The 64,234-nt window shown below is 31.5% G+C and overlaps 4 protein-coding genes and 1 long non-coding RNA gene across 5 annotated transcripts; all 5 read right to left on the bottom strand.

Annotated features, from left to right (window-relative positions):
- Nucleotides 1–3,494: 3,494 nt before the first annotated feature.
- LOC111706923 (uncharacterized) lies at nucleotides 3,495–8,762 on the bottom strand. The gene is made up of 6 exons (XM_023479871.1): nucleotides 8,731–8,762; nucleotides 7,599–7,680; nucleotides 6,022–6,166; nucleotides 4,984–5,063; nucleotides 4,632–4,744; nucleotides 3,495–4,039 (listed from the first exon to the last, which is right to left on the bottom strand). The coding sequence occupies exons 2-6, from the start codon at nucleotides 7,674–7,676 to the stop codon at nucleotides 3,943–3,945; spliced, it is 513 nt and encodes a 170-aa protein (XP_023335639.1). The 5' UTR covers nucleotides 7,677–7,680; nucleotides 8,731–8,762; the 3' UTR covers nucleotides 3,495–3,942.
- Nucleotides 8,763–10,623: 1,861 nt separating this feature from the next.
- Nucleotides 10,624–18,128, bottom strand: LOC111706913 (uncharacterized). The gene is made up of 4 exons (XM_023479860.1): nucleotides 17,872–18,128; nucleotides 14,778–14,835; nucleotides 12,628–12,745; nucleotides 10,624–11,037 (listed from the first exon to the last, which is right to left on the bottom strand). The coding sequence occupies exons 1-4, from the start codon at nucleotides 17,934–17,936 to the stop codon at nucleotides 10,910–10,912; spliced, it is 369 nt and encodes a 122-aa protein (XP_023335628.1). The 5' UTR covers nucleotides 17,937–18,128; the 3' UTR covers nucleotides 10,624–10,909.
- Nucleotides 18,129–20,690: 2,562 nt separating this feature from the next.
- Nucleotides 20,691–35,642, bottom strand: LOC111706915 (uncharacterized). Its single transcript, XM_023479862.1, has 8 exons — nucleotides 35,444–35,642; nucleotides 27,447–27,641; nucleotides 26,275–26,336; nucleotides 25,301–25,366; nucleotides 23,593–23,672; nucleotides 21,537–21,611; nucleotides 21,101–21,184; nucleotides 20,691–20,793 (listed from the first exon to the last, which is right to left on the bottom strand). The coding sequence occupies exons 1-8, from the start codon at nucleotides 35,640–35,642 to the stop codon at nucleotides 20,691–20,693; spliced, it is 864 nt and encodes a 287-aa protein (XP_023335630.1).
- Nucleotides 35,643–41,363: 5,721 nt separating this feature from the next.
- LOC111706914 (zinc metalloproteinase nas-1) lies at nucleotides 41,364–56,458 on the bottom strand. The gene is made up of 13 exons (XM_023479861.1): nucleotides 56,451–56,458; nucleotides 55,263–55,331; nucleotides 53,922–54,001; nucleotides 52,768–52,848; nucleotides 52,427–52,498; nucleotides 51,222–51,304; nucleotides 50,760–50,804; nucleotides 49,683–49,739; nucleotides 47,878–47,929; nucleotides 47,066–47,111; nucleotides 42,327–42,383; nucleotides 41,880–41,970; nucleotides 41,364–41,423 (listed from the first exon to the last, which is right to left on the bottom strand). The coding sequence occupies exons 1-13, from the start codon at nucleotides 56,456–56,458 to the stop codon at nucleotides 41,364–41,366; spliced, it is 801 nt and encodes a 266-aa protein (XP_023335629.1).
- A 1,160-nt stretch (nucleotides 56,459–57,618) lies between these two features.
- On the bottom strand, nucleotides 57,619–59,557 carry LOC111706924 (uncharacterized). The gene is made up of 3 exons (XR_002766342.1): nucleotides 59,500–59,557; nucleotides 58,103–58,171; nucleotides 57,619–57,632 (listed from the first exon to the last, which is right to left on the bottom strand). It is a non-coding gene; the product is annotated as an uncharacterized LOC111706924 (long non-coding RNA).
- Between the last annotated feature and the right edge of the window lie 4,677 nt (nucleotides 59,558–64,234).

Here is a 64,234-nt window from a genome sequence, read left to right as displayed (position 1 = left end):
TCATGTTCATGTTCATGTTCATGTTCATGTTCATGTTCATGTTCATGTTCATGTTCATGTTCATGTTCATGGGAAAGGACTCATTGTGTTAATATTTCTTTCGTAGCTTATCATCAATGTTCATAAAAGGATATATAAAGCGGTCTGGGTAGGGATGGACAGTTTTCACTTTTTTGAAAAATGATGATCGTTTCGTTTAAGAAACGACAAAGAACAGACGAAAAATGAAATGTTTGATTTTAAAAACGATCGGTTTTGAAAAAGTTTGATTATTAAAAATAGCCGTTTAACGAACGGCAAATCCTCAAAGACAACTTTCGTAAACTTTTCTTTCTGAAATTATAATTAAAAATAATTGTCCTAAAAAGAGCTATGTACAATGCGCATTCATTCAAGGTTATAATGCAAGGAAAGTTAATTTCAGTTGCGTATACTCTGCGTAAATATTGAAACCAGTTCTCTCCTGGCGGATTTGTAAACAAGAATAGATGCATCAGTGTTCGTTTAGTATCCGAGGAGGTTAAAAGCATTAAATTTTTATAATTTTGATAATTCACATAATAGTTTCCTATGACCAGAATATTTCATTGATTATTTATGTGGAAGATGGATCCCATGTGAGGCTTCGACATCCGTCTTGTGTTTACATTACCGCCCCGAGACAGTATACTGCAGTACAAAAGATGCGCACATCTCTGAAATAACTTTCCTTCCATTTTAGCCTTGCATTCATTCATCTTCCTACAGATCTTTGAGAATATATATTTATTTATTTATCGAACACTGATACAATCCAATAATACTAGTTTTTGTGTTCTGGTATTTGATCTACTTATAGGTCTGTGCAATATGAGTTGTTTTAAAATATATTCATGACAAATAATTGAATACTTAAATATATATAAGCGAAGAGCTTTATTATGTAGAATAGATAATAAAACTTCTAAAGCTGGATGGTAACTGTTGGCTGTAGCAGAGATTTGTTGCGAAACTTTGTTTAAACTTCATGTTTAGTTTTGCAAGGGAATTTTTCGCAAAAGTTTGGGAATACGCAATCAAATTTGCGCATTTTTGCGCGAACGTTTGCTTGCGCTGGAAACCCTATTAGAACGAGATTTATTTATTATTATTGTTGACATATTTTTCGAGATTGTAGAAATAATTGCACCCCTTTCAAAGAATTAATAGTGTGTATCTTAAAAGTTTTTTTTACAAAGTTTAGTTGTTTTAATCTAAAATAAAATTAGCTATTTTTATCTTTGAAAATCAAACTATAGGATTCATAGTAAAAATGAATAGCAAGACATATGGTTCAAAAAAAGTAAGATATTTTGATGAAAGGATTGGATGCCTTCAAGAAATAAAGTATTTATATATAAACATAGAACTTATTTATATATGAACAAGAACTTAGTTCCTTTTCAAATTGTTCCAACCAATTAGTGTGAAAGGAAAGATTTAAATATTTAAAAGAATCAATTCCTTTACTGAAGTTATTCTGCTAATCATTTTAACTTATTACAAATTTACCTTTATATAACGTTATCATCGGTTCTCAGTTCTAACTTAACTTATAAAACGTAAAAACGGCTAACACTAGAATGTAAACGACAAACGTAAATGTCAAAAGTAAACGAGAGATTGAAGTTTGCAGCAGCATATTGGGTACCCTCCGCTTGAGCGGAGGTCACCGGAGGGAAATTATTTTCAGCGGAGGGAATGCACAATTTGATTCAATTCTAATTACTCCAGCGGAGGGTTGGTAATTAACACGAAAGACAATCCACCGGAGAGATGGTAATTATCACCTAGGACATTAATTACTCCACGGAGGGATGTTAATTAACATTCAAGACACTAATAACTACATCGGAGGGACGGAAATTAACACTCAGCACACAAATTACTCCACCAGAGAGATGGTAATGAACATGCAGGACACTAAAATTACTACACCAGAGGGATGGTAATTAACACTCAGGACACTAACTAATTCGTTGGAGGGATGTTGATTAACACTCAGGACATTAATTACCTTACCGGAGGGATGGTAATTAACACTCAGGACACTAATTACTCCACCAGAGGGATGGAACTAACACTCAGGACACTAATTACTCCAACAGAGGGATGGAATTAACACTCAGGACACTAATTACTCCAACAGAGGGATGGAATTAACACTCAGGACACTAATTACTCCAGAGGGATGGAATTAACACTCAGGACACTAATTACTCCACCAAAGGGATGGAATTAACACTCAGGACACTAATTACTCTATCAGATGGATGATAGTTATCACTCGGGACACTAATTACTCCACCAGGGGGAATGGAATTAACACTCAGGACACTAATTACTCCACCAGAGGGATGAAACTAACACTCAGGACACGAATTACTCCACCAGAGGGATGGAATTAACACTCAGGACACTAATTACTCCACCAGAGGGATGAAATTAACACTCAGGACACTAATTACTCTATCAGAGGGATGATAGTTATCACTCGGGACACTAATTACACCATTGGAGGGATTATTTTAACCACTCAGAACACTTATAACTCCATCGAAGGGATGGTAATTAACATTCAGGACACTAATTACGCCTTTGGAGGGATGGTAATTAACACTTGGGACACTAAGTACTTCAACTGAGGGATGGTAATTAACTTCAGGACACTAATTACTCCACAGAAGGGATGGTTAGAATTACTGAAAACAGTGTCCTGAGTGTTAAATACCAACCATCCGGTGGAGTTAATAGTGTTTTGAGTGTTAATTACCATTCCTCCGATGGTGTAATTAGTGTCCCAAGTGTTATTTACCATCCCTCCAATGGAGTAATTAGAGTCCTGAGTGTTTATAATAATCCCTCCAATGGAGTCATTAGTGTCGTTAGTGTTAATTATCATCCCGTCGATGGAGTTATAAGTGTCCTGAGTGGTTAAAATAATCACTCCAATGGAGTAATTAGTGTCCTAAGAGTTAATTATCATCCCTCTGGTGGAGTACTTAGTGTCCTAAGTGTTAATTATCATCCCTCCGGTGGAGTAATTAGTGTCCTGTGTGTTAGTTACCATCCCCCTGGTGAAGTAATTAAATATGCTGCTGCAAATTTTAATCTCTCAAAGCAAGCAAAAGTATTTTTCAAAAATTTTCTGACGCAATATTTGAACTTTTAAAGCCTCCCTTGCACCCTCCCCAGAAAAGTTAGAGGTATAATATTTCTTTAATGAGCAGGCCTTGACAAGTTGAACTAGGTAAATGTATCACAATCCCTGTCACAACAGCTTAAAAGCAAAATCATAGAGGGGGGGGGGACAGGCCCCATTTATATTAGACAAAAATAGACCAATCCGGATATGATCAACAAATCTTAAGTTTGATCTCTCGGATAATTTTTTCTTCTCTTTAATTAAATAAATATATTTTTTTAAATGTTTAATTTATATTTTATTTTAAATAGATAGATACATTTAATTCCGATCACAATTTGACAAGATTGACTTTAGACTTTAGAGTTTCCAGTCATTTCTTTTAATTCCAGTAAAAATTGTTTTTACAATATTTTTTTAGCTGCAATGATATCTTTAAACATAAATTATTAAGAACCTTTTAGAAGAAGAAAGACATAATTTTTATGAAGTTTACAAATGTAAATATTTAATCAAGGGTTGTACAGCTTCAAGATTGGCAGCTTTTAAAAATTCTTTAATAAACAATTTTACGGAAAAACTGGAAACTCCGGTGGACAGTGATGATTGATGATTGATGAGCAAATATTGTATTTTTGATCTTATAATTATTAAGTAAAATTGAACCAGCTGGACCGTAGTTATTGGCCGCAAACTTATTCAAAAACCTACAACACAATCGTAACAGATCAAAAATTATATAAAAATATTTTAACAGTTCTAATTTCCCGTTGTTGATCCTAGTTCTTATTGTTGTCCTTAGCGTAATTTCTTAAGATGTTTGATGACCGCTTCTCTGGAGGGCCAGGTAGAAACTGATGCAACAGAACTGGTTCTCTGAAATAAAATGGTTGAACAAAGGAATTGAGTCTTTGCCACAAAATCTGCTTTTCTAAACCCTATATCTTTGGATTCTAATGTCGTAGACCTGAGATATTTCAAACTATGAATTCTGTTAGATCAAATAATGTAAGTTTGAAAGATAAAGATTTGCGACATATTGGGTTCCAAAGACATAGGGATTATAAATTCAGAGTTTGTGGCAAAGACTCAATTCCTTTATCAAATAAATATCTTATATGTTCATATAATAATAATAAGTGAAATCTTTGTTTTTCAGCTGTTTTCCTTCAGGCTACATTTGTATACACCCAGTTAGAGATGGACATTGTTTTTGTGAAAGAACAAAATTTGTAAGAACAAAAAACAAACAAAAAACGAACGATTTAAAATCGTTCAAACGGTCTGAACAAACGAATTTTCCAATAGATTTAGAGAAAATGGTTGTTTTTTATTGAATTTTACTGAATGATCAATTTTAATGAATTAACAATATTACTGAGCAAACAATTTAACTGAATTAATTCAAAGTGATAGCATTGCTATGGAGGGATAAGACAAACGAATTTGTGTCTAAACCGGGTTTTACCTGTACACACAGCTGCAGCCAATGTTGATTGTAATGTTCCTCACAGCTCTTAGTCTCCAGTCCACCTGGTCTTCGTATTGTACAGCTTCAGCATGGGCTACCAACATCTTAGCCTTAACAATTTAACATTCACTACTTTGGGAAAGATGTTTTCTTTCTGTAACTTTTTTTAAAGTTTGTTATTCTGTATTTAACCAAAGAAATCTTTTTACTGAAGGAGTTAATTTATTTGGTGTACTGTCTCGGTTTGCCTTATAATGAATGCCACAAACTATCTCAAAGAGAGTGTTTGCGAAAAATGAGAGTTGCGCGCACCGAAACTACGATTTGGAACCCTAATTATTATTATTACCTTCATTTGTTTACAGGAGTAGTACTGGGATCCGCCACAGGTTTCTCCAGCTTCATGGCACAGAACTTCAGTTATCGTTTCTAAAGAAAAGGAGAACATTAATTAAAAAAGGCCAAATTTAAAGAATTTGAGCCGAGTCTCAAATTTAGAACGCGGATAAATATTGTTTTCTATAAATATGGTTGGTTCCAGTGTTATGAGATTTGAGGCGGTGCTTAATTGGAACTGGTTTTTGGTTGCTCAGAGACAAGGTTTAAATCAGGGGCCTGGATCTGAGCTACCTCTCCGTGTGTATTAGCCTGAGTGTACACTTAGTCAAGTCACTGATAAAGTATATTAAGAGATTGTGGCCTAATGATACAGTGCAAAAATCAAATATGCAGTACGCTCTCGGAGTACAAGCGTATGGGGAGGTTTTGTATCTTAAATTTTACTCAGCTTTCTCAGAACTGTTTAATTCAAATATTTTTAGAAATCACCCCCGGGTATTGTAATATACAGATTTCCTTTGGAAGTACATCATCACTCTATATACTATAACCTCGTTGGTTTAAATTCTTTAAACCATCAAAATGTTTAAAAACTGGATTTTGTATAAGTTTGCGTAATTATTTGACTATTTCTTGGAAAAAATATAAATTGAAAAAAGAACCAAATCTTTGATTTGCTATTACTAAACTTTGAAAGATTGAAGTCCAAGAATATAAATTTTTTTTTGAACAACATAGATGAGTTTACAGCAGAAAATTAAATACACATTATTTTTCTTATTTCCTGTAAAGGAATTTTTGGGTCAATACTTTTTCGTCTGAGCATAATATCTCAGATTCAAATTGTTGGATTAAAAGAAAATTTATAGAATAAAATCTAAAGATGGTTTTTATGGAATTTTTTTATCGATATGGTTTGGCCTTCACAATGTGGTAAGACAGAAACAACATGTCAACTGTTAACTCCAGTTCATTTCAAGTACCGGGCTGATCCCTGGTTAAGAGAGTTTTTATGTGTGCCGTTTGTGTGATGTTAATAGTTTCTTACCTGGTATTCTTTTGGGAACTGTGTTCAATCTGAGTTGCCAAGTGCAGTGTGCTCCAACCACGGTGTGGGGTAGAGGCATAAAATGTTTTGCGGCACCAAACCCGTTCACAACACTCTCAAGATCCTCTTCACTTTCAACCGGAACCTAATCAATCAATCAATCAATTAATAAATCAATCAACCGATCAAAAAATCACTTAAATAGTTTAATACCATGTTCAGAATTTAAGAGAAACAACTAAGTTTCTTTTTAGAAATTGTTACAAACGGAAAATGGGTTTAGAGAGGGTTTAAAACGATCGCTTGAAAATTGACTTGTCATTTTTAAAACAACAGTTTGGTTTTTAAAGGATTAACTCAACAAACGTTTCAAAACGAAATAGCCAGAAAAACGTTAAAAGAAAGAATTAATTGATTTGTTTTTAATGCAGTCTATTCTTTAAAGCAAAAAATAATTTCAAGTACAATTCTGCAATAACAACAGAAACAAGAAACTTTTTTATGTATTATGTGACTCAATTCTTAGTTAGTAAACTTGATATCTACACTCAAATTCAAAATTATTAAGAATTATTTTTCCTGCTTTCATCTAAGTTGTAATATGATATGCTTGTAATATACTATAGTGTAATTAGATATAAAATTGGAATTTTTTAAAAAGAGACAATGTAGACATAAAGAAATATTTTTTCAGTCAGCAATTATTTAAGGGGGTAAGAAAGAAAATCAAGAGCACTTTTGTATACACATGCACAAGAACAAGTACACAGTTAAATATTCTGATTTAACGAGATGTTACCCGATATCATTAAAAATTAGATCAAATGTCACTAAAAGCACTAAAACTGTTACCAAGTGTCACTAAAATGAAAAATTGTTCCTAACTGTTACTTTAAACAATAAGCAGTTTTTAACTGTTACTAAAAGACAAATACTAAAACTGTTCCTAACTGTTACTTTAAACAATAAACAGTTACCAACTGTTACTAAAAGACAAGTACTAAACCTGTTACCAACTTTTATTAAAAGTAAGAAAATGTTACCAATTTTTACTAAAAATACTAAAACTGCTACCAACTGTTACTAAAAATACAAAAACTGTTACCAACTGCTATTAAAAATACTAAAACTGTTACCAACTGTTATTTTAAATGGTAAAACTGTTCCCAACTGTTACTTTAAACAAAAAGCAGTTATTAAATGTTACTAAAAGACAAATATTAAAACTGTTCCTAACTGTTACTTTAAACAATAAACAGTTACCAACTGTTACTAAAAGACAAGTACTAAACCTGTTCCCAACTTTTACTTAAAATAATAAAATGCTACCAATTTTTACTAAAAATACTGAAACTGCTACCAACTGTTATTAAAAATACAAAAAACTGTTACCAACTGCTATTAAAAATACTAAAACTGTTACCAACTGTTATTTTAAATGGTAAAACTGTTACCAACTGTCACTAAAAGTTCTAAAACTGTGACCAACTGTTACTAAAATGAAAAAAAAAATCCCAACTGATACTAAGAGTACTAAAGCTATTACCAACTATTACTGTAAATACTAAAACTGTTACCTGTTGAGTGTTACCAGCTGTTTGTTTAATTACTAAAACTAAGAGAAGGATAAGAGATGAATAAAGGGCTCGGTTCATCCTACTAAACTTAGTCCCAATTATCAACAAATAATTTCAAAAATTAAATTTTTTTTGTTTTTAAATTACTTTATATTTTTACATTATTAGAGATAGATCTTGGTTAAACCAAACGAAGCTTAGTTTTTAAAAATGACATTTTTTTATCGTCTTTTTTAAAGTCCTGCTAAAATAAATAATATACAATTTTGTTTATGACTATGCAGTATGTATTATTTCTTCCAAAGAAATTGAGTCTTTGCCACAAACTCTGATTAAATAATTAAAGTTTGAAATTTCGAAAGTTTACTCCAACAGGTTACAATGCAAAGATATAATAATTAGAACATTTAAGTTCGTGGCAAAGACTCAATTCCTTTCTCGAATCTTAATATTGTTATTGTTTGATGGATGTGGTGTGTGTGGGGGGGGGGGCTTTATATTTAATTTTCAACACTTCAGTTTGCACAATTATAATAATTCTTTTCTTTGTTGAGATATAAAAAAACAAGGATTGGAGAGAAAAAGATTTAACTTATTTTTTTTCTTAAAAATTTAGGTCTTTGTCTACTTTCCCCATCTAAATGCTTTCTCAATTTTGCATTTTTTATGACAAAAATTCAAAAAATTAGTTTTATGTAAACTGTTTAAATGTCGCTTGGGATAATTAATTATCTTTATGTTCAGCCCTTGTGTATTTTTTAAGAAATTTGTTCCTGAGAGATATGTAAAGAATTTGAATTTTTGCCACAAACTCGAATTTTATAATCCCTATTTCTGTGCAACCTGATGGTGGACTGCTTAGATATTCTAGCGGAAATTATTTGATCTAACAGGATTCAAATGTCTACAACATTGAGTTGCAATGCTACAGGGATTAGAAAATCAGAGTTTGTGGCAAAAATTCAATTCCTTGAGCAAATTTTCCAACACAAAAGGGTGTCATTTCAAGCTTTGTTTTGATAACTTTTCAAAATTGTTAAAGGGGGAGTTTTATCTAATTGTTGACTTTTTAAATTTTGTGTTAAAACTTTTATCTTGGAAATATATTGTATGTTTGACTATTGGGACTCACGCTCTGTATTTGTGAATAAGAGCTCTGCACCCTGGTTTACTCGGGAGTGAGAGATATAGAAAGAATCCAGCCTCTTTAAACATTTCATCCCCCCTCCCACAATAACCGCCTTCGCATCGCCTTCTCTCATTCTCATCAAAAAAAAATTTTGTGATTAGACAACAACAAAAATTATCCGAATAAAAAGTGATTTTATGTTTTCTGAAAGGTCTGTATTCACCATGTTTAATCGTTTTCGTATCTTACTCAACAACAAAATTTCACTTAATTTGAAATTTTTTTTATTTTTCAAAATTAAAAGCGCCAATTTTCCTTTATTTCATGAATTATATGCATCAAATATTAGTTCAATTGAACCAATATCTGTACCTTTTGAACGTTTGTCCAAATGGGCATTAGTACATACTAAAGTTAGCTAAATATAGATCATTAGTCCTATTGATATAACACCAACTAAAGTTAGTTTATTATAGATCATTAGTCCATTGATATTAAAACAAACTTTTAACTAAACAAAAAATCACGTGTGCTCACTAACTTGATGTAACACCAACTTGTGGGCTAAATAGATTCAAATCTTAACAAATTTGAGGTCTCTAGAAATATAATTTTCTATAAAATTTTACTTGAGTTTTTTAAATTTATACAGTGAGAACCAAAAACAATGGAATAGAAAGACGACATTGTAGCAATACTTAAACGTTTTGATGTTGTTACAAAACAAATATTTTTACAATAACTTAGCAAAGCACAATTTAAGTGAAAAGGGTCTTTTTATACTGTACAATTGCTATTTCTAATGTTCATTGATCTAGTTTAAGTCCTAACTTGAGTTTCAAAGTCGTCTTCCTATTTCAGAGTTTTATGGTTATCACTGTAAGTTTTCCCAATGAAATAAATATCTCAATCTCTATCCTGTATGTCACGTCCACAGACTACAGAGACTGCTCATAGACTCTACCTGGATAGGCTGAACAGATAGCCTATAGTGTCCCGGCACGCCATGCTACGGTTCCATGTTCCATGTTTTTTGACTGACATCTGACGGCCACTTGTTTCATTCAGGGGTTAAGTTTTACAACTTTGAAAGAAATACTCCAATTTTAAACATAAAACATTACGTTCATGAATATTGTCTATTTTCAAAGATTTTGCATTTCCTATTCAAAGGATCCTTAAATATCCCAAAATACAGATGTCTCCTAATTGGTCGTATACAGTACTTTTACTGCACAATAGAACATGCTGTGGAAAATATTGCATATTATAGGTGTTAATCGACCTCTGTAACTCTCTTATCTCTGGTCACGTCAGAAAAACAAAAAATTAGCAAAATTTCATCTTAGAAGAAATTTTAACTGTTTACATAAAGTAGTTAATACATCTTAATTTCATGAAATTTGGAACATGTATTTAATTTTTTAAAATTAAGATATTTTTCATCAAACCTCTTCATAGTATAAACATTACGCATAAAATAATTGTAATTTGTAATTTTTATAATTCATTTATTTTACATTTAAAAATCCAACTTTCAAATAATTAAAAAAAAATATATTAAATATTTCTAACTTTATTTAAGCGATAACATCGAAATTCATTTAATGTTATTCATAAAACTTTTATTACGGAAGATATCCTTGTTCTTTAGATTGAACAATTCTGAGGATTTCCTTTTTGCAAATGTTTTCTGAGAAACAAACTTGAGAAAAAAATAAGATTTCAACAAAAAAAGTGTAATTTATCCTTGAGGAGACGAAGCTCTAAATGGTACCGTTGTGAATTGGGCATTGCTTTTATAAGTAAGACGAGAACATCTTATGGCACTTACAACAGATCATTTGCCGTTGAAAAAATATTTGTTTTGTTATGCATGTAATTACAAACATAAAATAGTTTACAAATATTTATTGGTAAATTGGTAATTCTCAAAGTTAACAAATAATAAAGGGACTGTCCGCGTAATTTAAAATGACCCTCCATGTAGCGAAGGCGATGAGCAATTAACAATGTTACCCTGAGAAGGCTTTCTCTGATCAAGTAGGAGTTAGCTTTCCAAGTTTTTGGGTATTTGACTTTTCATTATTGGTTCTCATGGTGACTTGGACAAAATTCGAACAAATTGCCGTTTTTGCATGGAGGATATCATCTGAAATTACACTTACTGTCCCTTTAATCACTAGCTTTTTCTCATTTGATTATACATGAAGAGTTGATGATCCAATTCATAGATTTGGTTCAGCTGTTGTAATGATTCTGCTGAAATCTGATTGATCAATTCCTCCACATATTCAGAGGACTGGCCTCCTGAAATAAAAATAATTATTGAATACGACGGTTATCAACTTTCAACCAATTTTGATCGTTATCAACAGTTGTCGAGCATTTGCACGGTTTCAATCGCTGTACATCTTTTAAGCCAACCCTTTCATCAGCTATTATCAAACGTCCTTACAGCCAATCGTTTTCTATCGTTGTTAACTGTTATTAATTTTTGTTTGACCGTTATCAACCGTTTTAAACCTCTATGAACCAATATGAACCAATATATGATCCCGTTATCAATTAATAATTCGTTATCAATTAATAATTAATCGTTATTGATTGCAAAAAAGTATATTTTTTTCATTTTGTTTAAATTTAGTAATTGATGATAAAAGAAATGTAAAAATCTTTAAGACCAGCAAATCAAGTTGAACGAAAATTATCAAAAATCAATGTATTTGAGTAATCTTTTACCTTCTTTATAAAACATTGATCTACAGGTCGTAGAATAGAAATTGATATTTAATAATTCACGGAATATCTAATCTCTCAATTATTGATTAGCAAAAATAATGAAATTAATCTTTACAGATTAAATACAATATTTGATAGCATTCCTTGTTGATTTAACTCTTTTCCTTATCAGGAGGGATCAAATTGACCCCCCCCCCCACCCTCCCTCCCTCCCCCTTAGACCTTAAACCAGGGGGTTACACCGGCTTAGTAATATATCTTAGTTTGGATTTTGATAATTTTTTTTATTCCTATGAAAACATTAATTTGGCACAAATTTTTCATCTTTTTTGCACATAATACTTCAAGGAGAAAGAATATGCATATTTCTAGATTTTCTTGAAAATTTCGCACACTTTTTGCATATGTGAATTATAGAATATGCTTATATGGTTAAGGTTATCACATTTTGCACGTCTCTTTTATGCAAATATAGCAATATTGGATTTTTCAGAAATTTTTGATTTGGTGAAATTTAGTTAATTTGTACAGGATCTAAAAATATAAAGAGATATTAAGATATTTGTTCCGATTCCTATTTATTGTTTAATTCTTCAATATCTCCATTAATCTTAAAGATGCAAAAAAAGATCATAATATTTTTTATAGATTTTTTTTCATTGTTGCCCGACATATGGTCAAACGACAATGAGTCAAAATGGAAAAAATTTTGTTATGTATTTTTTCAAGGTTAGGCTTGGTCAGGACAATTTCTGGGCCGAGCGTTGCGGCTAGGACAGGCTAGGGCGCTGCGGCTACTGATTCTAATGAAAATAAAAATAGTTCAAATCAAAATGGTCTCAATGAAATTTTGCCTGCCTGTTGTACTTTTTAACCCTATTTCGCTTTACCCTTTGTCGCATTTTTAACTTTTGTCGTTTTACCCTAGGTCGCTTTATCCTATGGCATTTGACCCTAGGTCGTTTGACCCTATGGTCGTTTTACCATAGCATTTGACCCTAGGTCGTTTGACCCTATATCGGTGAATCTTTTTATTTTTCAATTATGGGAAAAAATATGACGAAGCCGTCTTTTATAGCTACTGCATGAATTTCGTGTTAATGTAGATTTTAAAAAAATGGTGGAAATGTATCAATGTCTCAATGTGTACACCTGTACCTTTTTGTTTATGAGTATGTGGGAAAAGATTGCGGTATTCTCCTAGTCCAACATCAGACAACAGCTGATTTATGTCGTCATCTAGAGTTTCCATGTGCAAGATATAGTCGGGTTGTACCTAATAATAAATCATACAATTTGTTGTTGGCTAATTACAGTTCTCTGGGATCATCTGAAACACTACAAACAATATTTGGCCGGATCGGTTTAGCCGTTCTTGAATTTAGGTTCTTCAGATTTTTTCGATGAAATTTATTAATTTAGAAATTCAACATTTTTAAACTCTGACCCGCCATAACCCTGAAGTCATGTCAAGTTCCACAAATAATGTGTACCCGATTTTATGTATGATAAAATATAAATAAAATGGGATACTAAATGACAATGCTATATATGCATATTTTTGCATTGGTTGCAAAACTTATTAAATTGCTTAGTTTTAAAATGTACCAATTTAATACAGACAAAAAGTACGCTCATTCTTGTATTTAGAATATCAATGACTATTTGTTTTGTTTTTTAAAACTTTTGCCTGGTGTCGAAAAATATTTCCTATATTAAATTTTTGATGTGAGATTTTTATTTTATTATTTTTTTGTTAAAAATTCGTTTTGAAAGCTGTCGGTGAAATATCAAGAAGGGTTTCCAGCAAAAGGGGGAAATAGTGTCGCAAACATTTCGCATTTTTCACGGGAAAAAAATTCGCCGAAAATTTCACATTTTTCGCATTTCGTTCACTCGCTAAAACTGTGAAAGTTCTCGAGAAATCATACTTTAATCTGTTTCGCAATAAAATGCGAAATTTTAGTAAAATTGGAGATGCGAAAATTGAGCAAAAAATGCGAAAATTTAACGTAAAAAATGCGAATAAATTATGATAAAATAAAACTTCCAATGCTGAACTCAAAGCAGAGAATTTTAAAAGTTTTTTTTGCAATTAATTGTTGCAGCTGGAACACGCTTAATCATGGGTCAGGTGAGTTGCCACAAAATAAAAAGTCAAGTTGTTTTAGCGTTTAGAGGATACCGACAAATAATTTTAATTGCTTTGTAGATGATCATCCCCAAACCTAATAAACTCATGAAGCCTCTGAAACGCAAAAATTTGATTAAAGAAACAAGAATTTAAAGCGAAACAATCGTTTAAAAATGGTGGGGTTTTCTTTATAAAAAAGGAAAAAGGAACATATCGTCATTTTGTTTTCGTTATTCTAACAAAAACGTAACGAAAACAATAGTTTTCCTTAATTTTTAATTAGACTATGGCTGCACCCTTACTAGGAACTAATAATTGAGTAACGCACATGGACTTATGAGCTGCTGAAACCTTAATACTAGGTAAGTTAAGACTGAGAATCCATCAATGTGTAAAATTCAATTTTATCCTTGATAAGAGACAGGGTTTCTGTAACAGGAGATCATCCATGTTTAAGTAAACAAGGAAATTTGTGGAATTTAAAAATCCTGAGTAGTTGAAAATTTACAAACTGTTTAAGTACGTAAAATTTACCATATTTCGCTCCTTCAATTTCAAGTGATCCTTCTTTTACAGAGTGTCATGTTGGAGTCACATTGATAACATTCAACCAATGTCTGATAAGAAATGTCGTCTTATCCTTCAATTTTTGATAATGAAAGCATGTTTCCATATCAAAAATTGAAGTAAATTGAGAGACAGAAAAACAAAAATATCTTACTCATTGTTAATCCGATACAAGACTAACCATTGTGAAGCTCAAGTAAATTTCACATAAGATTAAATCTTACTCGCTTATTGCATTCAGTAATTCATGGAAACAAAAGGAAAAGTTTTTCAGCAGACATTAATTACAGATCATTCCTTTAAAATCTTAACCGGCTTCAGTTTGCAAAAACATCACAATTTTTGCGTTTAGAAATATAAAAATACAATTTTACATAACGAGTAACTGTAATTAAAAAATACTAATTTCTTTGAACTCAAATTGTTCTCCTAGAGTGAGAACCTTTAAATTGTAGAATAGGAAGACGAGAGATAAATGTTGTTACAGAGAAAATGGTTTTTCTTCAGTGAAATGGGTTTGTGTAATGTGCATTCAGTGCAAAGCTTACCCACAGTTTTATGGGTTTCACTGTATTCATGAATAAGTTCAAATGGAAAAAAAACTCACCTTTGGATGACAAACAGGACATTCCTCCCAGAAAGGGGACCAATGATAGGAAAGCGAACTAAATAAATAAATAAATATGAAAAATTAAATGCTTCCAAAAATGACTGGAAACCTTATTTTGTGAAACCTTCAAGATAGATGAATACATGTCTCTGAGTAGATGAAATTTCGTAAATATTCATTCACCTCTCAGTTACTAATTCGATCAATTTCGTTTGTTTTAAATACTAGAAACAACAGGCCTATGATGATATGCATGTTACTGTAAAAAGTCTGGCCGCGCCATTAAAGATAAAACCGGGCCTTCCTAGAAAAGGGCGACAAGTCACTTAGACCGGTACAAGTGGTCGGAGCGGTACAGGCCACGAGTCACTAAGGCTGGTACAAGGGGTCGGAGCCGTACTGGCCACAAGTCACTAAGGCTGGTTCAAGGGGTCGGAGCGGTACAGGGCATGAGTCACTAAGGCCAGTACAAGGGGTCGGAGCGGTACAGGCCATGAGTCACTAAGGCCAGTACAAGGGGTCGGAGCGGTACAGGCCATGAGTCACAAAGGCCAGTACAAGTGGTCGGAGCGGTACAGGCCACGAGTCACTAAGGCCGGTACAAGGGGTAGGGCCAGCTTGAATTCAAATTAACCCTTAGTTCATTATGAATAAAATTTAAATATGGATTTCGTAAAATTTTGTTTGATAAATAAATCACCCCTCTTCTTCAGAAGGAATTATGTTTCATTTGGTGCATTGTACCGGTTCAAGTGTACAGCTTACTCTAACTGCTTAAAAAGTAGGTCCGTACTTCAAATAATCCAGTGTTTAAAGGGGGCTGTCTCAGAATATATATACTATAGAATAACAGGTGGCACCTGTATTGGTATGACATTGTGAACATGTATTGGTATGTTATTGTGTACATGTGGTACACTGTTCTTGGGGGGATTTGTTTTGATCAGTTGCATGATTTCTCAGTTTAAACAAGTATGAGGTATTGTTCAGTGTTTATTTGTAACACGGATCAAACATATAACATAAGATTTCGTTATTTCCCTAAAGATAAAAAGTTAAAAAAAAAACGTGGAGTAACTTCACAGGAAGGCCAGGTTTCTGGACTCTCAGGTGTCTGTGCAAAACATATTGAAAACAAATACGTTTCCGGACGAAAGTTAAGTTATAACGCTGTTCCCAGTCTCCATCCTCCCCACTATCCACATCAACAGGAACAGCTAGATAATGGAGAGGGTGAGTCAAAAATATTCAGATTTAGGAACAAAATTTTTTTTAAGATAGATATTTTTCCTGTTTTGCAATAGGTTTTCCTTCCTTTAAGTGCTATTGAGGAGCTATAATGAAATCTCAGGAGGGTGGGGGGGATAGCCCCCCCCCCTGAATCTGTCAGGGGGGTGCGAAGGTCCTGCCGCCCCCCGTATCCTCCCCTGCTTATTTAGTTAATATTGTTCTAATGAATAACTTAATATAAATGAAATTTCATTCAACCCTATGAAGGCTGGGTGCTTTAGATTTATGAAGGATCTAGCTGGGGGCGACTCGCCCCCCCCCCTTAAAAGGCTTGAAATATGTTAAAAATAACATTTTTGTTGTTGTTGACAAATAAAAACATGTGACAACTGATTTTATATTTATTTATCAATAACTTTTCCGAAATGTAACTTTTATATACAGTGATAACCAGAAAACAGTGAAATAGGAAGACGACATTATATCAATGTTTTACCAGACACTTTAAAAATTACTTTTTTTGTGAAATGGGCCTGTTTACACTGCACAATTGCTGTGCTTCAGGGGTTCTGAACTAATGTTCTCTACAAAGAATGTTGCAGAAGAAAAGTTTCTTTTTCAAAAGATGTTGATTTCTACTATGGAAACCGTGAAACCAGAAGTTTTCTCTGAACCTAATGACTATGAATCTGAATTCGCGAAAAATCACCGAACAAAAAAAGTGAAAAAACTTGCAGCTATATATTTCACAATGAGACTTCACCATTTTTGCAGACTCAAAAAGTTTGAAACCAATTCTGGAATCAGGCACTAAAAGCTCATACTGTTTAAAACTGAATAACTTTCAAATTATCCATTTTAAATAGCTAGTGAAATAAATAATTGAACAAATTTTGCAAATTTTTTTGCTATTAAAAGTTTGGTAATTTCTTGTAGAAAGGGCTGTGCCCCCCCCTCCCCCCCCTCCCTGATATTGCATTTTTAGAAGAAAGGACCATGGAGGTTTAAAGGAACTACGACTTACGAGAGAAAAGAGTTAAAAGTTTTATAAACAAGGTTTAAAATTTAAATGGACAGACTTGTTGGCCAAGCGCTGTGGCCACTTTAATGTGCACATTTTTTTACATGGTATGGTCGGTAATTACTTATATTTTGAGGATACACAGATAGCAAGCATTTACTTCTGTTTGGCCAAGTACTGTGGTTATCTAAATGTGAAAAAATACATTTCTGTATTCTATTGTAGATAATTATTTGAGGTTACACAGTTTGGCCTTGCTGGGGCCCGAAGGGAGGGGGGGGGGGCGGAAAAGTTACCCCAATTATTTCCATTTTGTTTTGGTTTTCTGTTTCACATTTTGTAAGGAAGAAAACTATTTGAAACAGTTTTGAAAATTCATGTTTGATTAATTGAAGTAAAGATAAAAAGATAACAAGAGAAAGTTTGGAAAGTGAATCTTCAAAATCCCCCCCAAGATTACTGAACATCTGGACATTTATGTATTGTACTGCATAACCTCCACAGTCCAAAACTTCCCAAACCAAATGCTGCCACCTGTCATTCTTTAGTATATATATTCTGAGGGGGCTGTACACCATTAGCGCCTAATCCAATCAGGGTTCAGTCATGTGTGTGTTACCTATTCTGAACCAATAGATATTGTATGGCGGTAGCATCTATCTTTTTATCCTTCTCATTATCTAATTAGAGATATGAATCCTTTAATCAGCGCTATAACATAAAATGGAAATATTTACTTCCACTGGAACTATGTGACACGGGGATTTAAACAAAATTTGGACACTTCAAATCTTATCTAGTCATTTATCAAATATCCAGAAAACTAGAAAAATTACTTACTTCTGTCTAGTCATGTATGGGTCATTCTTAAACTCTTTAGTTCCGTTCACCAGGAACCTGAACATGACTAGATTTGGATGGAACTGTTAACTATAAACCTGAACATGACTAGATTAGGATGGAACTGTTAACTATAAACCTGAACATGACTAGATTAGGATGGAACTGTTAACTATAAATCTGAACATGACTAGATTAGGATGGAACTTCTTACTATAAACCTGAACATGACTAGATTAGGATGGAACTGTTATTTGTAAACCTGAACATGACTATATCATGATGGAACTACTTACTATCAACCTTAACATGACTAGATTAGGATGGAACTGTTAACTTTAAACCTGAACATGACTAGATAGGGATGGAACTGTTTACCATAAACCTGAACATGACTAGATTAGGATGGAACTGTTAACTATAAACCTGAGCATGACTAGATTAGGATGGAACTGTTAACTATAAACCTGAGCATGACTAGATTAGGATGGAACTGTTAACTATAAACCTGAACATGACTAGATTAGGATGGAACTGTTAACTATAAACCTGAGCATGACTGGATTAGGGTGGAACTGTTATATATAAACCTGAACATGACTAGATTAGGATGGAACTGTTTACCACAAATAAACATGACTAGATTAGAGTCGTTATCGAGTAAATCCTTGAGTTATGGTATTATTTGTCATTTTAAAACAGAAAATTTGAATAAATTGTCATTATTAAAAATATTAACAATATAATTTACAAAGTAATACAAATATCAAAAAAGGAATTAGTAAAACTTTTACATGAAGTTATTAAATACAAAATGTGTTCAAAGAAAATTAAAATAAATTATATAAGTTGATGTATTGTTGACGTTTATTGAAAATAACCAAACAAACAATTACCAAACAGACAAACCAGCAAACAAGTCACACANTCAATATTTATATTGATTAGTTCAATATTTATATTGATTAGTTCAATATTTATATTGATTAGTTCAATATTTATATTGATTAGTTCAATATTTATATTGATTAGTTCAATATTTATATTGATTAGTTCAATATTTATATTGATTAGTTCAATATTTATATTGATTAGTTCAATATTTATATTGATTACTTCAATATTTATATTGATTAGTTCAATATTTTTTTTACGCTGAACCTTTAAAAGTTATTTTGGGTAACTATAATATCGTAATTGCTAAAATTTGGTTAATATCTCTTAAGAAATATAGCTTATTATTTCTAAGAATTAGTAGAGTACTTGCAATGTAAAGTTATCTTTTTCCAATAATAAAATCATAATTTCTTAAGATTGGTGAAATAGTTTTTAATAGATATTTCATAGTTTCTAATCACACGTTAATTAACTTCTAAAAATTGGTTCCATATCTCTAACAATTATTTATGACAAATCGTTTAATACTTCTAAATATGGTTGGTGGGTCTCCGTGAGTGGTTAAAGAATTTGCAGCTTTGCTAGATTATATCTGCTCTTGGGGGAAAACATCGTAGGTTGTCTGTAAATTTCTCCGCTCTGAGCGAAGAAAAAAAGTGAGTGGGTAAGACTCCGTAAATATATCTCCGCTCTAAGTAAAAAAAAAACACGGATGGGACTCCGTAAATATATATCCACTATGAGTAAAAAAACGTGGATGGGACTCCGTAAATATATTCCAGTATGAGTAAAAAAACGTGGATGGAACTCCGTAAATATATATTCACTATAAGTAAAAAAAGCCGGATAGGACTCCGTAAAAATATCTTCACTATGATTAAAAATAAACGTGGTTGGGACTCCGTAGATATATTTCCGCTCAAAGTAAAAAAAGCGTGGGTGGAACCTGTATATATCTTCGCTTTGTAAAAAAACCTGGGGGGGGGGGACTCCGTAAATATATCTCCGCTTTGTGAAAAAAAACGTGGGTGGGAATCCGAATATATATCTCTATTTAAATTGTGTGGGAGGGAAGGTAGTTTTGCAGCTACAACAATAGCATAAATATTTTATTCTGGTTCTTTTAAATATTTATGAGAGCTAAGGAGCTTGTATGAAGGAGTAAGCCGTTAAGAAACTTGAATGAATATTAGGTTAAATCACAAGAATATTGCGCCTAATTAGAGAAATACAAGAGGTGTGTATACCAGNTGGGTGGGTTGTCAAAGAAAGTCCCTAAATAGCGATTCACGGCGGTACCCTTAATTCCTTTGCCAAAACAAAGGATGAAGGAGAAATCTTTGTTTTTCCGTCTGAAAATTAACTATTTTCTATTGGGGGTTTCTTAAAAAATAACTTGCAGATTTGCAACTGAGACAATGAAGGTAAAATTTAATACAGGGTATCAACATGATTTGATTTGATATAACTTTCAAATAAGAATAAGTAATGTATTCATTTGAATGTTACAATCTCTGCATCTCAACAGCCTGATGGTGTAAACCGTTGATTTGCCCAGTGGATATATCAAGGAAAATGAGTAAAAATGAAATATCAAAGGTCTTCGACGTCAGATTAGTAACATAGATGCAAGTGTTAAAGGGACTGTAAGCATAATTTTAAATGACCCTCCATGCAAAGATGACAACGCCCGATTCACACCGGTACCCTTTAAAGCTTTGTCTAAATTAGATTTAAATTAATGTTTATAATCTTAAAACTGATTATTTTAAATTTTCTATTACAGGAAAACATGTTATCAGAATTAACACTTTAAGATCTAAAAAAAACATTATAAAATCATATGAAAGGTTTAAGAGAAGTAATTCGGGCATTTGAATCTTAACAAGGAGGGTTACTGAAAATTAGAATTACAGTCCCTTTCAGCCCCTTTGTTTACCATTGATGTACTCATCCTGAACAGCCTCTAGAAACTGTTGAAATGATCCCGTCATAACTTCAGGTCGAACCAGGGGATTTTCAAAACTGAAACATATCTTTATTTATATAACTTTCGGTGGGGGGGGGTGGATTTGGTTTCATGGATATTTTCTTTAATAAAATATTGATCTTTAAAAAGACGATCTTTGGTGTACAATATACTCTTAAAAAGATTATCTGATTAGTTATGTAGAAGATATCGTAGTTCTTCTAGCTTCACAATAAAATATAGAGAGCTTATTTGTTACTTAGATATAGGTATAAAGTGTGCCGTCGTGAATTTGACATTCCAATCTGAAAATGGAAGAACGCTTGAAATTAAGCTACTGTCATTTTGAATAAATATTTTAACCTGTCAGGGTTTGAAGAATTTTCACAAAGGTTTCTGTGCTTTAGAAACTTAGACTCAGGGTCACAATAATCAGCAAATATCATTCTATAAAAGACAATCATGATGATGGTAATGATATAATATAGATGATAATGATTATAATGATGATAATGATGATAATGATGATAGTGATGATAATGATGATAATGATGGTAATGATGATAATGATGATAATGATGATAATGATAATAATGATGATAATGATGATAATGATGATAATGATAATATTGATGATAATGATGACAATGATGATAATGATGATAATGATGATAATGATGACATGATGATAATGATGATAATGATGATAATGATGATAATGATAATAATGATAATGATGATAATGATGATAGTGGTGATAATGATGATAATGATGATTATGATGATGATGATAATAAACCTGTAGGCTGAAACAAGTCTTTCTAAAGGATGCCGAACAACAACAGCTCGAAGATTTTTTCTTTCATCCCATGCCCTGCAGGACAAAATATTTATTCTAAAAATGTGTTTTTTTTTTAATTAAAAACTTTTATTTCAAACACATAAAGAATTATTTAAATCAAAAGTTTCAATTAATAAGTTTAGTTTGTTCGTGGCGACTCCTGACTAAACCATTGAACTATTTTCGTTTATTCAATGTATTTAGTAAAATTTAAATCCTTTTTTGTACAAACAAAAGTTCGAATTTTCAATTTTTGCAAAACATACTAATAATACTGATAGTTTTTTGTTTGAATACGGATATTTTGTTATTTTGATTTATTTTCACAACAATTTTTTGTGAAAATAAATTTATAAAAATGTTTCAAAAAAAACTTAGGAAATTGTGCTTAAGGTGGATTTTATCAAAAAATGCACCATTACCACTCTTAACAGTATCAGGTCGACTTTTAGGGCATGCATGGTAAGTGGCATGCAGTAAGCATACATAGTGCATACCATCGAGGTATCGAGATTGCAAAGATCGAGGATTTTCAAAAATGTATGTCATCCTATTTCTGTGACACTCGCCCCCCCCCCTCTATCCTCCCCCATCATCATTAATATAAAATAGGAAAAATTATTGTGAAAATCCCACTCCTTGGTATACTTACTTCAAATTTAAGACAAAAAATGTTCCAAATAAACGCCCACAGTCCTGCTTTAATCATTAATGAGAATATGAAATTAGAAATATCTCTCTTTACATTCATAATTCCAAGATCATCAGAAGAAAACTATATAATTTTAGCACAGTGGGATTTGTTTAAGACCGATTATAAGTTGAAATTATTAACATTATACAAAAACCTTTAAATTATTTTACATTGCCCCCCATTCCACTTCCACACTTAGTTAAATTAAAATATATGATTTTTTAAAATCTTAATTTTGTTTAAAAATAGAATAATTTCACAGTATTTACTTTTTTGTGTACAATATAGAAAATTTCAAAATATTATGATTTTTTTATTCACATTTAAAAACTCCAGTTTTTAAGGTTATAGTGGTCATGCAGTATGCAGTGTTGTGGACAAATTCTTTAGGATTCATTTGAGACATATAAAACTTCTTAAAGATCTGTAAATCCTCAAAAGTCGACGTTCAAAATCGTACCTTTGGGTGGATACGTTTTCAGGATTGTTTTTTTAACTATTAAATAATGACGACAAAAAATGTAAACAAAATTCTGCAGTAAACTAATTAGTTGTTTTGGAACGGGTTTAGAAAATAAAAATTAACTCTTATCATCGAAAATAAGTAATCTTATTCAATTATTAGTTTCTATATTCTCTCTTTAACAAAAAGATTTTCTGGAATTTTTATTAAAAAGACGACATTTGAAGAATGAGAAGAAATCTACGAACAAATTCATAGAAAATAAAAATTTCAATATAATGATAAAAAAGTAAATAATTAATTCTAACTTCGATTTATTGTCACATTTCTTTTGAGAAATATGTTCCTAATTGCATCTAATTAATTTACTTTACAATTTTTACTTTATTTTTCGTCGACGTCGTCGTCGTTATCTAATAATTTTAAAAACCCGATTCTGAAAACGTACCCTCCCAAAGAAATTGAGTTTTTGCCACAAATTAAAATTTCTAATCCTTATATTTTTGCAACCAGATGGTGTAAACCAATGATATTTCAAACTTCAGACTATTTAATCTAACAGAATTCATAGTTTGAAATATCAAAGGTTTACAACATCGGGTTACTAAGATATAGGGGGGGGGGGGGAGTTAGAATTTGTGGTAAAAACATATTTCCTTTATGATTTTAAACGTCGACTTTGCGCTCAAACTCAGTAATTATACATCGGGAAACGTTTTATATGTCTCAAATGAATCCTAAAGAATTTGTCCACAACACTGCATACTCAGTTTAACTATCTTACATAGCCGGTCTGTCCATCTAAAACGATTTTATAAGCCTTCATTTGGTTCGAATATGGAATATAAAAACCTCACCCTTTTCTCCATGCTGATTCTGCCCCTGGATATTTCTTGTTAATTTCTCTAGAAAAAACACCCCAAGCGTGAGACCCAACCTGTAAATATATTTTAAATAAACTATAATTCTCAGATTAATGCACTTAACTCCATCACAGCCATAGAGAATAGAATATATATTAGAGAGGAATTTAAAGAATCTCTCGGTATGATGTTTTTCAGTCCATTTCAGCCTGAAAGGGAGTTCAAAGTGTACAAATCACGTAAATGTTCACAAATTATATGTAGTAGAGTACATTAATACAGTATGTTCCCTAGACTATTCATTTCAATTTCGAATTTTTTAAAGCTGTTAAATAAACTTTATAATGAATTAGGTGAATTAAAAACATCATTTGATTTATAGTTATAACGGAAATCATCGTTTGTAAAGTGAAAGGCATAGAGTCTATGTGAAATGATCATTGGTAAATTATGAAACCAGCCTATTTCATAATTTGGTTTTCTTTTAACACTAATTTGAGATTTTCTATAAAATGATATTCCAGGGCCCAAAAGGTTATTTAGCATAAATATGTGAAGTACACCTGCAGTATGGAAACAGCACAACAAAATGGCCGTTTTACACTTTTTTCCATTAAATTCCCCTCTAATATATATTCTATTCTCTTTGATCACAGCTAACTAAATCAATAATCACTGCATCATTAAGAATTATATTTTTACCAATAAACAAAATTTCTTCTGAAATTTTTAGAGAGAATTTACTCAATTTACATATTCACCAACTCTTTTAAGCTAAAATTTTCTGGGATTTGCTTGCACAAACATTTCAATGATTTTTTCAGTAGAGAGCTCAGACAGGTGTTACTTTTTAAACGTAGTTTCCTTTTAATTTTGTATTTTCCAGGGAGGGCAGTGCCCCGCCTGGAACTCCCAGAGGGGGCAAGAGGACTACTGCCCCCCCCCCTAGGTACGCCACTGTGCCTGGCCTGAGGAAGGGAAATGCAAGCAAATGTAAAAAAAGAGCCTCCCCCATGGGTGCCCCCCTTCAGCCTCTCAGGGGGGGGCACACATAGAGGGGGGCGGGGGGCGCTTCCCCCCCCCTCGTACGCCACTGATAAATATTGGATGCTTTCAGATGTTAAAAGTGAATTAAAGTGGTGCGCAATTAGAATATTAATGCCCCGTAATCTGATTTTAAGTGCCGTGCGTTAGAAATATGGCTTAAGACAATGTGCCTTAACAAACAGCAGTTTTTTTTAAGGAACAGAAGATTCCGTTAACGAAAGGCAAATACCGTTTATTTGTATCCTCAACGAACGGAAATAACCATTCATGCAGAAGATACAAACGGAAAATAAAAAAGAACAAACAGACGTTTTTTTTCAAATATCAGCAAATTTTGTTAACGTTACAGGATAAAAAGAATGTCTTTAAAAAAATGTTTTTATATGTAAAATGTCATCTTCTAATTTCCCCAGATAACTTTTGAACGACTTTCGCTGACAATTTTTTTTTCTAACGATTTGTACAGTCGTCTTCGCTTATATCAATATATTGAAGACAACTTTTAATTTCAATCAACATGGATATGGAAACAAAGAAAAGCTGTCAGTTAACATCGTCTCTTTGTTTGCTTGCAAAAAAAAATCTTATATTGGTGAAACAAATAAAAAATCTCTTAATTATCTTTAAATGATTTTATCTTTGATGCCTAGTTCACCTTATGTGGAATGCAGACTGTGATCGGTGGTGTCCCTGGTAGAAATACAACTTCCCTCCCTGGGCTCTGAAAGTTAAATGGTGTACGTTTTTGTCACCCCTCTTTCCTATCAAATTGAGACCCCCTTTTATTGGAGACCCCCACAGCCATCTCATCGGGAACCCCATGATTTTTATTTGAGACCTAGATTTTCGTCAGATTTACATTTGAGACCCATGCGGTTATCTTCTGAGACTAATTTTTTGATCCGGAGACCCCCAGGTTTTAATTAAAGACCCAAAGATTTTTATCAGAGCCCCAGGTTTTCATTGAAGACCCACAGGTTTTTATCTGAGACCTCCCAGGTCTTAATTGAAGACCCACAGATTTTTATCAGAGACTCTTGGAGAGTCTGAGGTCTTTCATTAAATTTTAGGTCTCTTCGATAAAATATGGTTGTCTCTCTTTAATAAAAATATGGATGTCTCTCTTCAATAAAATATGGTTGTCTCTCTTCAATAAAATATGGATGTCTCTCTTCAATAAAATATGGTTGTCTCTCTTCAATAAAATATGGTTGTCTCTCTTCGATAAAATATGGATGTCTCTCTTCGATAAAATATGGATGTCTCTCTTCGATAAAATATGGATGTCTCTCTTCGATAAAATATGGATGTCTCTCTTCAATAAAATATGGATGCCTCTCTTCGATAAAATTGGATGTCTCTCTTCAATAAAATATGGATGTCTCTCTTTGATAAAATATGGATGTCTCTCTTCGATAAAATATGAATGTCTCTCTTTGATAAAATATGGATGTCTCTCTTTGATAAAATATGGATGTCTCTCTTCGATAAATTATGGATGTCTCTCACATAAATAACTAGAGGCCTCCAAGGAAAATTTGAGGGCCTCCGAGGCTCCGATAAAAACCAACCAAAACCCCGAACTGAAAACAATCATATTAAACCAATAGCTTTTGGTTATTGTTTTACCTGTGTTCTAGCTTGTAGAACATTATAATAAGGACTAGAAGAATTCATCATCACACCACAAACTGATGGATTTATGCCAATAAATAAACAATTCCGAATAATATGCAATCTTTCAGAAAATGTTATACTTAGACTTTTGCTCTAATAAGTTTATGAAATAAACAAACGAAAACAATCATTTGAATATAAACAGTCCAAAAAAATTGTCAAGTTAAAAAAATTTTATTTTAAAGATGTTTTAAAAGTCAAAACTTTGATTACTAGTTTGAAACATAAAATAATTTGTACAGCACAGAAACATTTCTCCAAAGAGTTTCTGCCCAAACAATCCTGATTTTTAACCTCTCATGCAGGATACTCCACAGTAATTTGAGAAGTTTAGTAAATTTTAAAGTTAAATTCTCTAAAAGTTTACTTTAATTACACAAAATATTTACTATGCCAGAAGATATAATCCTGAATTCTTTCATGAACGATTGATTTGCCTCTTTTAGGGTTATATCTTCTGTCAGAATTAAATATTTGCATAATTGCATTAAAGGAAACTAACAGAAAATAAAATTTTTAATTGAAGAAGGTTTCATAGATTTTGTAAAGCCTCATAAAAGCAAAAAAATGAAAAATTGCGATGCCCGACTCAAGAGGGACTAATCAGAGCTGGGAACTTTTGAATGTTGGATATCGGGATTAATGCTTGATACACTCTTTTTCTCCTCAAGTTATTAATCTCTAGATTAATTAACCGATCAGGATTAAGGATATCCCATTCTAAAGTTTTCAGCTCAGAGCTGAAAACTTTAGAATGGTGGATATCGAGATTAATGCTTGATTCTTTCTTTTTCATAATATCGAGACTAATCTATTCTTGTACTTGTATCCTGAAAAATGTATAAAATTCAACCAATCAGAGTCGCGTATTTGAAGCCGATAAATTTGAAATTTTGCGCGCCATTTAAGATAATATACAGAAACGGGAGGGACTCTCTAATTTAGAAAAACCGGTTTTGGATTTTTCTCTACTATATCCAAGAAAGAACGGTTTAAGAAGAAAATCAAAAGTGTGTCAATTGGATAATCAGATTAAGTTATCGGGATTAAGGATCTGATGATATCTCATTCTAAAGTTTTCAGCTGAGAATACATTTCTATAAGTGTATTTATTTACTATTTCCCTGATTCAAGATGTTTACGCCGCCTTTTAAAGTTGTTGAGAACCGTTTCCGTCATTTCTTTCACAATTTTTAAACTTCCAGCATCTTTCTGTTTACTGGTTAATATTAGAAGACAAGAGCAGGAAAGGAAAAAAATCACTGTTAAAAATACCACAGACTGGGATTTTAACCATCTTTTCATTTTCATAAGTTCGTCTGAAAGTGTTAGTTTTGAAAGATTATCTAATGTGTTTTTTTATCATAAAAATTGAAGAAAAAGAATTGATATATATTATTTATATCACGCCAGTCTAATAGTTGCATGATCCGAGCTGGTACAACATGTTTAGTCATACCGTCCAGTTGCAGGCTATCAAGTGTAGAGTGGACCCAGCACGTTTTCTGCAACAAATGTAGCCTGGCAAGATTACAGTAATATGTATCTACGTGCAGTTAAACCGTAAATGAGCCATACATCGAAAGAATTTATCAAACGTGGTTTTGACAATTTTTTAATTGGTTTTATACTATTTTACGTATATCTCGGTATCTGCGAAAATAAATAAATAGCCATGAATATGCGGGAACAGTTTTAAAGAGCACAATATAATCATTTATAAAAAAAGAAAAATATATCTGCAACATTCCATTATCAGAAAGTGAAAACTACGACATTTGATGAATTCTTTCGATGTCTGGCTTATTTAGGGTTTAACTGTACAATATATTGAACTTAAAATTTTGACAATGACAAATAGTCCTTTTTCTCTGCTCAGATGCCACATTTTTGGAAAATTCTTAGACTGTATTTTAAAATGTATATTTTTTATCAAACCCCAATTTATCAAACCCCAATTCTAAAATAAAAACATGTGCAAAATGTCCAAAACTATGCATTTTAGAAAAACCCATTTCAAATATGAATATAACCTGGTATGTAATCAAGATATGAATATAGCCTGGTATGTAATCAAGATATTAATATAACCTGGTATGTAATCAAGATATGAATATAACCTGGTATGTAATCAAGATATTAATATAGCCTGGTATGTAATCAAGATATGAATATAGCCTGGTATGTAATCAAGATATGAATATAGCCTGGTATGTAATCAAGATATTAATATAGCCTGGTATGTAATCAAGATATTAATATAACCTGGTATGTAATCAAGATATGAATATAACCTGGTATGTAATCAAGATATTAATATAGCCTGGTATTTAACCAAGATATGAATATAACCTGGTATGTAATTAAGATATTAATATAGCCTGGTATGTAATCAAGATATGAATATAACCTGGTATGTAATCAAGATATGAACATAACCTGATTTGTAATCAAGATATTAATATAACCTGATTTGTAATCAAGATATGAATATAACCTGATTTGTAATCAAGATATGAATATAACCTGGTATGTAATCAAGATATTAATATAGCCTGGTATGTAATCAACAAATACTAAAAGTTAGTAAATTTATTTTGAATAAGGTGTCGCTTTCTTTTAGGTTTAAAAATGTAAAATAAAACTATTGAAGCGAAACCACAATTGAAAACAATCGCTTTTAATTGTATACAACATTGATATATATTTCATACTTGATCAAGCAAAGATTTTTATGGTTTCGTCGTGCACTCTTTTATAATCCTCATGTTTATTGAAACTTCATGACTTAAATAGGTTAGGGTTGTTTTTCCATTTTCTGAAGGAAAAATCCTTGTTTTCCTCATTGTGCATCAATATTTTTGAACTATGTGTATTTGTTGAGTGTGTCCAAAATTATTTGCAGAAACATATTTTTGATTTTTAATCTTGCATTTGTTCAGGGGTTATTTTTCATTGGACTACATCGACACGCAGTCCATAGACACTAGGTCAGATTAATTAGCAATACCAGATAAAACACTAGATGTCGTCTTTTCAAGATGTAGGGGTTTTTCGATCAAAATAACCCTTAGGCAGAAGCCAAAGGAGTTATGCGCATGCTACATAGAAAAAGCCTCTGCTAAGCCGCAAACAGGTATAACTCCTTTGTGCTTCTGTCTTAGGATTATTATGAACGAAAACCCTCTAAATCTTGAAAAGACGACATCTAGTGTTCTATCCGCTATTGTTAATCTATGCATGGTGGCAAAGATAATGACAACGACATTTTAAACTTAAATACTACTCTAAATTTGAACTCCTATCACCTGAACTACAGATCTAATGACCTATTGAATATTTAAACAACTTGTTATCTTTAATACAGGCATGATACCATATCCAGTAATTAAATAAAAAATTATGTTTCTTTAAACCATTCATTTTCTGAATAAATGTTAAATGTGAATGACACACAACAGGCACTTGTATTTATAGGTTCACTTGTAATTCCGTTTACAGTCCCTTTAAATATGGAGACTGGGGAGCAATAGTTATTTAAAATATCTTTTCTGTTAAACTCGAGTTTACTTTGGTAAGCTCTAAATAATTATGCTTGATCTTTTTTAACTAAGCTTCTTTTGTTTGTACTTTCACAAAAATGTCGGAAATATTATTTAGACACCTTGCAACTTGTTTACCAAAAATTGCAGGCTTGCAAGTAAACTGCTAGACTTTTGCACTCTGCAATAAGGAAAATTATCTATCACTGTAATAATATCGATTGAAGGGAAGTACAGGGTGTCCCACATCAAGTCAATGGGTCTAAATTACGATTTGGGAGACAAATGGTAAAATTTAAGAAGAATGAGAACTGATTATTCAGTGTATTAGTATAAACGTTATTACAGTGTATGGGAAATAAGTGACGACTTTTATATCGTCTTCGATCCATTTGTGGCATTTTTCATGAACATAATTATTGCAGTATTCCAGTTTAAACATCTTACATCGAAAACGCATGGTATTGAGAAATTCAAAATGTGGTCTAATATTTTTGTATCTTCAAAATTAACAGAGATATTGCAAAAATAATCAAAATTGGCTTAAATTCTAATATCTTTGTCAACTTTTAAGACACAAGAAAGGTATTGAGATTGACCACTTTATGAAAAGCTTATAAGACGTACAGCCTCGGTTTTATACTTTTTGCCATGCCTTAAATATCAGAAAACAAAGACGACGTATCTCAAGTCCCATTTTTATTGGGACACCCTGTACAATATTCATAACATATCATATATTTCAAAGGGTGTATCATTAAAAATTACATCTTCACTTTGTAAATATGAAAAGTATAAAACAAAAAGATCATGCATCGTCATTTTGTTGATTAAAAAAACCTAAAAAATGGACGAAAATAAGATATGCTCAAAAGTTTTGGTGTAAAAAAGCAAAAATGTGTGAATATCTTTAATCCCTGTCAAATCATAATTCTAATAATGCAAAAAAAAATAATTTATAATCTTGGAAAACCAGGAAGATGGGGAATCATTTTCTATAGCAGGCCTAACTTCATTTTAATTGAGCTATTGTAAATCTTTAAAAAAAGGAAAATAACACAATTCCCACTTTTTAACTGATCATGACTGCCTAGCGATGTCTCCCATCTCACTGAATCCTGGATCTAAAATTTTGCTTGTCATTATAATCTGTACCTTTCTAACTTTTCACATGATTTTAGGGACATGGTAGGATTAATACACTGATACAGAAGTACCCACAATGGATGAGACTGTAAAGACGACCTAAAACTACTAAAAGTACTACATAAGATATTAATCTAACTTTACTTAACTTTGAAGTACTACATAAGATATTAATCTAACTTTACTTTAGTTTGAAGTACTACATAAGATATTAATCTAACTTTACTTTAGTTTGAAGTACTACATAAGATATTAATCTAACTTTACTTTAGTTTGAAGTACAACATATGAGATATTAATCTAACTTTACTCTAGTTTGAAGTACTACATAAGATATTAATCCAATTTTACTTTAGTTTGAAGTACTAGATAAGATATTAATCTAACTTTATTTTAGTTTGAAGTACTTCATAAGATATTAATCTACCTTTATTTTAGTTTGAAGTACTACGTGTATTAGTTAGTAAGGAAAATCATTTTCAAATTCTGACGTAAGCGTGACACGACTATTTGGATTTTATGCAAATTATCCTGTATATTTTTAGATATAAAAATATCCTATTGTGAAGGTGATTAAGCTGGAAATTCTTAAATAATATTTTCTGCGGAGTTAACAATATTCAAAGATTTTCAAAAATACATTATAAAACCTTTGTTTGTTTATTGAGAACAGAGATCTTTGTGCGAAAACCTATTAAAAACGGCTTAAATTCCCGTACAACACGGCGTACAGTGTAAACTAAAGACAGCTGATCCGTTACTTGTGTCCCTTGAGATTATTGAATATTTAATTTAAAGTTTATGGCCGCTATAATGCTTCAGCATTGTTCTACACATGATAAAAGCTGCTCAGAGTTCACAGCTCTGGCTATGTATCCATATATTAATTTATAAGATACATATAAAAATGCAGTGCCAGGTCGGTACGAAATTAGTAGAGCAGTCCCCATCTATGTCTTTCCTAGATTGGAGTGTTGCACCCCCCCCCCTCCCGCACACAAGCAGTCAGACACGAATATTCTGCCTCTCTGCGTAGTTAAAAGGACATTGGATCAAACAATAAAATAAATAATAAACATATTCAACCATATTTAAAAATGACTATAATAATAAGGTCTGATATCCACGAAAATATTATTGAAAAAATAACAAATACCTGTATAAATTTTTTTTTAACATTTATTGTTCATCTTAAAAATGGGCACTCAAGGAAATAAGTTTTTGCCACAAATTCTAATTTTTTAATCCAAATATCTTTGCAAACCGATGTAGTAGACATTTGATATTTCAAGCTATGAATTCTGTTTGATCAAATAGTATTAGTTTGAAATGTCAAAGGTTTTCATCATCAGATTGCAAAGAGTAATAAGAAAATTTTAGTGTGACAAAACTTATAAAAAATGGAATACTATAGAGTAATGTCCATGCATAGTACTTCTAAACTTTTAAACATTTTTAAAAATATTTCTTGCAGAGGATATACATAGAAGTCCACATTACATAGCACATTTTTTCAACAATATTTTGAACTATTTACAAGGAAATCTTATCAAGTATTAGAGTGATGCATGAAATACTGATAGGTTTTGATAAGAAAGTTAGCTCAATTTGGAATACTGTCATCAATCTACTTAAAAAATGATGATATATGTTTTAGTAGGCATTTAGTAGGCATTTCCCAACATGTTGGCTATGCGCCTATTGTAATTATTAAAGGTTTCTATCCACTACAGTTCCAGATGTAAATTCTAGGGATTTCGAGATCACTCATTTGTTCCTATGTCTAGTACAAATATTTTACTCTACATCATTTATAAAATATGGCTCTATATTTTGACTTAAATATCATACAGATGATAAAGTCAGTTTTTTAAGTGATAGTTTGTATGGATAATCAATTAACTTAGCAATATGACTCTACAATTAGGAAAAGTTAATGAAGTAAAATTTGATTTATCATACTCGAAGACATTTGAAATATGTCGTGCCAGTAGAAAATAATATAATGTAATGACGAGCCAGTATATAGATATCTTTTCACCTGGGCAGCTCGCACAGTAAGCCCAGTTACAATCATAACCTTCGGTGGCTATAATAGACAGAAAACGGGGAAACAATATCTTTACTCTATTTCTTTTAATTTATGCTTTTAATTAAGCAATACATCGTTTACACTGCATCTTGTGTTTCTGTATTTAGTTTTTGATAGTTTCAAAGAGAATTCAATTCATAGAGAATTCAATTTGTAATTTGTAAACATTTGAATATTTTCAAATGATTGGGCAAAATGTTTACCAAGTACATTAATATTTACATTTCTATGACTTTGATTTTTAGTCAAATGAATATTATTAGATTATTCCTAATAATATCAATTTGTGTCTACAAAGAATAAATAATTGACTGTCATGCATGGTTCTCTCAAACAAAATTGTAACAATGTGCAAAAATTCTGTAAATAAATCTATTTATATACATAAGATATTAGCAAATAATGATTCTGTCCAGGTTAACAAAAAAATAAAAATTGTCCATTTTATCTTAAACCATGAAACACCTAATAAATGACCTAGAATAAAATGTTTGAAGCTGAACTATGAAAGGTTTTCTCCAGTTACAAAGAATTTATAGTAATTGAGGAGAGTTTTCAGTTTCTTTAAAAACAATAAAATCCACTATTTTTTCACGATTTCTGATTGATTATAATTCTTTAACTTCCTACATTTGTAATCTGCAATGAATTTAAATGACGAAACATGTCGTCTTTCATCTTAGAATTAACTTGCGGCATTTAATGTACAGGGTTGCCCACGAAGATGAGACTTCAGAGACGATTGCACGAAATCTTAACTGTCTGTACTCTCTTTCCTTATATTCACAATTCCCTGCAACTGTAAACTTATTTGTTTCTTTGTCAAATCATTGAAGAAGCCTTTAGGTTACGATTTACAAGGTAGAATAAATAAATAAACCCGGGGAGTGTCATATTTCAAGAGTTTCCGATCTTCTTTACAGTCTTATCGATACTTTGTGGCTAATCCTGTTAGTAACCTTGTTTTAGCCTTTATTTTTAATGAAAAAATAATCACAAAACAGCCTTAATAATGTCCTTTTTTTGCTTTAAAAAACCAGGGATATTAAAGATATTAAGAATTCTGCATAAATTTTAAGCTATAAAATAACACAAATGAAAATGTCTCATTCTGAATGAAATGTTTCATATCTCCGTTAATTATGTTACTAAAATGCCAGACCACATTTTGTTAATGGCAGGACTAGGGCTGTTCTGTGAATATAGTTTCATGAAAAAATAATAATATAAGGTATACCAATGTTGAATGCCGCAAACTATTTCTAAGTTCAAAGACGACTTTGAAGTCATCAATCAATTTTCATTATTCCGGGTTATTTAGAGTAGAGTCATGTAATATAACAGTTATTATCAACGACTTAAAGATTTTTTCATTTTTTTCTGCACATTGATGCATCCTCTGTATTTCTGAAACCTGATATTATTTTACCCAGTTCTAGCCCAGTAGCTTCTCATGGCTAGTCTTCTTTCAGGACTACCGATCACAGAAAACCCTGGAACATGTTCAAGGTGAGATGTTTGAGTCTGAGGACCAGACTTGTCAAACTCAAAGCTTTCTGTGTTCGAATTTAATGAATTTAAGCCGCGTCTCAAATCCCCCAAAAACCTGTTTCAATTAAGTGCCGGCTTAAATCTTAAAAAATTTAATACAATTTTAAGTGGAACTAACCAGATTTAAGCAGCGGCTCAAATTCTTTAAATTCGACCTCAGGAGAAATAATTTAAGTTGTGTTTTTAAATTACTGAACAATCTCTTTAACAGCTAAATTTTTTTTTATATACATAAAAAGATAAAATATTAGCACATACTTTTATATATATATTTATATATTCAATTTATTATTCAATCAAAAAAACAGATAAACATATATATATATATATATATATATATATATATATACAGGGTGTGTCGGTAAATATGCAAATTAAGTGACGACTTCTATGTCGCCTTTGTTCCGTGGGCTATTATCTCGTGAAATATTTTATTATAGTTTCAGAGTATACAGACAGTTATTAATTCAAACTACTAGTTGTGGGAATTACAAAATGTGATTTACCATATGTCCACATTCAAAATTGATGGAGAAGTTAAGAAATTTGTCTAGATTCCAATAAATAAAACAACAACAAAATTGTTTAAATGTTTAATATCTCTGTCAATTTTAAGGATACAAAGAAAGAAAAACAACATTTTGGAAAGCTTAAAAGACTTGCACTCGTTATTATCGGAAATCGAAGACGGTTTTCTCATGATTTCCATGTTTATTGAGACACCCTGTACATATGGTATACCATATGTATTGTATACATTATTGTTCAATCTTTATCAATACCTGTAGACCTATTACTCGCAGAATTACTGCTTCCAGAGTTACTGTTTGAAGCATTGCTGCTTCTAAAGTTATTGCTTGAAGCATTGCTGCTTCTAGAGCTGCTTCTTGAATCATTACTACTTCCAGAGTTATTGCTTGAAGGAGCATTACTACTTCTAGAATTACTGCCTCTAGAGCTGCTGCTTTGATTACCACTGATTCTTGCATTGCTGCTTACAGTACTATTGTCTACAATATCCCTGCTTCGAAAAGATTCCGTCACTAAAGCTGAAAGATTTTTAAGGAAAAGCTTTTTTAAGTTTTCAAATTTTCTCTTGCAGAGCTGTTCGGACAATTTATGAGTAAAATAAACATGACAAAAGTGCCAAATTCTGTGGTTTATTGAGGGAGGTGTGATCACATTAAGTACTTGGTGACACTGAACCCAATAAAATGACCTCCCAGACCTGCAATCTTTTATTTATTTCTTATTTCGACATTCGATATGGAAAGACAGTTTTAAACTCCATTGTACGATTATAAAATTCTATTAAACTCTGTTGAGATTTTTTTGATAAAATGCTGTTTCTTTTGAGAGACTTGAACAAACAATATGAGCTAGGTTTGGAGCTCATTCTGTATATATGTATTTGGCTTTAGGTCATGCCGACATGAGCACCACCTTCCTCAATGATAATAAAAAAGATGAGTTTATATAAAATTATTTTACCTCTAACCTTGATGTCTTCTGTCACAAAGATAAAATTCTTCCTGGAAAACAAAAATAATTATCCAAGATTATTTTCCAAAATAACATTTTCATATATGACGATTTCCTAAAAGTGTATTTTTCTAAATTGTCTGAAAGAGGAATGAGGGACATTTTGGAAATTGCAGCTGTAGAAACGGTTCATGATATGGGAAATTAACTCATGAAAAAATGCCTAATTTGGATATGGTCACTTGTAGTTCAAATGAGAAATACTGGAAAGACTAATAAAAAGCATAAATAATGTTGTCTTCGCCAAATATTTTATCAAGAAAGGATTTTGTAATTTGTAACTGTTTTAACTTTACAAATGTATGCACTGAACAAGTTAAGATAAACCAAAAAAATCTTTAATTTTAATTATAATCAAAAGCTTAATCAAAGACAACTTTCATACTGGTTTTGACTTTATGAATTCTATTGTTCCCGGGTTTTTTAGGCCCCAACGGGATTTGAGTCCCCCTGAAGAAAAAAAATTTAAGAACCCCGGAAAAATTCCTGTATTTGCTCCTGCAATAAGTATTCTTTGATGATTGCTTCAAAGGAATTCAAATTCGAATGGATCCTTTCAAAAAAAAACGTCTAAGGCGTTAATTCGTAAGTTTAACGCCAAAAAAATTAAAATATTTCTTTGAAAAGGAACAAAAAATTACCTGGTCGCAATGTTTTCCTGTACTGGTAAATCAGCAGACTTCTGTTTATATTTTGTTGTCACGTGATCTGGTAAAAACCGGGAACATATTGCATTCATCTCTACACTGGAAAATGAATGATAAAAAAATTTTGAACTTAAATAGTAAGTCGTCTTCATTGTATTGATTTATACAACGACGACCGATGACATTATAATTGAACTACGACTGAAAAATTGTTCTTCAAAAATCTTGTAAATTATCCAGTCATGTAATGTAAGTTGTGTGGTCTTAGTAGCAAAACTAGATCTTTTAAACGCTACAAAGGTATAAAATTAATCCTATGATTTAAAACCATACCTATGCAGTCACTCTTTTATAGATTTGGTGATTTCTTTCAGATTTAAGAAAGTATAAAAAAGAAAATAATAAAAGAAAACACACTAAAACTAAAAAAGCAGGGTTTTGCCACTATAAATACAGCTTTTATTTAAAAAGGGACTGTTGTCGGTTTTTCCAATTTTTTGACTGACATGTCTGATTCACAATGGTACAAGTAAGCTTTGTCCGAAAATAATAATGATCGAAAAATCCTCGATATCTCTCAAATAACTGTATATCCACAAAGCTTATTTGCACATTTCTGGTGTAAACAAACAGAGGAGATTAAACAACACTTAATGGGAGTGTTCGCGAAAAATGAAAGGGGTAAAGGCTTCCGTCGAAAAATATTCAATGGTGATTGCTATTAATCTTATACGCTGTACTTTAAACGGGGATTTTTTTGTCCCAGTGAAACCCCAGAAACATCAAGAACAGAGACACCTAGCGGCCAAATAATCGTTCTTTGAAGTATATTGTATATGAAACAAGAAAAAAAAATATTATGAAAAATTAACTATATAAGAATGCGTCGAAAAAAATCGATGATTATAGGTTGTCATATTTGAATGATTTGTTTGGAAATAAATTGATTTTTTTAAGATACGAGTCGAATATTCAACTTTCTAAATTTGTATGGACGCTATGTTCGTGGGTATGAGTCGTATGAGTAAGATCAGTAGCAATCACCATCGATAATGTTTCGACGTAACCCACTCTCATTTTTCGCAAACACTCCCTTTAAGCTGGAAAAAAAGATGATATCTTTAATATTATTGATTAGACAAAGTTTTTAAGGCCTGGTACCATTGTGAATCGCTTTTTCAAAAGAAGGGTCGTTTAAAATATAAAAAAGTCCCCTTTAAGTTATCACCTGCTTGGATTTGTATTGCACAAGTTGCAGGAATTTTTACATTGCCATTGCAAATACTTCTCAGGAGTCTCCCTAGAAACCACAATAATTCAAATATATGCAACAACAAAACCATGGTTTTTTAGTATTTTATTTTTTAGAAAACGTTTTCAATGGATTTCGAAAATTGTGAGTGGTGTGCGGCATTCTTAGATAGTTGCGCAAGCGACAAGAGAAGCAAACAAATTAATTAAATAATATTATAAAATATAAACTATATACAAATGTGGCGAAAGATAATCGATGACTATAGGTTGTAATATCTGAATGATTTGTTTGAAATTAAATTGATTTTTTACGGTCTAAGTCGTATGTTGCAATTTTCTCAGTTTGTATCGCCGCTAAGTTATTCGGTATGAGACGTCTTTAACAATTTTCTCCTTATAAACGCAACAGATAGAAGTAAGATTAGTAGCGATCAAAAGCGCTTTTTTATCGCATTAAGCCTATACCCCCTTTCATTTATCGCGAACACTCCCTTTAAGCTTAATTCACTTCTTAAAGGAGAATAAATGAACAGCTTCCAGAGCCGTCAATCTTCAAAATGAATTGCTCCAGACTTTTTCAGTGCACAAGTATTTCGCACCTGCAGTATTGATCTGAACATTTGTTTGGTCCGTACCAATAGTGGTCTTTACAGAAGGGACTGGTCTCTGGGGCTGTACTGCAAACCCCTTAAAAACACAGGGGTTTAAAGGGAAATATTTTAGGGGTGGGAAGTAATATGAAAGAAAGAAATAGTTGCCTCATTACTATTTTTATTATAAACTATTATTATTTTTCAATATAAGCTCCGATTCTTTTTTTTTGCCCCCTTTCTTCTTAAAACATGCCCCCAAAACAGATCTTTTAAATTATACTCACACATTCTTTTTCAAATTGCCCCGCCAGGCTTAAATTTGCCCCTTTTTTATTAGAATACCACCAAATATTAATAATTATGCACCCAGATTTAATTTATCTTTATCCCCAAATGTTTTATAAATACACCCAACTCTAAGGTAATTACTCCAAAATTAAGAAGTTTTGCGCCCAATAAAAAACCCTTTGATTAATATAAACCCCTTAATATACTTTAAAAATGCCCTTAAATAGAAAAATTTGCCCTCAAAATAAATATTCCAGATTTCCCATACACAAATTCGCCCCAAATAAAAAAGCCCCCAAAAACTAAATTTGTCCATAAAACAAAGATTTAAGATTAAGATTTCCATTAACTAAATATCTAATTATCAGACAACTTTCATACTGGTTTTGACTTTATGAATTCTATTGTTCCCGGGTTTTTTAGGCCCCAACGGGATTTGAGTCCCCCTGAAGAAAAAAAATTTAAGAACCCCGGAAAAATTCCTGTATTTGCTCCTGCAATAAGTATTCTTTGATGATTGCTTCAAAGGAATTCAANTTGCTATTATTATTATTATTATCATGATTATTATTAGTATTATAATTAATATTACTATTTGTGCCATTAAAGAATTTCCATCGAACTCCACAGGGATCAATGCACTCCGAGTTTGGAGCCTGTAAAATAAATAGTATTTTAAGTATTTCGATATTTCAATATTTCAATTTAAAATATAGGAAGAGAAGTCTCAAACACATAAACCTAATTTTCATTTTATCAAAATTATATTTTATGCTACGCAATTTTTAAGATGCAATTAAACATAATCTAGATTTTAATAAAATTAGATTTTAATTTCAAAATTAAAAATAAATTAGATTAAAGGGAGTGACCGACAATGTAAGGTAGTTGAGCTAAGAATGTAGTATTGTGGAGAATTTTTTTTTTGAAACATATAAAACATTTTAATAATGTTTAATTATGCAAAGTCGATGTTCAAAATCATCCCTTAGGGTTGTTACGTTTTGAGAGCAAATTTTTTTGAATTATTGAAGCGACGACAAAAATAACATGTTTAGGAACATATTTTTTAATTGAAATTTTTTCTTAATAAATCAATGTTAGAATCAATTTAATCATTTTATTAAATTTCTTATTTGTTGTAAATTTGTTCGCAGATTTCTTTAAATAAACGTCGTCTTTTCAATAAAAATTCCAGGACAATCTACAGAAAATGTTTGTGAACAATGAGACAGAAACCAATAAATGAAAAAGGATTACAAATTTTCGATGATAATAGTCACTCCCTTTAAGAAGCTTAATTGATTTTGGAGAGTATAGGATTAGTATAAGAATTAGCATTAATTCTATTTCTGAAATACTTCAGTGCACCTATTTTTAGATATTTAGTATCTGTTTGTTTGATCAAAACTCGGTAACCAAATATCTATCTATCTATCTATCTATCTATCTATCTATCTATCTATCTATCTATCTATCTATCTATCTATCTATCTATCTATCTACCTATTTATCTATATGTCTTTCTACCTACCTACCTACCTACCTACCTACCTACCTACCTACCTACCTACCTACCTACCTAGCTATCTATCTATCTACCTGAGGTAAACAGCAGTCTCCTCCGTCATAGTCACATCCTTGAACATGATATAAATGCACATATACATTAATGTACATTTATCTAAATTCATGTACATGTGTACAATCATGTACATGTGTACATTCATGTCCATATGTACATTTATGTACATGTGTACATTCATGTACATGTGTACATTCATGTACAAGTGTACATTCTTGTACATTTGTACATTCATGTACATGTTAACATTTATGAAATGTATACATTTATGTACATGTGTACATTAATGCACATCTGCACATTCATGAACATGTGTATATTCATGTACATGTGTACATTCATGAACATGTGTACATTCATGTACATGCATATATTCCTGTGTACGCTCAAGTAATTCTGTACTTTCTTTTGCATGTATCATTCATGTACATGTGTAAATTTATGTAAATGTGTACATTCAAGTACTTGTGAACATTCATGTAAACGTGTATATAAATGTAACATGTTAACATTCATGAATATGTGAACATTTATAAATGTGTGTAAATTCCTGAACATATGTACATCATGTACATGTGTACATGAATGTTCATGTGTACATTCATGTACATGACTGTACAATGTTTATAAATCTATAAAACCTTGAAGGGATTGGATACCAATTTTAACTAATTTTCAAGTTTTTAAAAGAGCAGAAAACTAATTTGACTTTTACTCAATTTTCTGAAAACTTTTAAGGGACTGAATGCTCATAGAAGAGATTTTGGTTTTCAGGAATTATACAAATTTATAGAATTTCATTTATTGACCTATATGATTATTCCCTGGGTCACATATACCGTTTCCCTTCCTCTTCGAAACCTGGAAAATAAATAAATTAGATTTTATGGATAAATGAATAAAGTAGATTAATAAATTAATAAATTAATAAATTAATAAATAAATAAATGAATAAATGAATAAATGAATTAATAAATTAATAAAAGAATAAATGAATAATTAAATAAATAAAGGAATAAGGGAATGCATAAAAAACGAATTAGTGAATAAATGAATAAATGTATCACTGAATAAAATAATCGAATGAATTAATAGATAAATGAATAAATGAATAAATGAATAAATGAATAAATGAATAAATGAATAAATGAATAAATGAATAAATGAATTTTAATAATAGTAATAATAATAATAATAATGATAATAATAGTAATAATAATAATAATAATAATAATAATAATAATAATAATAATAATAATAATAATAATGATAATAATAATAATGATAAATATAATGAATAACAGTAAAATGTTGAACCTCTGAAAGTTGAAAAGATAATCTCTCAGATTTATTAATTCCGTTCTTTTTACATCTTCCATTAGGATCGACCGGCTGGAAGGTCGGATATCTGAAGAAATAAATCAACTTATAAAAAAATAACTAATTTTTACTATATTGCAAGGGGTGCTGAAGAATATGAAGTATTTTAGATAAAATTTACCCAAAAATAACTTTATACTAGCTTGGGAATCCAGCTTTGCCTGAGTTTTCAAATAAAAGTCGATCGTTTCCACTTAGAGTCTTTAAACCATGCTAATAATATTTCCACGGTTCTACTAAGTTCTCCGATACAAATTTGAGGCAAATTGGTCCTGGGGCTCATGAGTTATGCTCGTTTATTAAAACAAACAAATAGACAAACAGAGTCGATTCTTTAATCATAATATCCCTCCCTCTCCTCCCCCCTCCCTCCCTCACTTCCACCTGTTTGATATATAGTCCACACACTTTTTGTGTTTAGCATTCCACGCCTCCAAACATCTGAAATTAAAAAATCAGATTCTATATATATATATATCCCATGATAGTATACAGTGAGAACCAGAAAACTCTCAAATAGGAAGACGACTTTATAGCAATACTTAGGTGTATTTGATGTTGTTATAAAGCAAATAGTTTTACTAGACACTTATTTAATCACTATTTAAGTGAAATGAGTCTTTTTCACTACTAAATGACTATTTAAAGTAAAAAATTAAGTTTAATAGTCGTCTTCTTTCTAATCCAGAGTTTTCTGGTTATCACTGTATGTATATAAATATATACTTTAACCTTTAAACTTGTTCTAAAACAGAATCATACTATATCCCATGCTAGTATATATATAAATATAAATATTTCAGTTTTTAAACTTCACTTTTTATTAAAAAAGAAATATACTAAACATAATTTTTCACGCTTTATGACGATCCTCATTATTCAAAATTCTTTAATATAAATATATATATACTAGCTTGGAAACCCAACCTTCCTTGCCCAAGGTATTTATAATTACTCCCGCCATTTACCCGCTCTTGGTCGATTTTACTGGGAAACTAAATGTTCGACCCACTTAACTAAGCTAAGAATAAAAATTTGAGACAAATCGGGCAAGGGGTTTCCGAGTTATGATCGGACAAACTAACAGACAGACAAAGAGTGATTTCAACTTTATATATATAATACAAATAAAAATTTAAAATAGGAATTTCTGTTTGGGTGTCTCTCTGTATTTTTGTATGTCAGGGTGTTTGTAAGGGTATGTCTGTCTCTCTGTTTGTGTGGATGTCTGATCATAACTCAGGAACCCCTTTGAGTGATTTGATTGGTAAATTTGGTAAAACAACTGAAATGTTCCTCTAAATTTAAGGGTATTGACATATTTAGGGAAATATATAAGCATTAGTGGATTCGATAATCTCTGGTACAACCAACCAGAAGTTAACAGTATATGAATGCTTTACTTGTTTAATTTTCGATAGGTTGAACCCCAGGTATAAGGCTAGGAAAATTATTTACTGTTGGGTAATCTCTGCGTCCATATTGAAACCTGTTCTCTCCAAGGAGAATTTAAGAGAAGGAGGGGGCGATAGGATTTTCGTACACTTTGCTGTGATGTTTTTGCCTGCTGAAGAACTAGATTTTGCGTAACAACAATAACAAAGGCAGCCGATCTAATGTAAACAAACATGAGTTAGTATACGTTGAATCTTCATCTAACGCGCCAGAGATGCCAGATGTCTGTTTATCATTTGTGTTATGGTTTACAATCTTTATTATTGTTGTTACGCAAAAACTAGTTCTTCAGCAGTCCAAAAACGTCACAGCAAAGTGTACGGAAACCCTATCGCCCCCTCCTTCTATTCAATTCTCCTTGGTTCTTTCTGGGCGGTATTTGTAAACAAGAATAGATACATCAGTGTTACTCTAGTATCAGAGGAGGATACAAGCATTTAATTTTGATAATTTTGATAATTCACATGAAAGTTTTCTAAGACCAGAATATATCATTGATTTTTCGCTTCGTTTTTGAGATTGTGAGGTACTTCGCGAAAAATGAAGAATTCGATGTACAAGCATGTCTTTCTGCGACCTTGGACTCGAGCATGTCCGAGTTTACCAAGAACGGTTTTAACTATAAACAGACTGACAACTCTTTTCGTACATCCAGAGAGAGAGGTGCTCCTGCAACCGATGAGACTGTGTGCTGGACAGGTTGCACACCAAACAAATAAACGCATAGTCCAGTCTGGAGTTAGAAGCACCCCTCTCTGCGAAGTACTTACCCTTGTCCGCTTGTGAAAAATATATATTCACTCAGCTTGCTAACTTAAACTTATCTTGAAATTTAATGTTTTACTTTTGTCGGACTGAGAGAAAAACTTAACTCATAAAATGACGCGGAAAAAAACCAAAAACCAGTCTTCCATCGTCTTTTCTTGAATTTAAACTCGGACCCGCTTTTCATCCCTTGTCGCATTTCACCATGCCTTTCCACCGAAATCATCACATTTTTATGTGAAAATGAATCCCATGTAGGCAGACTGTGACATCTGTCTTGTGTTTACTTTACCGCCCAGAGACAGACAGTACATTGCAGTACGAAAGATGCATACACCTCTTAAACAACTATCTCGGAGATAAGAGAGTTACAGAGATCAATTAACACCTATAATATGCGATATTTTCCACAGCATGTTCTATTATGTACAAGTACTGTACACGACCAATCAGGAGACATCTGTATTCAGGGATATTTAAGGATCCTTTGAATAGGAAATGCAATATCTTTAAAAATAGACAATATTCATAAACGTTATGTTTTATGTTTAAAATTGGAGTATTTCTTTAAAAGTTGTAAAATAAAACCCCTGAATGCAACAATTGGCCGTGAGATGTCAGTCAAAAACAATACATGGAACCACGGAGCATGGCGTGCCGGGACACTATAGGCCTGCTCAGCCTATCCAAGTAGAGTGTATGAGCAGTCTGTGTAGTCTGTGATCTTTACATTATAATTCTTTGGTTCTATCAAGGTTATAATGCAAGGAAAGTTAATTGCAGTTGCGTATACTCTGCGTACATATTGAAACCAGCTCTCTGTGGGCGAAATTTGTAAACAAGAATAGATGCATCATCAGTGTTAGTTTAGTATCCGAGGAGGTTAAAAGTATTACATTTTGATAACTTTTATAATTCACATATTTCCTATGACTTGAATATTTCATTGATTATTTATGTGAAAGATGGATCCCATGTCAGGCTTCGACATCATTCTTGTGTTTACATTACCGCCCAGAGACAGCACACTGCAGTACAAAAGATGCGTACACCAATGAAATAACTTTTCTTGCGTTATAACCCTGGGTTCTATGAAGAGTTAATATAAGATTTTAAAAATAGTGTTTAGGCAAGACTAATCCAAAATTTCTGAATTAAGATTCTATGTTTATCATAACGAATAATTTAAGGAATTAGGATATTACGATTTTTGATTTTAGTACAATTAGTTAAATAAAAACTAATTAGAGAGAAAAATTCGAAATAAGAAATTTGTAATCAATAAGTAAAGGAAATATTTGTAATTGTAAAATAAGAAATTAACCTCAATTATTAGATACTCCCAATTATTTCCAAATATCTACATAGTACAGATATACATGATACAAATCAAATATCAGGACAAATTTGTGTTTCTCTGATCTATAGAAATTATATCTTATGTTTATATTTAATGTCAAACCCATCAAATCCTTTGTTATATGTTTTTTTTGCAAAAGTCCCATTTACTAGTGATATTTAGGCATTTTTGACAGCTTGAATTTTCCTCGATGTTCGAGATCCGTCAGAGGCGGGAATTTTTGTGTTCGTTATCCGATTAAAAAGCCTAGAAATTCAGTGGCTGAACTGAGCTTCCAGCGACAAACTTTAAATGCGTCAGAATCCAGGAAACATTAAGTCTTAAATCCTCGATAACGGCATTTCACCTAAAATTAATTCTGCCGCTAGGGTTTAGCCATCATCGCTAAGATCTCACACTAAGCTAAGAATTCTACATAAATTGCCAGAGATTAAACTCAAACGTTTAAACCCCCAGGTTGCAAAGATGTAGGAATTAAGAAACTACAGAGTTTGAGCAATCATTCCTTTGTGGATACTTATCATTGTGCCGAGCGCCACCTTGATATTGGTCTACGTGCAACGCATCATCAGTCCACGTGCCGCAGCATTTGTACCACCATGGTGGCCAAAAGTGAAAATAATTTTTTTAATTGACCCTTATAAACTTCTTCTTCAAACTATTATTAAAAAACACATAAACAGAATTACAATGTTAGAATGAAAAAAAATCAATCTAAAAATCACATTAATGGTTTAAATTGGTTTTCGAATATACTCTCTATCTTTTAAGAACTGGCTTGTGAAGCGTTGCCCAGGGTTCTCATAGCTACTCCTGCCGTTTACCCAAAATGGTCGATTTTTACCGGGAAACTAAATTCTCGTTTTAAAAGTTGACCCACTCAATCTCAAACCAAGCTAAGAACATTCCCGTGGCTCTCCAACATAATTTAAAGAAACTAATTCTGAAAACGTATCCACCCCCAAAATAGGAGTTTTGAACGTCGAATTTGCGCTCAAACTCAGGATTTACAGATCTTTAAAAATTTTAATATGTCGCAATTAAATGAATCCGAAAGAAGTTTTCCACAACACTGCATACTCAGTTCAACTACTTTACATAGCCGGTCACTCCCTATAAACAATTTGTGAGCGAATTTTCGTCTATTGATCTCTGACAACATTTGTCAAGAGCGAACTAAAGTGTGAAGGAAACCCAGTGTTGCAGATATGATGGGACATCCAAAAAAAAAACAAAAAAAAACTATATTTATATATAAATATAAATATATACATCAATATTATTTCCAAATAACGATATAGAGTAAATTGGAAAAACTTTTAAATAACTTTTTTATTGATTTTCTACGTTTTTAAGATTACCAAAAACTTTTAAATGGTACAATTTGAAAAATAAAATAATTCTTTATATAAGTTGGTTCAGATGCTAGGAAACAGGATAAAACTTTAAAGGTTTCAAGGGTACCGTTGTGAATCAGACATAGTCATCTTTGCATATGGAGGGTCACTTAAAATTATGTTTTAAAGCTCTAATGTTTGGTTACCTTTCATATCCATCCTTGATAACTCTGCCGTTTTCCGTAAACCCTCCTGACATATTTTTCCCATGAGAAATTTATCATTTGTGAGATATTTATAATATATTGTTCATAGTCTTTCCAAATAGTCATTTGTTTGATTGGTTCAAATAGGCAAAAATAAGATTTGTGAGATGTTTCTAATGTTTCTAACATTAGAAATCAGTATGTTTCAGGCTTTCAGCTGTGTTGCTAGTGTCAATATGTTTCATGCTTTCAGCTGTGTTGCTGGTGTCAGTATGTTTCATACTTTCAGCAGTGTTGCTTATAGTGTTAGTATGTTTCAGACTTGAAGCTTTGTTGCTAGCGTCAGTATGTTTCAGGCTTGAAGCTTTGTTGCTAGCGTCAGTATGTTTCAGGCTTGAAGCTGTGTTGCTAGTGTTAGTATATTTCATGCTTTCAGCAGTGTTGCTAGTGTCGGTATATTTCATGCTTTCAGCAGTGTTGCTAGTGTCAGTATATTTCATGCTTTCAGCAGTGTTGCTAGTGTCAGTATGTTTCAGCTATTCAGCAGTGTTGCTAGTGTCAGTATGTTTCAGCTATTCAGCAGTGTTGCTAGTGTCAGTATGTTTCAGCTATTCAGCAGTGTTGCTAGTGTCAGTATATTTCATGCTTTCAGCAGTGTTGCTAGTGTCAGTATGTTTCAGCTATTCAGCAGTGTTGCTAGTGTCAGTATGTTTCAGCTATTCAGCAGTGTTGCTAGTGTCAGTATGTTTCAGCTATTCAGCAGTGTTAGTGTTATTTATACTTTGACAAATTTTGTTGATATAAAAAGTTACCTTCAACCAAGCATCTATTCATAAATTTTCCTCTTTGGAATGATTCGCAACCCTGGATAGAATTTGCTATTAAAGGGACTATTATGGACGTAATAGTTCATTCGCAAGTGACTCTCATTTTACAGAATGCACCCCGAACTAACCAGGGCGAGGTTCATTCGGTTTCTTCTACTTGAAATCAATCACGTCTTGGTCTATCCAATCTTTAAACTTACGATTTTGTCATTTTATACTTTTTCGTTAAAAACGCGTATGCCGACAAAAAATAGGAAAGGAAACTATTAAAAATGTTTACGTTTAATAAGCTGCCAAGTTGTAATCAAACGTCTCTGGGATCAGGACCAGGCCCTTAAATCCGTTTGAATGGCATATCCGATTTGCAACGCTACCTTTTTAAATTGAATACACTGCAAAATAAAGTCTCAGACACTAATATTTTAGTCATAAGAATAAGGATATCCGGATATCCTTTTCGGACAAAGGCTTGAAGGGTACTATTGTAAATTAGACATGACACTCTGGAAAGAGGGGTCACTTGTAGTTACGTCTACATTATTGTTCAAATATTATAACTTACTGAAAACATAAAATGAGTTCTGAGATACTTCAAGAATGAGAGAAAAAAAAAAACATTCTATATCTGAGCTATATCTATATACATACTTTGCTTGTCTGTTTGTATCCAATTCACGTCAAAACGACGAACTCATCGGGCCCAAATTTTGTGTGGGACCTCACGGGACCCCACAAGGAAGGTTTATGAATGATCAAAATTACAAGAATTTGCCTCCAACAAAATTGGATTTTCATTAAATTTGAAAATCCATGAATTTTTGTATAAATTCCGCCAACTTTTTTGGTTCTGTTTTACAGTGTATACAAGGAGAAAATGTTTTAAACTGAAATAAAAGATGGACGCAGAGCCCCCTAAAAGCCTAGTATAGTATATGCAGTATGCAGTATGCATTAGCTTGTCTGTCTGTCTGACCGGTTGAATTCAATAAACGTTAAAACGGCTGTACCGATCGGGTCCTAATTTTATGTGGGACCCGACATGACTCCAAGGAAAGTTTATGGATGCTCAGAATTACAAAAAGTAGTCTTCAAAAAAGTTTGAATTTTGTGAAATTTTGAAAATCCACGAAAAAAGATGTAAATCCGCTAAATTTTTGTTTTTGTATCATCGAAGAGAAAATGCTGAAAGATTGAGAGCAACAATTAAAAGTTGAAATAGAATATTGACGGAGCGCCCTGATTAACAGTTTTTAATATTTTATTATTACTAGCACTCGTTTATTTCAACATATTTCGGAAACTACTTCGACATTAAAAACAAAAAATTAACAGTTCTAGAGTAATTTTGGTTTTTATAAGCTTTTCCGTGTAAGATAAACCATCAATTTCTATTTAAGTTAAAAATACATATAAATAATTAGTTAATAATTAATATTATTTGTAAATTATGTATTTATCAATTCCTAGAAAAAAGTTCTGAGAATATTTTCGCCTAAACGTATAGTATAAACACTTAAAGCCCGAGCCGTACCACAACGTAAAACTGAGCTGAATTAATTCCTGTCAAACGATATAACTGAATTGATACAAATTCATACATTTTGCAAAATTATAACTTTTGATTGCAAATATTATTAAACATATTAAACATTTATTTTTTCAATTATTGATTAATCAGATATCAGATAATAGATGTTTTAAAAACTCTATAATCCTTTTCCAAAAATACCCTGGGAACCCCCCCCCCAGCAGTAATAGGGTTAATAAACGAAATTAAAACAACTAATCACCTGATTTTCCATGAAGCTATCAACCTTGGCCATAATATCTTTATTCCAGACTGCGCCCTGAAAATATTGAAATATCAAAATGCATGGGTAATACAAATGGTTTTGACCAGCCCAAAGTTATGAGCAGTTCTAACAACAGTTCAGATTTGTTTAATCATTTAGTCAGATTTGTTTAATCATTTAGTCAGATTTGTATTTGTTTAATCGTTTAGTCAGATTTGTTTAATCATTTAGTCAGATTTGTTTAATCATTTAGTCAGATTTGTTTAATCATTTAGTCAGATTTGTTTAATCATTTTGTCAGATTTGTTTAATCATTTAGTCAGATTTGTTCAATCATTTTGTCAGATTTCTTTAATCATTTGTTCAGATTTGTTTAATCATTTGTTCAGATTTGTTTAATCACGTAAATCTCAAGCAGGATTTGTTTAATCACGTAAATCTCAAGCATGATTTGTTTCACGACAAGTTAAAATAAATTTCACGTAACAATATAATCTTAAATATTTTCAAACATAACTCCGAATATGAAAGAGTTTCTAGAAAATTAAAAATGTTTTGAATTTATGTAATCAAATTAACCCTTCTCAAACTTGTTTGTAAAATTGAAACTAAAGGAGCTACGAGGTCACAAAGTTGTACCAGAAATAGGGAGTAAATTTTACCCTCAACCTCTGGCTATAGTCAAGGAGCTACGAGGTCACAAAGTTGTACCAGAAATATGGAGTAAATTTTACCCTCAACCTCTGGCTATAGTCAAGTGTGAAAGAAAAGAATAAAAATTGAATTAAGAAATGCGCTACATCTAACGTTTCATTTGAACTCCAAAGAAAACCTAGACAGTTTTGTATTTCTAAACAATACTTCTGGTATTCTTAGATAGTTTAAATGTATAATAAGAACTCATTAAAACATCTAATCCATATGAATTTCAATTCACAAGATAAAAAATATATCTCGTATGACATATAATTAACCATTGAGTTTATTTCTCACAGATTATCTCGTTTATTTTTCCCAAAACATTTGGAATATCGCGAACATTTTAAAAGTTGATGATTTTAAAAAAAATTTAACCTGTAATTGATAATAATGAACATATGAGGAACAGTCATACGGGATATTATTATTATTATTATTATCATTATTATCATAATTATTATTATTATTAACATCATTTTTTTATTATTATTGTTATGAATATTCTTATACTGTGTATTATAATTGCCAGCAACAATGAATTTAAGGCAATGAAATATACATTGCCTTACAAATTATTCATACCATACAAAACACCTTGAGCAAGACCAAGATCCGAGTTCGGACAACACTTTACAGTGAGCCCACAAACTCATAAGATGTTATAGAACACCCTATAACTAATTAAAAGAAACACCAGTATAGCTTGAATGGGTCTGTTTACACTGCACTACTGCTGTTATTTTTGTTTATTAAACTTTTCAAGGTCACATTTTTCAAAAGTCGTCTTTCTCTTCCTCAGTTTTATGGGTCCCTCTAAGACTGTGAGTCATTTAAATACCTGAGAGAAAACCAATCAGCTGATTCAGTAATCTGCCCGACACTCCATTCTCCCCACCCGCTCAAGTGCCGCGTATCAACATCTGGGTTAAAGAAACTGTAGGCGAAATTTTACACAACTTTACCCCTTTACACAATGCACATTTTTCAGAGCAAATGTGCTTTTCTAAATAGAAAATCGATAAAGGAAATGAGTCTATGCCACAAGCTCTGATTTTCCATTATCTATCTATGCAACCCAATGAGGTAGACCTTAGAAATTATAAACTATTGCATTCTGTTAGATTAGATAATATAAGTTTATACTACAGGGTGTCCCACGAAACATGACACTAGCAAGACGACTTGAAAGTCGTCTTTGATATATGAATTTATTTGTGACATTTAGTCTTCTATCTACTTTAACATGTATGATTCTTGAAACAATTATTACATTATTCTCCTAGTCTTTGCATTTCCAAAAAGTGGTCTGCGTTTTTTGTGCTTTCAATATTACCGGAGATATAAAGAGTTTGGTTCAGATTTCAATTTTGTTAAATAAAAGCAAAATTGTCGTAATCTGAACGAAATTCTTTATATGTCGGGCAATATTGAAAGCACAAAAAAGGCAGACCACATTTTGGAAATGGCAGGACTAGGGGAATTTTGTTATTATTATCTCTAGAAATTTACTTCTAAAATTAGGTTGACAAATAAACGCAGCAAATTATATCAAAAATCAAGACGACATTCAAGTCCTCTTGCATACTGTCATGTTTCGTGGGACACCCTGTATCAAAGGTTTAACTCGTCACGTTATCTTGCAAAACTAAAGGAATGAGTTGGAGGAAAAACTGAAGGAAAGTTTTTCTTTTATGTAGACCCGCGTACTATTTAGGGATAAAAACAACGAACGAAATGAAAAAGACAAGTTCTTTATTTTCGTGAAGTCGTCCAAATTTCCGCATTTTTCGGTGAAAATCATTCCCGGAACGATTTACCCTTTTCACTGGAAACCCTCCGTGTAAGTCTCCAAAAAAAGGTAGAGATATTGTCCTATTAAATTAATCATTGATTAAGCTATTTCTTTCACAATAAAAAATAAAACTTTTAACTGTGAAAATTAAAAATACAGATTCAAAATTTGAAATTATTAAGCTAGATGTGCAACCCTAATTTTCACAAATGCTGTTATTCTTATTGATTTGATTAAAGAATATATATACCTATATAATTACATCGGTCCGGTCTGTTTTGAACATGACTAAACCCCAGAATGTGCAGTATTTCATGTGTACCTACACAAATATACTATTTAACAGAATATTTTGTGTGACCCTAGAAAAAAATAAACTTATTTTTAGTTGTTTAATTGTTGTTTATATAATTTACCAACATTAAAGAAGTTTCTTTATGAAAAATTGCATTATATATGTGTTTATATCTTTGTGTGTGAATAAATCTTTATAAATAACTTTCTTGAAAATAATGTTCCAGTTAAGAAATTCATCTCCATTTTCATATGTACCTCAAATTTAAGAAATTTATCTTCACAATAAAAGTTTACCTCCAATATGATTAACTCCACAACCTCCTTCTGAAACTGGAGCCAGAACTAGTACATGAGCTCCAGACCCCTCTGAATATCCTAAAATAAAGCTCCTTAGAGGGACTGTAAGCGTAATTTCAAGAGACCCTCTATGGATAGGGGGATATGTCTGATCTACAACGGTACCCTTGAAACCTTTGTGCGTTTTCGTCGAGAAGTGAGATGTGTGTGTAAACGCATCTAAGTATTCAGTTTAGACGATTGTCTTCGTTGTTGACAAAGTCTACAAATCACTTTATAGAGAATCCACAATTTTAAATAATCAATGTTCAGCTAGAAAAATTAGAAATGGCAAAAGTTTAAAGATTACCGTTGTGAATCGGACATGCCAGTCTCTTTATGAAAGGTCAAGGGGCACTTGAAATACAACGGCCTTTTACATCACGACAAAGTTTCATTCCTCCGCAAAATTTTACATTGTTTTCTATTTATAAAATACTTGGCTTTTAGGGCGCTTCCAGCCCATCTTCTATTTCAACTTTACAAAAATAAATTATTTTTTTAGATTCTGAGCATCCTTAAGCCTTCCCTGGGGTCTCGTGAGGTCCCTCACAAAATGAACTGTGGATATTGAGATCAATGCTTGATTTTCTTTTCAATTAATCTTCAGATCAATTTAATATCCAGAACAGTTTCTAAAATGCGACCAATCAGAGTGTCAATTGTAGAAACCGAACAGCCAAGATCAGAAACCGATAAGTTTTCAAATTTTGTGCACGATCATTGAGAGTTTTCTCATTGGCCTGAATTCAGCAGGGATATCCAAAAGAGAGGATTAAGAAGAACATCAAAAGTGTTCACAGTGGATACAGAGATTTAGCAATCGGGTTTAAAGGTATCCAATACATTATACAAGAGTTTTCAGCTCAGTTAAAGATAACGGAATTGAGTTTTTGTCACAAACTTAAATTTTCTAATCCCTATAATTTTGGAATTCAATCGTAGACCCATAGATGTTTTAAACTATGAATTCTATCAGATCAAATAATCTAAGTTTTAAATATAAAAGGTTGCAAAGATATAGAGATTATAAAATTTGAGTTTGTGGTAAAGACTCAAATCAAATCCTTTAAAACCTTGAATCATTACAAGAAAGAGTTGTAAATGGTTACCTACTCCAATAGAACAGCATCCGCATCCATATTTACCAATATCCTCAGAGATAAGAAGATAATCAGAATCCTGGCTTGTCCTATAATAGGATCCATAAAACTATTAGCAGGGGCGGATATAGAAATTTACATATAGGGTGAGTTAATTCAGAATTGTCTCGCCATGTTTCCGTAGCTCCCTACAATACTTTAGGTGGAGAGTAACTTTCCGTAGCTCCCTACAATACTTTAGGTGGAGAGTAACTTTCCGTAGCTCCCTACAATACTTTAGGTGGAGAGTAACTTTCCGTAGCTCCCTACAATACTTTAGGTGGAGAGTAACTTTCCATGGGTGAGCCGTTGTTCCACACGGCTCACCCTGTATCCGCCCCTGACTTTTCCTATCCCACAGTTTTATGAGTTTCCGTAGCTCCCTACAATAATTTAGGTGGAGAGTAACTTTCCATGGGTGAGCCGCTGCTCCACACGGCTCACCCTGTATCCGCCCTGACTGTTAGACTTTTCCTATCCCACAGTTTTATGAGTTTCACTAGAAATTAAAATACTTTTTGTTTTGTTTTCATCCATCTTATCAAACTGGTCTTGCCCATTAAAGGGACTGTAGAGTATAGAAGTAATCTCAAGTGCTCAAGTGACGGTATCAATGATTTCTCCGTGAAAATTGGTTATTTTTAATTTGATATTCATCTGTAAAACTGATGAGCGGATATCTTGCGCCAGAAACAATGAAGAAAATTGTCAGAACTAAACCTTTTTCTTCATGCTGTAATAAAGATGAAATCTACCACAGTTTTTAAAGGGTACCGTTCGGGAATCGGACATATAGAAATACATCGGACATCGGAAATTGACGATCGCTTAAAATTATGTTTGCAGCATCCTTTTAACCGCACAAACATTTGCTATTTTCTTTTCAAGTTAGAGAGAAATTTAATTTTAGTCGAGTATGTCTTCTTCAGATAGGAATGGGTCCAATTTCTTTTTCTCGAAAATTGTAAATTTTGTTTAAATCAAAAAAATTTTAAGATAAAAATAATATTTCATGAGAGAATGATCAGCATTAATTTTTAAATAATAGATTTAAAAAAAAAATAGAATCGAAACGAAAACATAATTACGACTTTTAAACTTTATTTAGGAAAATTGTTTACAGAAAAGGCCCAGCACTAACGATGCAATGATATTTATATGCCCTCTAAACTTGGCAAATTTTTCCAAAATTAAAAATATAAATAGATTTTCCGGAATCCTTAAATCTAATATTTTGTGTGTGATGTACAATGTGTAAAATAGAAAAAGATTGTCAATTATTTGATATCTATTTGTTTTTTTCCCACTTACCTAGGAACAAATCTTATATTTGTCACACTGCTAATATTTGAGAAAATCCTTTTCAAGATCAGCTCCTCACTAATAAAATCAGTATTATTAATTAAAATCAGCTGCTAAAGCAAAATCGGGTTTTTGCTTTTCAAAATCAACTGCTTACGAAATAAAATGAGCTGTTTAAGAATCAAAATCAGCTGTTTAAGAATCAAAATCAGCTGTTTAAGAACCAAAATTAGATGTTTCCTAATTAAAATTAACTGTTTACTAATCAAAATCTGCTGTTTACGAGTCAAAATCAACGGCCTAAAAAAATCTTCTTACATTAAATTTATTCGACTTTTATTGTTTAAATAACCAAAATTATTTCTATAAGTATTTTCATAAAAACATTGATTAAAAAGTTTGCATATCTTTTAAAGACAGTGGTTTTCGTGAAGACCCTGGGTCACGTGTTGGCTGTACAGTGTACAGTAGGATTATTTTCAATTTAAGGATGATTTTAAAATGTACTTTTCTCGTAATATGTTTTGCAAATTTGAACTTTTTGGTCTTCAACGATCTAATTTCTAATTATTGGGATATTATTTGTTGTTTTTTACTAAAAAAAATCTTAAAGATTAAAAACGGATTAAAAAAATAGGGATGGAGGGATGGAGGAATCTAGAAATATTAAACTTTACAATATTAAACTCTGCCTAGAAATATTAAACTCTACAATATTAAACTCTACCTAGAAATATTAAACTCTACAATATTGAACTCTGCCTAGAAATATTAAGCTCTACAATATTAAACTCTGCCTAGAAATATTAAACTCTGCAATATTAAACTCTACAATATTAAACTCTGCCTAGAAATATTAAAATCTAGAATATTAAACTCTGCCTAGAAATATTAAACTCTAGAATATTAAACTCTGCCTAGAAATATTAAACTCTGCCTAGAAATATTAAACTCTACAATATTAAACTCTATCTAGAAATATTAAACTCTACAATATTAAACTCTTCCTAGAAATATGAAACTCTGCCTGGTAATATTAAACTCTACAATATTAAACTCTGCCTAGAAATATTAAACTCTACAATATTAAACTCTACAATATTAAACTCTACAATATTAAACTCTGCCTAGAAATATTAATTTCTACAATATTAAACTCTGCCTAGAAATATTAAACTCTGACTAGAAATATTAAACTCTAGCATTAAATATTAAACTCTGCCTAGATATATTCAACTCTACCTAGAAATATTAAACTCTACCTAGAAATCTAAATTCTGCCTAGAAATATTAAACTTTGCCAAAAAAAATTCAATTCTGCCTAGAAATATTAAACTCCCCCTAGAAATATGAAACTCTGCATATAAATATTAAACTCTACCTAGAAATATTAAACTCTGCCTAGAAATATTAAACTATACCTAGAATTTTTAAACCACTGCTTAGAAATATTAAACTATGCTTATGAATATTGAACTAAGCCTAGACTCTGCCTAGAAATATTAAACTTTACCTAGAAATATTAAACTATGCCCAGAAATATGAAACTCTATCTAGAAATATTACTTTGCCTAGAAATAATAAACTCTGCCTAGAAAAATTAAACTATGCCTAGAAATATGAAACTCTATCTATAAATATTAAACTATGCCTTTAAATATTGAACAAAGCCTAGAAATATTAAGGTCTGCCTAGAAATATTAAACTCTACTTAAAAGTATAAAACTCTACCAGAAATACTAAACTCTGCCTAGAAGTATTAAACTCTACCTAGAAATATTAAACTCTGCCTAGAAATATTAAACTCTTTCTAAAAATATTAAACTCTGCCTAGAAATATTAAACTCTACCTAGAAATATGAAACTCTGCCTAAAAATATGAAACTCTGCCTAGAAATATGAAACTCTATCTAGAAATATTAAACTCTGCCTAGAAATATTAAAGAAATATTAAACTCTGCCTAGAAATATTAAACTCTACCTAGAAATATGAAACTCTGCCTAAAAATATGAAACTCTGCCTAGAAATATGAAACTCTATCTAGAAATATTAAACTCTGCCTAGAAATATTAAACTATGCCTAGAGATATGAAACTCTATCTAGAAATATTAAACTTTGCCTGTAAATATTGAACTAAGCCTAGAAATATTAAGCTCTGCCTAGAAATATGAAACTCTACCTAGAAGTATTGAAGTCTACCTAGAAATATTAAACTCTGCCTAGAAATATTAAACTCTACCTAGAAATATGAAACTCTGCCTAGAAATATGAAACCCTGTCTAGAAAAATTAAACTCTGTCAGAAATATGAAATACTTTCTAGAAATACTAAACTCTGCCTAGAAATATTAAATTCTCTCAGAAATATGAAACTCTGCCTTGAAAAATTAAATTCTACCTAGAAATATTAAACTTTGCCTAGAAATTCTTTAATTCTGTCTAGATTAAACTCTACAGAAAAATAGGTAAAAAAGAATTAATCAAGACAATTCTTTAGATATGTTTGTTTATTTAAATCCATCTAATAAATCTTTTATAACATTGATCCTTTGAATCCATGTAGTTTCCTACATTGTCTAATAAATCCCTTATAACATTGATACCTTGAATCCATGTAGTTTCCTACATTGCCTAATAAATCCCTTATAACATTGATCCCTTGAATCCATGTAGTTTCCTACATTGCCTAATAAATCCTTTATAACATTGATCCCTTGAATCCAGAGAGTTTCCTACATTGCCTATTTAATCCTATATTACGTTGATCCCTTGAATCCATTGAATTTGCTACCTTGTCTAATGAATCCTAAATAACTTCGATCCCTTGAATCCATGGAGTTTATTATACCTTGTCTATTGAATCCTTGGATTCCAGGATGTGTCCCGAACCTGCCTCGAATTCGTCCGTAAACATATTCTGAATAAATTGATGTCAACATTAGCTATCTACAATCCCCCCACACACACTTCCCTAGGGGGGAGGACCCCGTGGCCACTTCAGATGTGTGCACCCTCCAAAACTGAAAATTCTAAAAGGAATTTAATCATTGCCACACACAACCTCAAATTTCTAATACCTTTATCTTTACAACCTGCATGGTGCAAATCTTTGGTATTTTAAACTTAGATTATTTGACCTACAAAAAATCATTGTTTGAAATATTAAAGGTCTGCAAGGTTGGGTTGTAAAGATAAAGGGATTAGAAAATCTGAGTTTGGGGCAAATGCTCAATTCCGCTGAAACAAACAAATTTGAAAAATACTATAACTAAAAGTATATAGTCAACAGGACTCAGTCCCGATAATGGATAGGATCGGCTCGAACAGTGAATTCTGATCAACACTGCTCCCAGCTCCCAGCTTATCATGGCTTACAACTGGCTCATCAAAACTCAAAACAAAAAGAAGTTCTTATTTTTTCAATTTTAAGATATCTGAGCATGGAATTAAAAAAATTTGAGCCGCGGTTTAAATCCGCCAAAATCCGCCAAAACCCGGTTTAAATTTAGCGCCGGCTTAAATCTTGAAACATTTGATACAATTTTAAGTGGAACCAACCATATTTAAGCCGCGGCTTAAATTTAAACCGCCGCTCAAATCTTTTAAATTCGGCCACTGTTCAAATAAAGTTGTCATTTACGAATTATATATAAGCTAAATCTCACAAAGCCTTAGAAATTTAGTATGAATTGCAAATTTGTATCGTTAATTGATTTAACATGAAATTGATAATATTTAATAAACATATTTGGTTTTGATGAATAATTGAAATCACAGGGTTACCAACAAAAGACTGTCTTATTTTAAACAAAACTAAGAAAATTCTTTGGGTTTTATCAACTTTTCAAAATCAAAATTAGTGAAAAATCAGAGGTTCGTGAGTTATCATCTAACATACAAACAAACAGACACACAAAGAGATATTACGCATCTAGATACAGGGATGTTACTTCAGAGACGACTTTTAGAATTTTTTTCTGTCTATTTCCTTACTATCATGATTCTCTACAACAGTAAAATTTTTTTTCTTTGCCAAGTTATTAAATAAGAAAGTATAACTCTATTTCATGCAGAAAACGTAGTTAAACTTTGAAATTGTCATATTCTCAGAGTTTCAGGTCGTCTTTGCAGTCTCTTGTTAGTAAACCTGCACGAACAAACTTATGTATCGTTAAATTAAAAAAATTCTAAGTGTGTCAATATATATTCGAACAGTCTTGATGAATGATGACCCTTTAATTGAACCTGACTCTGTGAGTATATTTTTGAGGGTTTCTTCAATGTTGCTCAACAAGATTTCTGATGGATAAAAATAGATATGGATATATAGATAGATAGCTAGATAGAATGATAAATAGATATATAGACAGATAGATAGATCAATAGATCGCTAGATAGATGAATATATAATAAGCATTTAGAGGTTATCTTACAATGAAATCTATAAAACTACGGAATGGGAAGATTAAGTTATGAATGATTTGGAATATATAAAAGTACTGAATGGGAAGATCAAGTTATGATTTGAAATCCATAAAACTATGGAATGGGAAGATCAAGTTATGATTTGAAATCTATAAAACTGTGGAATGGGAAGATCAAGTTATGATTTGAAATAGTCCAGTCTTAACATGATACACAGCGATTGTAAAGTGTACACGGCACAGGCCCATTTTACTTTAAAAGTTGAATTTTAACAACGTAAATCAAATTTTCATATAAATTGCGAAAATATCGTCTTCCTTTAAATAATTTTGATATCTATTAAGAATTTCTGTCTTTTAATTTATATCGTTTATAATGAGCTTTCCAATTAAAACAACCTACTCTTGTTAGGTGGATCCAAACTACTTAATAAATAGTGATTTTTTATATTTATTATCTCGTGCTTTGTATTTGAATAAAAATATGAAAATGAAAAGGATTTCACGTTTTTTAAAACATTTGTTGATTCTTTAAATATTCTGTTAATCAATTTTCTTTGTGAACGGTTTATTTCGTTTATTAACTATTTGAAAATTAACGTGCTTTCCTGTCGTTAAAGGAACTTTCTGTTTGATTCAAAATGCCGCTAATTATCGGAACGGTTGGCCCCTGCCCTAGTCATGTTACATAGAGGGCCAAATTATGTGATTTTTAGAAGTGTACATAATTTTCTATCAAACCGTAACCTTCATTATGCTTGGAAATCAAAGATCGACGACGATTTTAATATCGTCGAAATCAATTTCATGCTTGCTATATGACAGCGTTTCCAATAATAATTCCAATAAAGTCTAATGTTTAAAATTGTATTGGGACAGTTTTTAATCCGTCTTTTCTAACACAGGGTGTCCCACGAAACATGACATTTGGTGAATAGTTTACAATGTCTTCTACCATAATTTGTTAAGTTGTTTAATACCAAACACAATAATAAAAATATTATTTATGGAGTCATATTTTAGTAAAGTTAATTTCATAGTAAAATATACTTGAGCAAAAGATTTGTTAACCAAAATGAACTGCAAACAGCCTTTCATTTCTAATATATTGTATGGAAGACAACATTCAAAATTATTTACCAACTGTCATTCTATTGAATTTTGCCAACATACAGTTTCCACTGCTTAAATCCAGAGCCACTGATTAAAAGAAACGCAATGAAAAATTAATTATCAACTTTCAGATCTAAAAAAATATATTTTTCTACGTTTTTTGCCCAATGAAAGATTTAAATGGTATGGAACACTGTAAATGAAGGATTGTTGAAAATATCGTCTGCAGTTCCTGTGAAGCAAAATACAGTAATAACCAGAAAACTCTGGAATAGGAAGACGACTTTGAAAATAAAGATATAACTTTGAAATATCCAATGAGCTTTTATATCTTTTCAATCTTTTCTATCTTTTCTATATCTTCTATCTTTTCTATCTTTTTGATCTTTTTGATCTTTTCGATCTTTTCGATCTTTTCGATCTTTTCGATCTTTTCGATCTTTCCTTTCTTTTCTATATTTTCTATCTCTTCTAATCTTTTCTATATTTTCTATCTTTTCTATCTTTTCTATCTTTTCTTTCTTTTCTATCTTTTCTATCTTTTCTATCTTTTCTATCTTTTCTATCTTTTCTATCTTTTCTATCTTTTCTATCTTTTCTATCTTTTCTATCTTTTCTATCTTTTCTATCTTTTCTATATTTTCTATATTTTCTATCTTTTCTATCCTCCCTGAATTGCTGAGAGAGAATATTACAGAGATAAGGAAGGAAGAAGTCAACATCCTGTAAATAAAATATTTAAAGGTAGTAATCCCGGATTCACAACAGTTCCCTTGAAACCTTTATCTGAGCTGAAAACTTTAGAATGGTGGATATCAAGATCATTGCTTGATCTCCTCTTGTTATTAATCTCCAGATTAATTAACAGATCGGGATTAAGGTTATCCCTTTCTAAAGTTTTCAGCTCTGATCAATATACTGTAGTTTTTAGGTTTAAAAATGTTTAGTCCTTTTATCTTTCCATGGCATTCTCCTGCTAGAAACCACAGTTAAAAATAATCAGTTTTCAAAATTAAAAACATTAAAAACTAATTCATGCTTGATCAAAGCTTTGAATGGTACCGTTATGAATCGGCAGTGTTTGGATTGGAATTAGGCTTACAGACCCTAAACAACAAGGTTAGGAAATCCATTAAAATTAGGCTTACAGACCCTAAACAACAAGGTTAGGAAATCCATTCAAATTTTTTCATTTCAAATTCTCCACTTTTTCTCATAAATATTTTTATGGGACCTTTTTTACTTTAAAGGGATTGTGAGTGTAATTTCAAGTGACCCTTTATTCGAAAAAAACATTTCCTGTTCACAATCACTACATCACCCTTTAAACTTAATCTGATAAATAATCTTAAAGAAAATGTCGTTTTTCTAACTTCAAAATGGTTTAATTTTGTTGTCGTCATTGTTTCTCTGAAGCGATAAATGCGCAAATCACTAGTGAAGAAAACCCCCAAATGAAATGATCAGAGCTGAAAACTTTAGAATGGGATATCCTTAATCCTGATCGGATAATTAATCTAGAGATTAAATTCATGAGGAGAACAAGCAATATTTAATCTGGAGATTAAGAAAAAGAGTGGATCAAGCATTAATCCCGATATCCACCATTCAAAAGTTCCCAGCTCTGGAGAATAATTACAAGAGGAGAACAAGCCATATTTCATCTGGAGATTAAGAAAAAGAGTGGATCAAGCATTAATCCCGATATCCACCATTCTAAAGTTCCCAGCTCAGAGCGGAAAACTTTCGAATGGGAAATCCTTAATCCCGATCGGTTCATTAATCTGGAGATAAATATGAAGTGGAGAACAAGAATTATTTAATCTGGAGATTAAGAAAAAGCGTGGATCAAGCATTAATCCCAATATCCACCATTCAAGAGTTCTCAGCTCAGTTCTCAAAAATAAAAGACATGATTATCTAATATTTATTTGATCAGACAACGAATTTTTAAGTGTACCGTAGTGAATCGTACTCCAATAAAAAGTCACTTGAAAAAACGAGATAGCAGTCTCTTTAAATTGTTCGAAATCTTTCACGCAGAATGAGAAATAGATAATAAAGTTTAGTAAGGTTATATTTACCATTCTGGTAATCAATGTTTCAAACTTTATTACTCATAAATAATAACTTATTCACATCTACCATAAATATGTGGAATAAAAAGACGACATTCAAACAATCTTGTCTGAAATTGAAAGGAAATGTATAGCAAAAGTATTACTATGAAAATAAACAAACAAAGTGAAATTTACTGTACAAATGCACATTGAACTCTTTAAAGTCGTCTTCTTATTCCAAAGCTTTATTGGGCCTACTGTATAAACATTACTTACGTTGATAGTTGTAAAGCCCTGCACCCACTAATAACTCTAGTTCACTGAGAATCTAAACTATCATTCTAAATCCAAATATTAAATACTGAAGGTGTGCCCTAAACACAGGGATCACAACCCCATACAGATAGATAGATAGATAGATAGATAGAAATACAAAGAACAATAATTTAATAAAAAGTAGATAATTAACAGATGATAAATAGATGAAAATAAATAAAATAATATAAAATAGATAAATAAATAAAAAATGGATAATAAATATAGGTTGATTTTATAAAAAGTAGATTATTTTAAGTAACTACGTTAAAAAAGACAAATTATTTCCACATTGAAGCTGCAATACATAAACCAAAAAAATGTTATATTTATAAATAAATAGAAGAAAGTACATACAATTTAATATAAGAATATTTATTTGTAAAAGTTGGGCACACATAGATATATAGAATATAGATATTAAATAGATATAGGTTAATATATTATGCTATAGATGATGATGATGTTATGATATGTAGATAGTTAGAAAGATAGATGATAATTAGAGAGATAGATATAAAGATGATAAATAGATATAGAGGGATAGAAAGATAGATAGATAAATAAAATTGCGCCAAAATATGGGATGAAACTAAAAGCCTATTGTTATGTCTGAAAAAAACTTAATGAATAACGACTAAATTATGCATCAATTGGTCCATAGGGGGGGGGGGGGGGGGGGGGGGGGGGGTAGGGCGTAAACAAGGGTCTAGAAATGGCTTCTTTTAGACTCCTAAGGGGACCCCTTACATAATTTGAAATACTCTCTTAATTAAAAACTTGATATATCCATTATTCTTTACCTATTTTAAACCAACACCTACATTAACGCTCTGCAAAATTACTTTAATCGTTAACTCAAGAGTTTTTTGACCTGTAAAATTAAAGTGTCAAAGTTTATAAATAAAAACTTTAAAGAACTAGATTTTAACTTATCAAACATTATTGTTTATTAAGATAGATATTTTGCCTGTTTTGCATTATGTTTTGTTTCCCTTAAGTGCTATTAAAAAGATATTTGCAACATAACATAACAAAAAAAACCGAAGGTATAAGGTGAGTCAATAC

This window comes from Eurytemora carolleeae, unplaced genomic scaffold (assembly GCF_000591075.1).
Source record: "Eurytemora carolleeae unplaced genomic scaffold, Eaff_2.0 scaffold668, whole genome shotgun sequence".
NCBI lineage: Eukaryota > Metazoa > Arthropoda > Copepoda > Calanoida > Temoridae > Eurytemora > Eurytemora carolleeae.
This window is presented reverse-complemented; position numbering and strand designations above follow the sequence as displayed.

Excerpts from the sequence above, each read along its gene's own strand:
- LOC111706915 (XM_023479862.1), bottom strand. The coding sequence starts at position 35,642 with ATGCAAGAATCAGTGGTAATCAAAGCAGCAGCTCTAGAGGCAGTAATT. Across the intron at positions 26,337-27,446 it reads GCGTAAACATCTTGAATCAG|TTTGTGGTGTGATGATGAAT; the intron begins GGAAATAGTAAA and ends TAAATCCATCAG. Across the intron at positions 23,673-25,300 it reads CAGTCTGCATTCCACATAAG|GTTGGGTCTCACGCTTGGGG; the intron begins GTGAACTAGGCA and ends ATATATTTACAG.
- LOC111706923 (XM_023479871.1), bottom strand. The coding sequence starts at position 7,676 with ATGAACCGAGCCCTTTATTCATCTCTTATCCTTCTCTTAGTTTTAGTA. Across the intron at positions 5,064-6,021 it reads AGTTCCCAAAAGAATACCAG|AAACGATAACTGAAGTTCTG; the intron begins GTAAGAAACTAT and ends CCTTTTCTTTAG. Across the intron at positions 4,040-4,631 it reads GGCTGCAGCTGTGTGTACAG|AGAACCAGTTCTGTTGCATC; the intron begins GTAAAACCCGGT and ends ATTTTATTTCAG.
- LOC111706914 (XM_023479861.1), bottom strand. Across the intron at positions 50,805-51,221 it reads CTGATTGGTTTTCTCTCAGG|ATCCCGTATGACTGTTCCTC; the intron begins TATTTAAATGAC and ends AATAATAATAAT. Across the intron at positions 49,740-50,759 it reads TTCATTATTATCAATTACAG|GGCGCAGTCTGGAATAAAGA; the intron begins GTTAAATTTTTT and ends CAATATTTTCAG.
- LOC111706913 (XM_023479860.1), bottom strand. The coding sequence starts at position 17,936 with ATGTTCAGGTTCCTGGTGAACGGAACTAAAGAGTTTAAGAATGACCCA. Across the intron at positions 14,836-17,871 it reads CCATACATGACTAGACAGAA|TTCGCTTTCCTATCATTGGT; the intron begins GTAAGTAATTTT and ends TTATTTATTTAG. Across the intron at positions 11,038-12,627 it reads ACATACTCATAAACAAAAAG|GAGGCCAGTCCTCTGAATAT; the intron begins GTACAGGTGTAC and ends TTTTTATTTCAG.